General features: G+C 33.2%; 1 protein-coding gene across 2 annotated transcripts; it reads left to right on the top strand.

The window, feature by feature from the left end:
- Positions 1 to 20,912: 20,912 nt before the first annotated feature.
- Positions 20,913 to 48,323, top strand: LOC142226666 (apolipoprotein D-like). Of its 2 annotated transcripts, none has more exons than XM_075296775.1 (7): positions 20,913 to 21,071; positions 30,920 to 31,066; positions 35,962 to 36,070; positions 36,147 to 36,277; positions 36,433 to 36,509; positions 36,593 to 36,691; positions 47,850 to 48,323. In XM_075296775.1, exons 2-7 carry the CDS (start codon positions 31,050 to 31,052, stop codon positions 48,083 to 48,085), a joined length of 669 nt encoding a protein of 222 aa, XP_075152890.1. In that variant the 5' UTR covers positions 20,913 to 21,071; positions 30,920 to 31,049; the 3' UTR covers positions 48,086 to 48,323. The 2 variants fall into 2 exon arrangements, with proteins under 2 accessions (XP_075152890.1, XP_075152892.1); XM_075296777.1 differs by lacking the exon at positions 20,913 to 21,071 and adding an exon at positions 27,140 to 27,290.
- The last annotated feature ends 23,766 nt before the right edge of the window (positions 48,324 to 72,089 follow it).

Below are 72,089 nucleotides of genomic sequence, written 5' to 3'. Positions count from 1 at the left end.
GGTTCTTGACCTTTATATATAGGGAAGAAATAATTACAAACCGATATGAACTTTTGTGTGATAATTATAGAGCCAGAATTGAAATATGGGGGTCGCTTTATATGTGGGCTATATACAATTATGTACACGAGTCTACCAAAAATGGCAGATTTTTTACTGTTTGGTAGATTGGTAGAATTCTTGATGTTTTGGAAAATTTTGCGAAATATTCCTTTCCAACTACATTTTCTATAGATATAAAATTTTGACAAAATTTTCTATAGAAATACATTTTTGGCAAATTTTTGTATAGAAATTATATTTTGACAACATTTCCTAAAAAAATAAAATGTTGACAAAATTTTCTATAGAAATAAAATTGTTACAAAATTTTGTATAAAAAAATTATGACATAATTTTCTATGGCAATAAAATTTGGAAGATTATTTTTGGCTCGAGTGGCAATCGTGATTTTCCTGTGATTGGGGATCGGTTTATCTGGGGGCTATATATAACTATAGATCGATACGGACCAATTTTGGCATGGTTGTTATCGGCCATATACTAGAGCAATGTACCAAATTTCAACCGGATCGAATGAATTTGGCTCCTCCAAGAGGCACAGGAGGTCAAATATGGAAATCGGTTTATATGGGGGTTATATATAATTATGAACCGATACTGACCAATTCTGGCATGGTTGTTAGAGACCCTATATTAAGACCACGTACCAACTTTCAACCAGATCGGATGAATTTTTCTCCTCCAAGAGGCTCTGGAGATCATATCTGGGGATCGGTTTATATGGGAGCTATATGTAATTATGGACCGCTGTGAACCAATTTCTGCTTAGGTGTTGGAGACTATTTACTAACACCATGTACCAAATTTCAGCCGGATCGGATTAAATGTGCTTCTCTTACAGGATCCGCAAGCCAAATCTGGGGATCGGTTTATATGGGGACTTTATATAATTATGGACCGATATGGACCAAGTTTTGCATGTTTATTAGAGACTATACACTAACACCATGTACCAAATTTCAGCCAGATAGGATGAAATATGCTCCTCTTAGAGGCTCTGTAAGCCTGGGTGAGCCTGGGTCTCCGTTTATATGGGGGCTATACGTAAAAGTGAACCGATATGGCCCATTTGCAATACCATCCGACCTATATAAATATCACCTACTTGGTCCTAAATTCTTGATAAGTATGAAATTCTGAAAAGGTCTATTGCTCACATAATATTAAACTTCCCGATCTCTTAAAAAGCATTCTTTTAAATTTGGAATGAATGTGAACAAGTATATACAGCAAATAAATTCGGCCCGGCCGAATCTTAAATACCCACCTGCAGGAATGGAAAGTACAATTTTTACAAAAGTACAAAAAAGGTATTTTTTAAGCGAAAAAGTTATTTTCACTACATTTCAACAAATGATTATTATCAAGAGCTCCCTAAGAATGAATTTTAAAGATAATAGATAGATAAATAAAAACAAATATATATAGCAGTAAGTTCTGCCGGGCCGAATCTTAAATACCACTACCACCATGAATCAAATAATATAGTTTATTTTAAAAATTTCAGGCGGGTTTCATAACAGGTATTTTTCCAAGCAGATCAGTTCAAAGGGTACGCTTCCCGAAGGTAAATTTAGAGATTTTACCTGTAAATATTATATCAGATTCTTTATTTATGAGATCCATTTACGTTTTTTAGATGAATCATAAACATCTCTCCTATGTATTTAAGAAAATTATGAAATAAAGCCTTGATTTGAAATCTGTAGATTTTTTACCCCTATTATTTAAATGATTACCAGAAGTAGGTTAAAGTTATTGTTAAAGTGGCAGCATGATTAAGATTCAGGCTCACTTAGACTATTCAGTCCATTGTGATAGTACAAGAAGTAAAATCTGGACATTTTACATTCAGTTTCAAGTAATTTTCATGATCAGTGCGCCTTCTATACCCTCATAAAGTGAAATCGGTCTATATGGAGGCCTTACCAAATGGAACGATAAAAACTAAATCCTATACACCGTTTTGTGTGTCTAAAATACCAGTATTTACAATTTCAGGCAAATGAGATAAAAACTACTGTTTCTAAAAACCCAATGTACTTAAATCGGAAGATCGGTCTTATGGGGCTATGCCAAAAACGTGGACCACATCTAATTCTAGTTCTAGAATCCAGTCGGTTTATAAGGCGGCTATATCAAAAACTGTACGGATACACAATATATTCGGCACACCTATTTATGGTCCGAAAAATCCTCTACTCGTAGATATCCAATTTCAGACAAATTGAATAAAAACTACGGTTTCGTGAAACCCAAAAAAATAAAATCATTTCTTGTACACCTATTTATAGTCCTTCCAAAAACCTCCAGGTTTTCAATTTCAGGCAAATTGGACTAAACCAACGGCTTCTAGAAGCCCAAAAAGTATACTCGGGAGATCGGTCTATATGCACGGTTGAAAAGGACTGTTATTCATATGTTTGGGTGTAAAAATTATATGTTTGGAACTCAAAAAAATTTAACACAATATTTTTAAGTGCAAGCATATAGTGTTCATTAGAGGTGTGCACGTGACACGAAATTGTCGTGACTCACGAAATTTTTCGTGAGCCATGAGTCGTGGTTCACGCTCATGGCAACGGCGTGAGTGTGCGTGAGCGTGATTAACAAACCAAAATGTTGTGCGTGAGCGTGAGTCACCAAAATATTATCTTCGTGAGTGTGCGTGAGTAAAGATTTACGCTCACGAAAATAATCCTGCTCACCAACATAAAACGCTTAAAAGTTAAATTCATTTACAATTTTAGTGACACCTGGGATGTTAAGAGTGTAATAACGCTCTCGATTTTAATAATGCTCATGTTTGCAGACGCGTCGCTAAGGTAAATTACTCGAAAAATTGTTCGTGAGTCACGACATTTTTCGTGAGTCACGATATTTTTCGTGAGTCACGGTATTTTTCGTGAGTCACGACATTTTCGTGCGTGAGTGTGCGTGAATACAAATTTTCTTTTCGTGAGTGTGCGTGAGCGTGAGTCCTACCAAACAATATCGTGCGTGAGTGTGTGTGAGTAAGATTTTTCCGTCGTGAGTGTGCGTGAGCGTGAGTAAAATATTACTCACGTGCACACCTCTAGTGTTCATAAACTAGCATAATATGTTTGGGACATATATTTTAATACGTTAGAACATATTATGTTTGGGACATAAAATGTTTGTAAATATAATATGCTTGGATGCAAACATATATTAATTTAGAAATAGCCTGTAAACTTGTATGTGTTTAGAAAGAGAGACATAGAGAGTATGCTGCAAGTAAATAAAAGAATGGAATTAACCAATTCGCGCCTTAAAAATATATATACACAAAGAAAATGTTATTAATTTTTTTTCTACCAGTTCATGCCTAATGTGAAACATAATATGTTTTAACAATATAAATAATATTTTGTTTGGAACAATCCTGAAAATATATACGATTGAAGCAAAATGTGTTTGGGGCATATGTTACAGAAGCGATTTTTTTAAGGGTGTGGGGGCCTAAAATATCTCAAGATTTCAAATTTCAGTCAAATTGGATCAAAACTACGGTTTCTACGAGCCCAAGAAGTAAAATCGGTAGATCGGTCTATATGGGAGTATATCAAAACATGGACTCATACTCACCATTTAAATCACACCTCTTTATGGTCCTAAAATACTTCTAGATTTCAAATTTCAGGTGAATTGGATCAAAACTACAAGTCCAAGAAGTAAAATCGGTCGATATGAGGTCTATACCGAACATGGACCAATACTCACCATTTTCGGCGCACCTATTTGTGGTCCTGAAATACCTCTAGATTTCCAATTTCAGTCAAATTGGATAACAACTACGGTTTCTATAAGCCCAAAAAGTAAAATCCGGAGATCGGTCCAAATGAGGGCTATACCAAAACCTGGACCGATAAAGCATAGAAATATCAATATCTTACTAAATAACCTACAGTGAAACCTCTGAAATGTTCACAACTACGGTCGCCTAAATTTGTCCATATTATGGAGGTGGTCAGTTACGAGAGTTTAATTTTAATGTGTTAATATAACATACGTCTCCACACTCATTGAAAAAATCATGAACGGCGTCCTCACTATCCAATTTCATGAACGATCCGTTCATGAAATTGGATCAACACACATGTGGTGTCAAACGGAGAACAGAATAGAACCTGTGTTGTCTGCACGATATGCGTTAACTGTCGCCTTCGCACCTTGCACCACCGGCCACTACAGTGTTGCCACTATAACGTCTAACGAATATTTTAAGACTTTCCAGGGCTAAAGAAAAACGAATGCCATTCATGAAATCGTGAACATTACATGAAGATTTTGAGAAGATGTAAGAAAATGATGTACAGTGGTGGTTAAAAATGATTCAATTTTAGAGAAATAACTCTCGTAATAGAGACCATAGAAATGTGTATTAGCCATTACTGAAACATTTGTATAGTCAGTCTTGTGAGAGTGGTATGTGGCATTTTCTTTTAAATAGCTTAATAATGCAAATTCCTTAATTTTCATGTCCTTATTGGACACACTGAAAAAAGCATGAGTTTGTCTTTACTCTAATGATTTGGGTATTGATTCCAAACCAAAGAAGCGGAGTATTGACCTTAGTCAAACAAAATTTTCTTTCATTTTAAGATACCAATTTTTAAGTCGAATCAATTAAATGTAAAAACAAAACGACTTCACTGAACTTTTAAATATTTTGCTACAATACAAAATCTAATCTTACAAATTTAAATTTAACTTCGGAAATCATACCAATTAATACCAAATTATTGTATGCGTTCCATGGAACCAAAAACTAACATTTGCCAACTTTTCAATTTCTCCCTCATATGCAACAGCAAACTACTAAGTAACGATGAAATGTAACGCATTTAAGTCTTAAACTAATAATAACAACAATGAAAATAGGATTTATCCCTATGACGGATGTCCTTATTCGAACTACCAAAGAAGAGAGAATTAAAGCAAAACAAACACAGATATTCAGTTTCCCTGCCCTGGATTCCTGGAAGCATTTTTATACACTATCCGCTGTTAACTTACACAGATCTATCTTCCCGTAATGTCTGTTGTAATATTTGCACACTCCACATTTAGAATCCTTTCTTATTGTACGTCAATGTCCCATTTGTTGCCACTTGTATCCTGGTATTAACATTGTTAATGCAAATTGGTTTTATGTACGATTTCATAAAAGGATTTGACACGGTTTTGTTGTCCCTGTTTGGTTTATTCTTCCCTATATTGCTTCCTTGTATATGGCCGCTTAGTGATATTGGATGGCTGCATGTTTTCAGGGAACATCCTTAGATGGGAAAATTGAAATTGGTTTATTTGTATAGATTGTGCATTATACAAAACATTTTCTAACATCTACGTAAACATTATTTCTACAACAAGAGAATCGTATTAGACTAGATATGAGACTTAAGGACATTTAATAAAAAGGTAAAATTCACAAAGTGTTATTTTTGCTAAGTATTGAAGAAATTGGGAAATGTGTAATAAAATGTATAGACAAATTGGAATATATGCAAGTGTGGATGCAGAGACATTTATATCGTAAGATAAGTTGTACAAAGATTGATGTAACTCTCTGGACACCTAGAGGAAATAACTTTTAAGCTTTGGTCTCTTCTGTCACTCAAAAGTCATTGAGAGCATTTAATTATCATGAAGAATTCATATATGTTCCTCTATTTTATTCGTCCTGGAAAAAGTCACCGGCCTTACACATACATATCGCTTCTAGATGAAAATAGCTTTATTGTTTTTCTAAATATTAAGATCTTTACACTTTTACATGCGTTTGTCGATGCACATTTGCCACTCTGATTGAAGTATCTACAAAACATGCATTCTGAACGCATCAACCAATTCTTCAGGTATCGAAAAACGATAACCTCTTATTATACCCTCCACCATACGATGGGGGGTATATTATCTTTGTCATTCCGTTTGTAACACATCGAAATATTGCTCTAAGACCCCATAGAGTATATATATTTTCGGTCATGGTGAAATTCTGAGTCGATTTAAGCACGTCCGTCTGTTGAAATCTTGCTAACTTTCGAACGAAACAAGCTATCGACTTGAAACTTGGCACAAGTAGTTGTCATTGATGTAGTTCGGATGGTATTGCAAATTGGCCAAATCGGTTCACTTTTACGTATAGCCCCCATATAAACCGACGCTCAGATTTGACCTCCGGAGCCTCTTGGAGGAGCAAAATTCATCCGATTCGGTTGCAACTTGGTACGTGGTGTTAGTATATGGTCTCTAATAACCATTCAAAAATTGATCCATACCGGTCTTAATTATATATAACCCCAATTTAAACCGATCCCCAGGTTTGACTTCCGAAGCTCATCCGATCCGGTAGAAATTTGGTACGTGGTGAAACTTGGTACATTGCGCTAGTACGAGGGTAGTTCGGAAACTTCTTAGCCTAGCACAAAAAGCGCGGTATAAACAGAAAAAAGTTAAGTGTTTTGCAAATTTCTGTCTCTGTTATGAACACATGTTAAATTTTGTTTCGATCTGACAACTCCTTCATATAGAAGCAGGTGTTCAAAAAAGACGCATCCGCAATTTTTTTTTACAATGGAAAAATTAGAAATGCGTACTGTCATTAAATATTTACATAAAAAAGGTTTATCGGGACAAGAAATTCATAATGATATGGTGAATGTGTTAGGTGAAAGTGCTCCTTCATATGCAACAGTATAAAATTGGGTTGCTGAATTTAAACGTGGTCGTACAAGCATTGAAGGTGAACTACGTAGTGGACGTCCAAAAACAGCAACAACAACAGAAAATGTAGCCAAAGTGCATGATATGGTATTACATGATCGACGAATAAAAGTCCGTGAAATTGCTAATATCATGGGCATCTCAAATAATCGAGAACATTTAATTTTGCATGAAGAACTACTGATGAAAAAGCTTTCTGCAAGATGGGTGCCGCATTTGTTAACAGTCGATCAAAAACGCCTAAGAATGAACATTTCTCAAGCTTGTTTTGGATCGTTTTAAGCGAAATAAAATGGATTTTAAGCGTCGTTTCATAACTGTTAATGAGACATGGATCCACCACTATACTCCAGAGACAAAAGAACAATCCAAACAATGGACTGAAGCAGGAGAAAGTGGCCCAAAGAAGGCAAAAACAATTCAATCGGCTGGTAAGGTTATGGCAACGGTTTTTTGGGACTTCAAAGGTATTTTATTGATTGACTATCTGCAAAAGAATAAAACAATAAATTCAGAATACTATTGCTACCTTTTGGATCAATTAAATGTACAAATTCGAGAAAAACGTCCTGGCTTACAACAAAAAAAAAATTAATTTTTCATCAAGACAACGCACCAGCGCACAAGAGTGTTTTAACAATGGCTAAAATCAACGAATTAAAGTACGAGTTGCTTGCCCACCCACCTTATTCTCCTGATTTTGCTCCCAGTGAATTTTACTTGTTCCCAAATCCAAAAAAAATCCTTGCTGGCAAGCGTTTTACCTCAAATGAAGATGCAATTACAGTTGTTAACCACTATTTTGAAGACCTTGAGGATTATATTGAAAAATAACAAGTATATACGGCCGTAAGTTCGGCCAGGCCGAATCTTATGTACCCTCCCCCATGGATTGCGTAGAAACTTCTACGAAAGACTGTCATCCACAAATCTCAACTCACACGGTTATTAAATATCATATACTACCACCACGTACCAAATTTCAACCAGATCGGATGAATTTTGCTTCTCCAAAAGGCACCGGAGGTCAAATCTGGGGATCGGTTTATATGGGAGCTATATATTATTATGGGCTAATAGGAACCAATTCCTGCATGGTTGTTGGATACCCTATACTAACATCACGTACCAAATTTCAACCGAATGGTTAGAATTTTGCTCTTCCAAGGTGCTCCGGAGGTCAAATCTGGGGATCGGTTTATATGGGGCCTTTATATAATTATGGACCGATATCGACCAACTTTTGCATGGGTGTTTGAGGCCATATATTAACATTACGTACCAAATTTCAACTGAATCAGATGAATTTTGGTCTTCCAAGAGGCTCCGGAGGTCAAATCTAGTGATCGGTTTATATGGGGGCTATATATAATTATGGACCGATAAGGACCAATTTTTGCATGGTTGTTAGAGACCATATACTAACACCATGTACCAAATTTCAGCCGGATCGGAAGAAAATTGTTGCTCTTAGAGGCTCTGCAAGCCAAATCGGGGGATCGGTTTATATGGGGGCTATATATAATTATGATCCGATGTGGACCAATTTTTGCATGGTTGTTAGAGACCATACACTAACACCATGTACAAAATTTCAGCCGGATCGGATGAAATTTGCTTCTCTTAGAGGCCTCGCAAGCCAAATTTGGGGGTCCACCCCATCCTATGGTGGAGGGTATAAAAATAATTTTGAAAAACTAACTATTCCCTTTCATTGATAGGCTAAGAAGTTTTCGAACCGCCCTCGTAAATACAAACAATATCTTGTTTGGACCAATTCTGAAAATATATATGCTTGATGCAAAATCTGTTAGGGGTATATGTTACAGAAGCGATTTTTTGAGAGTGTATGTAACGTCAAGAAGGAATAGTCTGAGACACATTGTCTTAGAACTAAACTCTGAGTCGATTTAGCGATGTCCGTCTGTCCGTCCGTTTGTCTGTATATGTAGTTTTGTGTGCAAAGTACAGCTCGTGGCTAAGACAATCGCTATTGATTTTGAAAAAAAAACTCGGTCCGGATTTAGATATAGCTGCTATATATATTTATCATGGATCTGATCATAATTGATGTATTTACTAACGTATTTTTTTAAAAATTCTCACAGCCCAATGGTTTGAGGCTCTCGTAAAATATGCAAAATATCAGCTCAATCGGTTCAGATTTAGATATAGCTCCCATATATATCTTTAGTCCGATTTGCACTTATATGGTCTCAAAAGCCAGAGTTTTGCACCGATTTGCTTCGAATTTTGCGTACGTTTAATACTATCGTTAAATGTGCAAAATTTGGTTAAAATCGGTTCAGATTTAGTTATAGCTCCCATATCTATCCTTTATCCGACTTGGAATTATATGGCCTCAAAAGCCAGAGTTTTGCCCCGATTTACTTAAAATTGTTCACTAGGAGTACGTTTAATGGTATCGTTATGTGTGCCAAATTTGGTTGAAATCGGATCAGATTTAGATATAGCTCCCATATATATCTTTCGTCCGATTTACACTTATATGGCTTCAAAAGCCAAAGTTTTGCCCTGATTTGCTTAAAATTTTGCAGAAAGAGAACGTTTGATAGTAACGTTAAGTGTGGTTGCAATCGGTTCAGATTTAGATAGAGCTCCCATATATAAATTTCGATCGATTCGCACTTATATGGCTTCAGAAGCCAGAGTTTTGCCCCGATTTGCTTCAAATTTTGCACAAGAGGTACGTTTAATACAGACAATTTTGTCAAAATTTTTATTTTTACAGAGAATTTCGTCAAATTTTATTTCTATAGAAAATTTTGTCAAAACTTTATTTCTATAGAATATTTTGTCAACATTATATTCCTACAGAAAATTTTGTCAAAACTTTAGTTCTAAACTTTGGTGACAATTGTTTTCTATAGAATATTTTGTGAAATTTTAATTTCTATAGAAGATTTTGTCAAAATTTTATTTCTATAGAAAATTTTGTCAATATTTTATTTCTATCGAAAATTTTGTCAAAATTTTATTTCGGTAAAAAATTTTGTGAAATTTGTATTTCTATAGAAAATTTTGTCCAAATTTTATTTCTATAGAAAGATTTGTCAAAATTTTATTTCTCTAGAAAATTTTGTCAAAATTTTACTTCTATAGAAAATGTTGTCACAATTTTACTTTTATAGAAAAGTTTGTCAAAATTTTACTTCTATAGAAAATTTTCTCAAAATTTTATTCCTATACAAAATATTGTCAAATGTTTATTTCTATAGAAAATTTTGTCAAATTTTTATTTCTATCGAAAATTTTGTCAAAATTTTATTTCGGTAAAAAATTTTGTGAAATTTGTATTTCTATAGAAAATTTTGTCCAAATTTTATTTCTATAGAAAGATTTGTCAAAATTTTATTTCTCTAGAAAATTTTGTCAAAATTTTACTTCTATAGAAAATGTTGTCACAATTTTACTTTTATAGAAAAGTTTGTCAAAATTTTACTTCTATAGAAAATTTTCTCAAAATTTTATTTCTATAGAAAGTTTTGTCAAAATTTTATTTCTCTACAAAATTTTGCCAAATTTTATTTTTAAAGAAAAAATTTGTCAATAGTTTATTTCTATAGAGAATTTGTTAATTATGAATATTTTGGAATTCTACCAATCTACCAAACAGTAAAAAATCTAAATTTTTGGTAGAATCGTACCAAAGTTGGCAACCGTGATCCCGATACTGACAATTCGACAATTATGCCAATAGCTGCAGTGTCGATTTGTCCGTATCGGGACGGATGGGAGGTGTGCATCCACATACCCATTATCTCCCATACTGACCACCCACGTCTTTATTTATATAAGGCTCCAACTTGTATAAATGTCGCCCGATTTCGCCAAATAATATCTCTCTTGGCGAGATCGAGCCTTATTAACTCGTCACTGCCAAATTGGGTTAAAATCGGTTCCGATTTAGATATAGCTCCCATATATATCCTTTGTTCGATTTGCACTTATATGGCCTCAAAAACCAGAGCTTTGTCCTGATTTGCTCTAAATTTTGCAATAGATATACGATTAATAGTATCGTTAATTGTGCCAAATTTTGTTGAAATCGGTTCAGATGTAGATATAAAGGGTGATTTGTTAAGAGCTTGATAACTTTAAAAAAAAAAAAAACGCATAAAATTTGCAAAATCTCATCGGTTCTTTATTTGAAACGTTAGATTGGTCCATGACATTTACTTTTTGAAGATAATTTCATTTAAATGTTGACCGCGGCTGCGTCTTAGGTGGTCCATTCGGAAAGTCCAATTTTGGGCAACTTTTTCGAGCATTTCGGCCGGAATAGCCCGAATTTCTTCGGAAATGTTGTCTTCCAAAGCTGGAATAGTTGCTGGCTTATTTCTGTAGACTTTAGACTTGACGTAGCCCCACAAAAAATAGTCTAAAGGCGTCAAATCGCATGATCTTGGTGGCCAACTTACCGGTCCATTTCTTGAGATGAATTGTTCTCCGAAGTTTTCCCTCAAAATGGCCATAGAATCGCGAGCTGTGTGGCATGTAGCGCCATCTTGTTGAAACCACATGTCAACCAAGTTCAGTTCTTCCATTTTTGGCAACAAAAAGTTTGTTAGCATCGAACGATAGCGATCGCCATTCACCGTAACGTTGCGTCCAACAGCATCTTTGAAAAAATACGGTCCAATGATTCCACCAGAGTACAAACCACACCAAACAGTGCATTTTTCGGGATGCATGGGCAGTTCTTGAACGGCTTCTGGTTGCTCTTCACTCCAAATGCGGCAATTTTGCTTATTTACGTAGCCATTCAACCAGAAATGAGCCTCATCGCTGAACAAAATTTGTCGATAAAAAAGCGGATTTTCTGCCAACTTTTCTAGGGCCCATTCACTGAAAATTCGACGTTGTGGCAGATCGTAAGTCTATTCATGATGAAATGTCAAAGCATACTGAGCATCTTTCTCTTTGACACCATGTCTGAAATCCCACGTGATCTGTCAAATACTAATGCATGAAAATCCTAACCTCAAAAGAATCACCCTTTAGCTCCCATATATATCTTTCGTTCGATTTGACCACGGAGGCCAAAGTTATACTCCCATATATGTGAATTTTTGCAGAGATAGCAGAATTATTATTCTAACTATGCATGTCAAATTTGGTCAAAATCGGTTTTAGATATAGCTCTCATATAAATGTACGCCAGAGTTGGGGAAAAATGGTAGAACGCCCCGCCCTACTTTAGACTTTACTTATTTTTTATACCCTCCACCATAGGATGGGGGTATATTAACTTTGTCATTCCGTTTGTAACACATCGAAATATTGCTCTAAGACCCCATAAAGTATATATATTCTGGGTCGTGGTGAAATTCTGAGTCGATCTGAGCATGTCCGTCCGTCCATCTGTTGAAATCACGCTATCTTCCGACGAAACAAGGTATCGACTTGAAACTTGGCACAAGTAGTTGTTATTGATGTAGGTCGGATGGTATTGCAAATGGGCCATATCGGTCCACTTTTACGTATAGCCCCCATATAAACGGCTTGCGGGGACTCTAAGAGAAGCATAATTATATGTAGGCCCCATATAAACCGATCACCAGATTTGACCTCCGGAGCCTCTTGGAAGACCAAAATTCATCTGATTCAGTTGAAATTTGGTACGTGGTGTTAATATATGGCCTCAAACACCCATGCAAAAATTGGTCGAAATCGGTCCATAATTATATATAGTCCCCATATAAACCGATCCCCAGATTTGACCTCCGGAGCCCCTTGGAAGACCAAAATTCATCCGATTCGGTTGAAATTTGGTACGTGGTGGTAGTATATGATATTTAACAACCAAAAGTGGTTCATATCGGTCCATAATCATATATAGCCCCCATATAAACCGATCACCAGATTTCGTTTTGGAGCCTCTTGGAAGAGCAAATTTCATTCGAGTCAGTTGAAATTCGGTACATTGTGCTAGTATATGACCGTTAACAACCATGTCTAAACAGGTCCATATCGGTCTATATTTAATATAGCCCTCAGATAAATCGATTCCCAATCACACAAAAATTGGTCCATATCAAGTTCATAATTGCATATAGCCACCATATAAGCGACCCCCCATATTTCAATTTTGGCTCTCTACATACCGTGCAAAATCCATATCGTCCATATATCTCTTTGTCTAATATATACCACGTATGAACTAACTCACAATTTAGAAAACGATGTTAAGAAGTTTTAAGATACCTTGCCATCGATAAGTATTTCCACAAGCCAAGTAATTCGATTGTAGATGACAGTCTTCCGTAGAAGTTTCTACGCAGTCCACAGTCCATAGATTCGGCCTGGCCGAACTTATGGCCGTATATACTTGTTTTTAATTTAAAATATTTTGCTTTACTTTAACAAAACTTTGCCTTACTTCAAAGACATACATTTTTAACGGTGGGATGCAAAATTTTAATGAAACCAATTTTTGAATCAAAGATGATTAACTTTCTTTTAATTAAAATTTCATTAGTTTAGGTGATAATTAGGTGATAATGATAGGCATAAGCCGGCTATCATGTAAAACCTTTTTTCGGAAGGTTCAAGTGTGGTTCATTGTTAGGTTTAATGAACTGCCTGAATTTATTCCGATAATTGGTTGATAGTTTGGCAGCAAGTAGAGGATGCTGATGAAGAATGTGGTAATTCCGAAACGTGCGTCCCAAATAAATTTGACCAACATTATTTTCCTCTGTTGGTTAAGCTACACTTGTAGTTTAGTCAATGCATGGTTTTAAGCTGAAATCAAAAAGCAACAACAATGAATTTTTTTCTTTAATATAGAGCAGCTAAAATGTAGGGTATTCCAAAATCTAGGTTGCATAATCTCTAACATTATGCCAATATTTTTTCAGTGCATCAAATGACTCTATATCAGAATGCAATCGATCAAGATGTATCACTGGAATAAATCTGTTAACTGTTAGACGAACGGTGTAGAAATGATAACAAAATGAAGTTGGTTGCAATACATATCAGCTACACTGCTGTGTCCTAAATTTAATGAAAATACATTTAGAGAGATTCTGAACTTTTAGTGTTAATTAAAATTTCTTTATTTTCCTTTAGTGTATATTGTGTGAATTGAGAGTCCTTAAATTTAGATTGCATCAATATATTTGCAACGCATGTTATTTATAATTTTACATTTTAAGAAAATTTAAAAATACTTTTTAAATGGATCTTTTTTCAAATAACCTTTTCTTCGTCATCGACCACATTGGTCCATAATTTCACACCATTACTGCCTACACCCACTAGATAATCACTAAAAATATCTCATAATAAAGTTAAATTTTATCACCCATTGTTTTGATTTAAAAAAAAAATCCAAAAATTTGCAATTACCATTTTCTAAATTGACACCCACATAAGAATGCTGCTAATGGAATGAAATTATAAAAATAGACAATTTTCACGAAAAAGCCTTCGGTAATTAATGAATATATTTTGTGAAACTCACATTTATTTAAAATAATGGAATTGTTTTTAGCCACTCATGCAAATACCAAATCCACCAAACACTAAAATAACCAAACTACAGAGTTGCAAAAGCAAACACATCAACGATAAATGCAGAAATTCCAAATAAAATTTCATTCAAATATTTGCACATGAAATGCAAACGGTTTTAGAAATGTTTACACTCTCTCTCTCTCTCTCTCTGCCTCGCCCACAAATGCACAGAAACCCATTGGATGCCATGAATTTTGTATTCGCATATTGCAACTAATGCACGCAGAGTAGTAGTACATTAAGGATGGTACATTAACTATTTGTATTTGACTAAGTGGTGATGATGAAAGTGAATGACACTAACCTATATGCAAATTTTATGGAGAAAGCTAATATTTAATTTAAAAATGCATTACAAAGGGATTTAGATAAATTCAACCAATTAGAGTAGATTGGTCTAAACAAAAAAAAAATCACAAATTCTATGCTGTTATGAAATTCTTGTCCGATCTTGAGAACAAAATCGAATCAAGCGGTCGGATTTTGGAATGAATGATACAGTCGACTTTATTTCCTTTCGTCGAATAAAAATGTGTGTACGCAGAGAAGGCATATGATCACCTCCTAGACCAAAATGTTATCTTTGGATGAGGCACATGGAACATTTTTGATGCAAAAATCTCTTCACGTCAAACAAAAAATCGTTGTGGAAATCAAATACGCAATATCATTTTTGGGAACATTCTAGCTTTAAATCTAGGATAAATAAAATTAGTCGAATTTTCATTCGTTTTTGCGATGTATTAATAATACTATTCACGTACAACCAAATGCCAGTTCAAAAATTCAAAGTTAAACCGATACTTCAAAGTAAAAACTAGTTTTAGTTCCAAACAAAAACTTTCCTTGCATCATTGGAATCTTCAAAATAATTCTTAGTCTATATTTAAAGCTTTTTATACCCTCCACCATAGAATGTGGGTATATTAACTTTGTCATTCCGTTCGTAACACATCGAAATATTGCTCTAAGACCCGATAAAGTATATATATTCTGGGTCGTGGTGAAATTCTGAGTAGATCGAAGAATGTCCGTCCGTTCGTCTGTTCCAAATTTCATCCGATCCGGTTGAAATTTGGAACATGGTGTTAATATACTGTTTCTAACAACCGTGCGAGAATTGGTCCATATGAGTCCATAATTATATATAGCCCCCATATAAACGCAGCCCTAAATTTGGATTGCGATTGCTCTAAGAGAAGCAAATTTCATCCGATCCGGCTGAAATTTGGTACATGAACCACCTGTACGTTATTGGTGGCGTACCACTCCATGGCCTTTTTACCGTAATGGCAAGATACCAAATCCGGCCAAAACAGTACGGAACAACCGTGTTTCTTCAGGAAAGGCAGCAGACGTTTATTCAAACACTCTTTCACGTGAATTTCTTGGTTGACAGTCCCGGAAGCTATGAAAATGCTGCTTTTCAAGCCACAGGTACAGATGGCTTGCCAAACCAGATATTTCTTTGCGAACTTTGACAGTTTTATGTGCTTGAAAATATCTGCTACCTTTCCCCTTCCTTTTGCCGTATAAAACTCCTGTCCCGGAAGCTGCTTGTAGTCGGCTTTGACGTAGGTTTCGTCGTCCATTACCACGCAGTCAAACTTCGTCAGCATCGTCGTGTACAGCCTCCGGGATCGCGCTTTGGCAGTCGATTTTGTTTATCATCGCGATTTGGAGTCACTACCTTCTTGTAAGTCGATAGTCCGGCTCGTTTTTTGGCTCGGTGCACGGTTGTAGACAATACACCCAGCTTATTTGCGGCATCTCGGAGAGAGAGGTTAGGGTTTCGCTTGAAACTACCGGCAACTCTCTTTGTCGTTTTCAATTTCCCCCCGATCTAGACTTCCTGGTTGTCGAAAAACGTTCCCCAAACACTTTAATTACATTTGTAACGGTTGATTTGGCAACTTTTAGCGATTTTGCCAGCTTTGCGTGCGAGTAGCTCGGATTTTCGCGATGCGCGAGCAAAATTTTGATACGCTGCTCTTCTTGCTTGAACGGCATTTTGACAACTGAAGAGTGAATTCCAAAATCAAAATAGGAGCAACATTCTACACACACACCTTCAAAATGAGGGGTGTTCAGGTTTTTTAAATGCAAAATTGAAAGAAATACGTCAAGTTTATATTGACTAAATTTTGACCGTATCATCCTTTAGAGGAGCAAAATTCATCCGATCCGGTTGAAATTTGGTACCTGGTGTTACTATATGATCTCTAAAAACCATGCACGAATTTGTCCATATCGGTCCATAATTATATACAGACCCCATATAAACCGATTTGAACTCCGGAGCCTCATGGATGAGCTAAATTCATCCGATTCGGTTGAAATTTGGAACATGGTGTTAGAATGTTGTCTCTAACAAACACGCAATAATTGCTCCATATCGGTCCATAATTTTATATAGCCCCCATATAAACCGATTCCCAGGTTTGAATCCGGAGCCTCATGGATGAGCTAAATTCATCCGATTCGGTTGAAATTTGGAACATGGTGTTAGAATGTGGTCTCTAACAAACACGCAAGAATTGCTCCATATCGGTCCATAATTCTATATATAGCCCCCATATAAACCGTTCCCCAGATTTGACCTCTGGAGCTCTTGGAGGAGCAAAATTCATCCGATCCGGTTGAAATTTGGTACGTGGTGATATTTGGTACATTGCGCTAGTATATGGCCGCTAACAACCATGCCAAAATTGGTCAATATCGGTCTATAGTTATATATAGCCGATCTCCAAAAATAATTTACCAAAATTTTATTTCTATAGAAATTTTTTTCAACATTTTATTACTACAGAAAATTTTGTCAAAATTTTATTTCTATAGAAAATTTGTCAAATTTTGTTGCTATAGAAATTTGGTCAATATTGTATTTCTATAGAAAATTCTGTCAAAATTTTATTGCTATAGAAAATTTTGTAAAAAAATTATTTCTATGGAAAATTTTGTCAAAATTTTATATCTATAGAAAATTTTGTAAAAAATTTATTTCTATGGAAAATTTTGTCAAAATTTTATATCTATAGAAAATTTTGTCAAAATTTTATTTCTATAGAAAATTTTGTCAAAATTTTATTTCTATAGAAAATTTTGTCAAACTGAATTATATACGTATTTAATCGACCTTTTTATACCCTGCGCCACACTGTGGAACAGGGTATTATAAGTTAGTGAATATGTTTGTAACACCCAGAAGGTGACGAGAAAGACACATGGTGTCTTTGGCAATAATGCTCAGGGTGGGTCCCTAAGTCGATATAACCATGTCCGTCTGTCCGTCCGTCCGTTTGTCTGTGAACACATTTTTGTGATCAAAGTCTAGGTCGCAATTTAAGTCCAATCGCCTTCCAATTAGGCACATGTTCCTAATTTGGGTCAGAATAGAACCCTATTGATTTTGGAAGAAATCGGTTCAGATTTAGATATAGCTCCCACATATATCTTTCGCCCGATATACACGAATGTAGACCCAGCAGCCAGAGTTTTATACCGTTTTGCTTGAAGTTTTGTACAAACATAACACTTAACATACACTTATCGTATAGTCAAGTGTGCAAAATTTGATTGAAATCGGTTCAGATTTAGATAAAGCTCCCATATATATCTTTCGCCCGATATGGACTAATACGGTCCCAGAAGCCAGAGTTTTACCCCAATTTGGTTGAAATTTTGCACAAGGAGTAGAATTAGCATTGTAGCTATGCGTGCCAAATTTGGTTGAAATCGGTTTAGATTTAGATATAGCTCCCATATATAGCTTTCGCCCGATTTACACTCATATGACCACAGAGGCCAATTTTTAACTTCGATTTAGTTGAAATTTTGCACAGGGAGTAGAATTAGCATTGTAGCAATGCGTGCCAAATTTGGTTGAAATCGGTTCAGATTCAGATATAGCTCCCATATATATGTTTTTCTGATTTCGACAAAAATGGTCAAAATACCAACATTTTCCTTGTAAAATCGCCACTGCTTAGTCGAAAAGTTGTAAAAATGACTCTAATTTTCCTAAACTTCTAATATATATATATATATATATATATATATATATATATATATATATATATATATATATATATATATATATATATATATATATATATATATATATATATATATATATATTATATATTATATATATATATATATATATATATATATATATATATATATATATATATATATATATATATATATATATTTGCGAAGTTTCCTTAAAATTGCTTCAGATTTAAATGTTTCCCATATTTATATCCTTCACCACTACTGTGGTACAGGGTATAATAAGTTTGTGCATTTGTATGTAACGCCAAGAAATAATTGTCATAGACCCATCTTTTAGTATACCGATCGGCTTAGAATTAAATTCTGAGTCGATTTAGCGATGTCCGTCTGTCTGTCTGTCCGTCTGTCTGTCTGTCTGTCTGTCTGTCTGTCTGTTGATGTATTTTTGTGTGCAAAGTACAGCTCGCAGTTTTAGTCCGATTGTCCTAAAATTTGGTATAGGGTCCTGTTTCGGCTCAAAGACGATCCCTATTGATTTTGGAAAAAATCGGCTCAGATTTAGATATAGCTGCCATATATATTTTTCACCGATCTGGTCATAATTGGCGTGTATATCAACCGATCTTCCTCAAATTCCGTACATCCGAATATTTTATGAGTCTCGAAAAACCTGCAAAATATCAGCAAAATCGGTTCAGATTTAGATATAGCTCCCATATATAGCTTTCGCCCGATTTACACTCATTTGCCCACAGAGGCCAATTTTTTGCTCCGATTTAGTTGAAATTTTGCATAGGGAGTAGAATTAGCGTTGTAACTATGCGTGCAAAATTTGCTTGAAATCGGTTCAGATTTGGATATATCTCCCATATAAAGCTTTCGCCCGATTTACACTCATATGACCACAGAGGCCAATTTTTAACTCCGATTTAGTTGAAATTTTGCACAGGGAGTAGAATTAGCATTGTAGCTATGCGTGCCAAATTTGGTTGAAATCGGTTCAGATTCAGATATAGCTCCCATATATATGTTTTTATGATTTCGACAAAAATGGTCAAAATACCAACATTTTCCTTGTAAAATCGCCACTGCTTAGTCGAAAAGTTGTAAAAATTACTCTAATTTTCCTAAACTTCTAATATATATATATATCGAGCGATAAATCATAAATAAACTTTTGCGAAGTTTCCTTAAAATTGCTTCAGATTTAAACGTTTCCCATATTTTTTTACTAACTTTGTGTTCCACCCTAGTGCATTAGCCGACTGAAATTTTGAGTCTATAGATTTTGTAGAAGTCTATCAAATTCTTCCAGATCGAGTGATATGTAAATGTATGTATTTGGGACAAACCTTTATATATAGCCCCCAACACATTTGACGGATGTGATATGGTATCGAAAATTTAGATCTACAAAGTGGTGCAGGGTATAATATAGTCGGCCCCGCCCGAATTTAGACTTTCCTTACAGGTTTTTTACTAAAATTGTGTTCCACCCTAGTGCATTAGCCAACTTAAATTTTGAGTCTATAGATTTTGTAAAAGTCTATCAAATTCTGTCCAGATCGATAGATTTTAAAATGTATGTATTTGGGACAAACCTTTTTTATATGGCACCCAACACATTTGACGGATGTGATATGGTATCGAAAATTTAGATCTACAAAGTGGTGCAGGGTATAATATAGTCGGCCCCGCCCGACTTTAGACTTTCCCTACTTGTTTTATTTAAATTTGACTAAAAATCCTTTAATATTCAACTTTGTATGACATTGATATTTATGAAACTTCTTATTCCAATTTTTTCCTCGAAAGTACAAGATTTTCTTTAACAAGTAAACAAAATAAGTTATGTATAATAAATTTTCTTGAAATTTACATATTATTATTACATCGGTACTACAATATAGTCTGCTTAAAGTTCTCTAAAACTAAACTAGGTTTTCTCTACTGGGTGTGTTCACATTTTTTGAGTGTGGTATTACACCCTTACCAAATACCTTTCTAGGATAGGATTTTTTCTTTAACTCAATTTTAATGAGAATTTTGTAAATAAAATTTATTTTCTTCGAACTGAATTTTTAGGGAAACAATTTACCCATTAACTTTAAAAAAATCACTTTAAAATAATTGTTTGTTACATTTTGAGATATGCATAATATTCTAAAATAGCGAAATATAATTGCATTTGTTTAATATATTATATTTGAATTTAAATTTATTATGTAAATTCATTGTTTCGTAATATATTTGTTTTTAAATACTTTTTTAAACTCTCTCCTTGCGTAGACAAATGTTCACGCAAAAACAAAACTATTGTAGTAATAATATTTTTTTTTTATTAAATCATAAACAATAAACATAAATTCATTGTCTCCCTCCCTATTTCGATTCAATAAAGCTTAAATAATCATCATCATATTTCAATTGAATTTTTTTTTTTTTTGAACATCAGCATTCCGCACCGTTATTGTTTTTTTGTTTTGTTTTCTGTTTTTGCAATATGAACGCTTACACCATCTATCGTCAGTGTTCTATAAAACTTGAGTGCAACCGTGTAAATTGTTTTAGTTGTGAACCTACACTCGTTATTGCTGACTGCAATTAAAACAACGGTGCTGCTATACTAAATACCGGCAGATCAAATAAAAAACAATAACAACACCAACATATACACAAGTGGAATTCATAGTCAAGTAAGATACGCAATGCAATGCAATGTCATAACAGAGAGACATTTGAGTTAACATAGTGCTGTTTGAAGAGAATATATAGAACATTTTTGTCATTGACAGACACAGTGTTTTGGGTAACAAAAATTATGGAAAGAGATAAGTGAAAGATTTATTAAAGTGTATAAAAAATAAATATGAAAATTTTTTATTAATAATTTCAGAACAAAAAGTAAAATAATATTGAGATTTTTGTGAAATATATTCCTATAAGAAAGTAATTTCTTGTATAAATATATATGTATATAAGAAACTTTTTTATATCCTCCACCATAGGATGGGGGGTAAGAGGTTGGCTGATAAGTCCCCGGTCTAACAAAGAAACGATTATAACGACCTTCCAATTGTTTGGTACCATTTTGGTAATACTCCTTCGGTTTTGCCTCAAAATAGCCCTCAGTTTCGGCGATCGCTTCTTCATTGCAGCCAAATTTTTTCCCTGCAAGCATCCTTTTGAGGTCTGAGAACAAGAAAAAGTCGCTGAGTGTCCGATCTGGAGAATACGGTGGGTGGGGAAGCAATTCGAAGCCCAATTCATGAATTTTTGCCATCGTTCTCAATGACTTGTGGCACGGTGCGTTGTCTTGGTGGAACAACACTTTTTGCTTCTTCATATGGGGCCGTTTTGCCGCGATTTCGACCTTCAATTCAAACGCTCCAATAACGCCATTTAATAGTCACTGCTGATGGTTTTTCCCTTCTCAAGATAATCGATAAAAATTATTCCATGCGCATCCCAAAAAACAGGGACCATTACTTTGCCAGCGGACTTGAGAGTCTTTCCACGTTTCGGAGACGGTTCACCGGTCGCTGTCCACTCAGCCGACGGTCGATTGGACTCAGGAGTGTAGCGATGGAGCCATGTTTCATCTATTGTCACATATCGACGGAAAAACTCGGGTGTATTACGAGTTAAAAGCTGCAAACACCGCTCAGAATCATCAACACGTTGTTGTTTTTGGTCAAATGTGAGCTCGCGCGGCACCCATTTTGCACAGAGCTTCCGCATATCCAAATATTGATGAATGATATGACCAACACGTTCCTTTGATATCTTTAAGGCCTCTGCTATCTCGATCAACTTCATTGTACGGTCATTCAAAATCATTTTGTGGATTTTTTTGATATTTTCGTCGGTAACCACCTCTTTCGGGCGTCCACTGCGTTCACCGTTCTCCGTGCTCATTTCACCACGCTTGAATTTTGCATACCAATCAATTATTGTTGATTTCCCTGGGGCAGAGTCCGGAAACACATTATCAAGCCAAGTTTTTGCTTCCACCGTATTTTTTTCCTTCAGAAAACAGTATTTTATTAAAACACGAAATTCCTTTTTTCCATTTCTTTTCACAATAACAAAAGTTGCTTCACAAAAGACGCTCTATCTCACAAACTAATTGACTTACAGACGTCAAATTTTGACACGAATCATTTGAAGGTTGGTACTATATAAAAATAATATGCATTTATTTAATACTAGCGACGCCATCTATGTGTCAGACCGGGGACTTATCAGCCAACCTGTTATATTAACTTTGTTTGTAACACATGGAAATATTGCTCTAAGACCCCATAAAGTATATATATTCTGGGTCGCGGTGAAATTCTGAGTCGATCTAAGCATATCCGTCCGTCCGTGTCTCAAAATCACGCTACCTTCAGAACGCAACAAGCTATCGACTTGAAACTTGGCACAAGTAGTTGCTATTGATGTAGGTCGGACGATATTGCAAATGGGCCATATCGGTCCACTTTTACGTATAGCCCCCACATAAACGGATCCTCAGATTTGACTTGCGGATCCTCATATTTCATCCGATCCGGCTCAAATTTGGCACTTGGTGTTGCTATATGGTCTCTAAGAACCATGCAAAAATTTGTCCACATCAGTCCATAATTATATATAGCCCCTATATAAACCGATCCCCAGATTTGACTTGCGGAGCCTCTAAGAGAAGCATATTTCATCCGATCCGGCTGAAATTTGGTAGATGCTGTTGGTAACCTAATAACAATGCAAAAATTAGTCCACATCGGTTCATAATTATATATAGCCCCCATATAAACCGATCCTCAGATTTGGCTTGCGGAGCCTCAAAGAGAAACAAATTTCATCCGATCCGGTTGAAATTTGGAACATGGTGTTAGTATATGGTCTCTACCAACCGTGCCAGAATTGGTGCATATCGGTCCATAATTATATATAGCCCCCATATAAACCGTTCTCCAGATTTGACCTCCGGATCCTCTTGGAGGAGCAAAATTCATCCGATCCAGTTCAAATTTGGTACTTGGTGAAATTTGGTATATTGCGCTAGTATAACAACCATGCCAAAATTGGTTTTGTAAAATTTTTATTTCTATAGAAAATTTTGTAAAAATTTTATTTCTATAGAAAATTTTGTCAAAATTTTATTTCTATAGAAAATTTTGTCAAAATTTTATTTCTATAGAAATTTTTGTCAAAATTTTATTTCTATAGAAAATATTCTGAAATTTTATTTCTATAGAAAATTTTATCAAAATATTATTTCTATGGAAAATTTACTTATATCCGTTACCCACTGTCCTCTGAACCTAGACGAACATTTTCTTTCTCATTTGAAATCGTTCAAAATTTGTTGGCACAGTATTTAAGTGAAGTATAAATGCTACTGACTTTGTAAAATTTATGTATATTAGAGTGTGAGTAATGCAATCTGTGGTCAAATATGTACATAATGTGTACGATGTACATAGTGCCTGACATATATAATGCTACAAAGTAAAGCACTATAGATTTGTACCCTTCACCACAACTGTGGTACAGGGTAAAATATGTTTGAGCATTTGTATGTAACGCAAAGAAGGACCAGACCCATCGTTTAGTATACCGATCTGAGTCCATTTATCGATGACCCTCTGTCTATTCATGTATTTTTGTGCGCAAAGGACAACTACAGTTCATGTCGGATTGTACTCAAATTTGGCATAGGGTCTTATTTCGGCTTAAAGACAATCGCTGGAACCTTTTTCGAAAAAATTGGTCAAAATTCGATATTTGCCAAATTCTGTAGTCTACTACACAGATGAAAAGACTGTTCGTTATATGTTTGGGTGTAAAAATTATATGTATATAACTCAAATTTTTTAAAACAATATTTTTAAATGCAAGCATATAATGTTCATAAACTAGCATAACATGTTTGGGACATATATGTTAATATGTTATGTTTAATACGCTTAGATGCAAACATATATTAATTTGGAAATAGCCTATAAACATATATGTGTTTAGAAAGAGAGACATAGAGAGTATGCTGCAAGTAAAATAATGGAAGTAACCAATTGGCGCCTTAAAAATATATCCACACAAAGTCAATTTCATTAAAATTTTTTTTTCTGATAGTATTCTACCCTAAAGGGTGATACGGTCAAAATTTGGTCAAGGGAAAACGCGTGTAAATCGGTGAAATCGTTTATTTAAAAAATCAAATTAAATTTCTTTTTCAAGTTCAATTAGTATAAAATTCAGGAAAAATATTCAGTTAGGCTTTCGCTTTTCCAAATCCGAATTGACGGGCCTCACGCTTGACACCTGCCATCAGATTTTGTACAGCCACCTTGTCCACCTTCTTCGCCGCAGAAAGCCAGTTTGCCTTGAACTGCTGCTCGTCCTTAGCAGTTTTTTTGGTCTTCTTTAGGTTCCGCGTGACAATAGGCCAGTATTTCTCAATTGGGCGGAGCTCTGGCGTGTTGGGAGGGTTCTTGTCCTTGGGAACCACCTGCACGTTGTTGGCGGCGTACCACTCCATGGCCTTTTTACCGTAATGGCAAGATGCCAAATCCGGCCAAAACAGTACGGAACAACCGTGTTTCTTCAGGAAAGGCAGTAGACGGTTATTCAAACACTCTTTCACGTATATTTCTTGGTTGACAGTCCCGGAAGTTATGAAAATGCTGCTTTTCAAGCCACAGGTACAGATGGCTTGCCAAACCAGATATTTCTTTGCGAACTTTGACAGTTTCATGTGCTTGAAAATATCTGCTACCTTTCCCCTTCCTTTTGCCGTATAAAACTCCTGTCGCGGAAGCTGCTTGTAGTCGGCTTTGACGTAGGTTTCGTCGTCCATTACCACGCAGTCAAACTTCGTCAGCATCGTCGTGTACAGCCTCCGGAATCGCGCTTTGGCCGTCGTATTTTGTTTATCATCGCGATTTGGAGTCACTACCTTCTTGTAAGTCGATAGTCCGGCTCGTTTTTTGGCTCGATGCATGGTTGTAGACGATACACCCAGCTTATTTGCGGCATCTCGGAGAGAGAGGTTAGGGTTTCGCTTGAAACTACCGGCAACTTCCTTTGTCGTCTCAGCGCCTTCCGGTTTTCGATTTCCCCCCGATGTGGGGTGTTTATATTGACCAAATTTTGACAGTATCACCCTTTAAGGTGATACATAATATGTTTGAGCAATACAAACAATATTTTGTTTGGACCAATCTTGAAAATATATATGCTTGAAGCATAATTTGTTTGGGGTATATGTTACAGAAGCGATTTTTTTTTAAGGTGCAAAATGAGTTTAAAATACTGATCCCTATTTGTGAAAACATGAAATGTAAGGCCATATCGCACCAGCGACCGTTTTGTAAAAGTTTATAAGTTCTATTCAATTTCTACACCCTCAAAAAAATCGCCTCTTTAACATATACTCGCAAACATATTATACTTCAAACATATATATTTTGAGAATTTGTTCAAACAATAAAATGTTTGTTTTGTGCAAACATGCTAAATTTCATCCTAAGCATATACTTTTATAAGGCGTCAAATAGTTAATTCTCCATTGTAGGTTGCTGAAATTTTAGACTTTATAGCTTTTGAATGACGGAAGTGAAAAATGTTCCATGATCCAGTAGTTTTGGAGCTATGCTCATGCGAAGGTTAGGTTAGGTTAGGTTAGGTTATGTGGCAGCCCGATGTATCAGGCTCACTTAGACTATTCAGTCCATTGTGATACCACAGTGGTGAACTTCTCTCTTATCACTGAGTGCTGCCCGATTCCATGTTAAGCTCAATGACAAGGGACCTCCTTTTTATAGCCGAGTCCGAACGGCGTTCCACATTCCAGTGAAACCACTTAGAGAAGCTTCGAACCCTCAGAAATGTCACCAGCATTACTGAGGTGGGATAATCCACCGCTGAAAAACTTTTTGGTGTTCGGTCGTAGCAGGAATCGAACCCACGACCTTGTGTATGCAAGGCGGGCATGCTAACCATTGCACCACGGTGGCTCCCTATGCTCATGCGAAAAATAGTAGAAATTTTCTCAAAATCGAATTTGGCGAAAAATCTAAAGAGGCTCATAAAAACGAACGGCAATCGTGTAGCAAAATACATGAATTACTTTTCTCCTCTCATCGAGTACATTAGGCTGGGATAAGTGATTTTTTTTTTGTTTCGAATTTTTGTGTTGCATTGTGTTATAATCGACTAAATTATCTATAGGAGTGTGAAATAAAATACTTTCACTATACCTAACCTTGCCTAATAATTAAAATTGCCTATACCTATCAAACAAAAAAACACAATAAAAAGATAAGCAAATAGCCAAGCAGTGTAGGGCTTGTTATCAGATTGAGAAATTTACTTTTCCTTACAAAAATTAAAAGTTCATGAGTTTCAACATATTGTTCGTCGTAGATAAAGCCATATATTATCTTAAGGAAAATTTCTAGAATGCAATACTTCGCGAAGATTACAATAGCTTCCGACCTAACTCACGGTCAGCAGATATAGCCATGAGTCATTCAGTGAAGTAAATGTTACATTTTTTAATGAATTACTTTATCGCATTGACCTTTTTAATGAAAGAAAGAAAAAACAGTAATACTGTTAAGTTGAGATATAGTAAACATTACCCCATTAAAATATGAGATATTTTAAATCAATGACTAGTCATGTAGACAGTTAATATTTTATTTTGTAATGACATCAATATAGTACAAAGACTGTTTTAATTGATAAATATTTGTCTTTAAGTGGGAGTACATCAGTAAGGCTTTGTGCTTTAATTGGTGAAGTCGTAATTTTTCCTATTATTTTTTTATTAAATTGAAAATTTTATTTAAAAGTGAATAAAACAACTCTCGTTGCATTGAAATATTTACTCCTTTTTCTTTGTTGGTTGACTAAGAGAGGCTGAGGTAAAAGGATGTAACTTTAAACCAAGCTTACCGAATACTTAAAAAGGGTGATTTTCTTAAGAGCTTAATGACAATTACGGGACATATAATTTTTTGTTTGAGAACTATATCATGAAAATGTTGACTCCGACCGATGCAGGTCAATCCGCTTAATCCAACATGAAACAAAATACGAAACGAGCGTCAGATGTTTCAACCAATGTTGCAAAGAAGATAATAGCTACAAAATCATGCATTAGTAAATATCATATATTGGGACTAAAAATACTCAATAATTTAAATTAAATATTTTGAGCGACTTGACTAAATTTTATACATATAGCATTTTCACTTCAAATGAAATCATTTACATCCTTAATCACCCCATTATCAAATGAGATGAATCTTTTTGCAAGTCCAATGAAATCTTTTTCAAATCAAATGCAAGAAACAAATGACATGACTAAAAATTTTTGTACTTTAAAATTGATTTAACATTTAAGAGTTCGGAATTGGATATCGGTTCCGTACACAAACAAAAATTATTTACTTCCTCCACAACGAAATTCCAGCTCCAACAACTAAGCAGAAATTGGTCTACATCGGTCCATAATTACATATAGCCCCCATATAAACCGATTCCCAGATTTGGCTTGCGGAGCCTCAAAGAGAAGCAAATTTCATACGATCCGGCTGAAATTTGGTACATAATGTTAGTATATGGTATCTAACAACCATACAAAAATTGGTCCATATCGGTCCATAATTATATGTAGCCCCCATATAAATCGATTCCCATATTTGAACTCCGGAACCTCTTGGAGGAGCAAATTTCATCAGATTCGGTTGAAATGTGGCACATTGTGCTAGTATATGGCCGCTAACAACCATACCAAAATTGGTCCATATCGGACTATAGTTATATATAGTCGATCCCCAGTCACAAAAAAATTCGTCCATATAGCCAAAAATAATTTACCAAAATTTTATTTCTATAGAAAAATTTCTCAAAATTTTATTTCTATAGAAAATTTTGTCAAAATTTTATATCTAAAGAAAAATTTTTCAAAATTTTATTTCTATAGAAAATTTTGTCAAAATTTTATTCTATAGCAAATTTAGCCAAATTTTATTTCTATAGAATTTTTTGTCAAAATTCTATTTCTATAGAAAATGTTTGCAAAATTGTATTTCTATAGAAAATTTTGTTAACATTTTATTTCCATAGAAAATTTCGTCAACTTTTTTTTTCTACAGAAAATTTTGTCACAATTTGATTTCTGTAGAAAATTTTGTCAAAATTTTATTCTATAGAAAATTTTGTGAAAAATTTATTTCAATAAAAAATTTTGCAATTTTTATTTCTATAGAGAATTTTGTCCAAATTTTATTTCTGTAGAAAATTTTGTTAAAATTTTATTTTTTTGAAAATTTTATTAAAATTGTATTTCAACAGAAAATTTTGTCAAAATGTTATTTCTATAGAAAATTGTGTCAACATTTTATTTCAATAGAAAATTTTATCAAAATTGTATTCCTATAGAAAATTTTGTCAAAATTTTATTTCTGTAGAAAATTTTGTCAAAATTGTATTTCTATAGAAAATTTGGCAAAATTTTATTTCTACAGAAGATTTTTTTCAAAATGTTATTTTTATATAAAATTTTGTCAAACTGAATTATGTACGTATATAATCGGCCCTTTTTGTTTGATATATACTGCGTACGGACTATATTACAATTTGGAAGACGGTGTTAAGAAGATTTAACATACCTTGCCATCGGTAAGTGTTACCGCAATCCAACTAATTCGATTGTGGATGACAGTCTTTAGTAGAAGTTTCCATGCAATGCATGGTGGAGGGTGGGAGCCACCGTGGTGCAATGGTTAGCATGCCCGCCTTGCATACACAAGGTCGTGGGTTCGATTCCTGCTTCGACCGAACACCAAAAAGTTTTTCAGAGGTGGATTATCCCAACTCAGTAATGCTGGTGACATTTCTGAGGGTTTCAAAGCTTCTCTAAGTGGTTTCACTGGAATGTGGAACGCCGTTCGGACTCGGCTATAAAAAGGAGGTCCCTTTATCATTGAGCTTAATATGGAATCGGGCAGCACTCAGTGATAAGCGAGAAGTTCACCAATGTAGTATCACAATGGACTGAATAGTCTAAGTGAGCCTGATGCATCGGGCTGCCACATAACCTAACCTAACATATGGTGGAGGGTACAAAGGATTCGGCCTCGTCGAACTTACGGCCGTATATACTTGTTTTTAAATGAAAATACAAAAATACAATAACCCATTGTAAATTTTCGGTTGGATGGAATTTAGTTTCATTTTATAAGACAACGATTATTGATAGTAATTTTAATGAATAACATTTAAAAATAAAAAAATATTTACGTCATAATAAACATTACGCAACCTAAATTTTAGGCTGTGCAATTTACGAAATATTATGGACAAATTTCTTTAAAATAATGAGATGTTAATTAAAATAAAGTTCATAATAATTGCTTAATTTTTTTTTCATTAAAGTTAGGACACAAAATTTGAAAACTTGGGTCGCTCCGGTAAAGTCGCATGTTTTTGAACTAAGCAAATAATTAACTGAAATATTGAATCTTTAGATTTAATATAAAAACGCTTCAAATATAGGCCAAGACTTATTTTGAGAAGTTTGGATTTTTTTTTTTTTTGATTAAGAAAACAGTTTTTACTTTGAAGTATCCGTTATATTTAGGGGGGTTTTAAGTTGGTATTTGTTTGTTTCTGAAGAGTGTCATTATTAGATTAAAAAGAGAATGGAAATTCGATAAATGAGATCTTAATCTAATTTTAATTTTATTGATCCTAGATTTAAAGCCAGATAGATCGCTAAACCATGTTTTGTATTTTATAGAAGCTGCATCTTTGGCTCGGAATCAATACCAAAATCTATAAAGGAAACTCAAAATCGTTTGATCTAAGTAAACATTTTGTTTAGTGAATCTAAAATAAAACTTGGGTAAAAAATAATTTTAGCAGTGGTTGAAAAGATACACATAATTCTTCGTTGAAATTTTTAACAAAAAGTGTTTTTTTGTTTTAATAATTTTGTGGGTTAATTAATTCATTCGTTTGTTTTTCATTATTGATTTGATTTGAAAAAAATTTAATTTCAAATGGAAAATGTTTCATTTGACTAAAAAAAATGATTCATTTAATTTGAAGGTTTTATTTGATTTAAAAAGGGATTCATTTAAGTTAAAAAAGGTCTCAATTGAAGTGAAAATGCTACATACTTCTGTTAGTTTTTGGTTAGCTGTTTTTCATCTAGAACACTTACCAAGGTAACATCGTTTCATATATGACGGCAAAGTTTTAGATACGTATGCCAAATCTTTGAAAAACTTTTGGATGTCAAGTGTCAGTATTAGATTAATATAATAAATTCATACGTTAATTAAATGTCCTTATACATTTTATAATGAATTGTACATAAATATTTTTATTCTACAGCACTGTGCCTTTCTCGAACTGCTCTGTTACGCACCATGAATTTATTGTAGAACTGAAGCATATAAGACTCACTATGATACATTTTTATTAATTATATAAATTTTTCCAATTAAATTGAAACTATTTTATTCTATTTTTTTCTTTGCAGACAAAACATATAAAAAATAACGCATAACAATTATAAAAACAACAAACAATTGTGTTAATGGAATAAAATACCTCAAGTGAATTTTATAACATCACAAGGAGATTTATTAACCCATAAGATAATTGAAACAATGGCTTTCAATGGAAGGTGAGTAAAATATTAAAATAATCTTTATATAATGTGTATATTAACGTTTGAAATGTAATAAAATTAGAGCAATATAAAAATCGTATTACTTTACAGTAGGGTAGACCGAATCAAGTATACAGGAAACCTGATTAAGTTAAGTTTATTATAACGAAATTTACTTCAACATAATTATTGTTCCAAATCAGTGTGAAATTCTAAGACGACTTAACAATATCCGTTCTAGAGAAATTAAATTGTGAAAAATTTTTTTATAGAAATAAATTTTGTACAAAATTTTTTATAGAAAAAAATTTGACAAAATTTTCTATAAAAATAAAATTTTGACAAAAATTTGTATAGAAATAAAATTTGGTGCGAAATTTTTTATGGAAAATTTTGACAAAATTTTCTATAGAAATAAAATTTTGACAAAATTTTCTATAGAAATAAAATTTTAACAAAATTTTCTATAGTAATAAAATTTTTAACAAAATTTTTATAGAAATAAATTTTTGACAAAATTTGCAATAGAAATAAAATTTTGAACAAAATTTTTATAGAAATAAATTTTTGACAAAATTTTCTAAGAAATAAAATTTTCACAAAATTTTCTATGGAAATAAAATTTGAAAACACTTTCTATAGAAATAAAATTTTGACAACATTTTCTATAGAAATAACATTTTGAAAAATTGTTCTATAGAAATAAAATTTTGACAAAAATTTGTATAGAAATAAAATTTGGTGCAAAATTTTTTATGGAAAATTTTGACAAAATTTTCCATAGAAATAAAATTTTAACAAAATTTTCTATAGTAATAAAATTTTGACAAAATTTTTATAGAAATAAAATTTTGAACAAAACTTTTATAGAAATAAATTTTTGACAAAATTTTCTATAAAAATAAAATTTGGCAAACTTTGTTATAGAAATAAAATTTTCACACTTTTCAATTTTTTAGAGAATGGAAATCTAAATTTTCATAGTTTTTGCATGAAATTCTAGAGAAATTATATTGTGAAAAAAAAAAATTTATAGAAATAAATTTTGTACAAAATTTTTTATAGAAAAAAATTTTGACAAAATTTTCTATAAAAATACAATTTTGACAAAAATTTCTATAGGAGTAAAATTTGGTGCAAATTTTCCATAGAAATAACATTTTAACAAAATTTTCTATAGAAATAAAATTTTGACAAAATTTTCTATGGAAATAAAATTTTTTGTTGGTTTATTCTTCAATCATTTTGTTGTTTTTGATTTCAGCTTAAAACCATGCATTGACTAAACTACAAGTGTAGCTTAACCAACAGAGACAAAGAATGTTTGTCAAATTTATTTGGGCAAAGCCCTATAGACTGCAAGATGGTTGGATGGACTCACGTTTCGGAATTCCCACATTCCTCATAAGCATTCTCTATTTTCAGCAAAACACTATTAACCAATTATCAGAATAAATTCAGGCAGTTCACTAAACCCAAAGTGAACCACACTTGAACCTTCCGAAAAAGGTTTATGATAGCCGGCCTTTGCTGAAATACATTTGTACAAACATATCTTTGCCACTGTCAAATCATCGATTTGAGTGCAGTTGGCTGGGTTTATTTTGAGCATGCTTCCTCTTACTTCATTCGTTTTGTTTTTGTTGGTTTATTCTTTAATCGTTTTGTTGTTTTTGATTTCAGTTTAAAACCATGCATTGACTAAACTACAAGTGTAGCTTAACCAACAGAGGAAAAGAATGTTTGCCAAATTTATTTGGCAAAATTTCCTATGGAAATGAAATTTGAAAAAAAAACTTTCTATAGAAATAAAATTTTGACAAATTTTTTGTAGAAATAAAATTTTGACAAATTTTTTGTAGAAATAAAATTTTGACAAATTTTTTGTAGAAATAAAATTTTGACAAAATTTTCTATAGAAATAAAATTTTGGCAAAATTTCCAGTAGAAATAAAATTTTGACAAAATTTTCTTTGGAAATAAAATTCTTACAAAATTTTCCAATGTTTTGCCAAATTAATTTGGCAAAATTTCCTATGGAAATGAAATTTGCAAAAAACTTTCTATAGAAATAAAATTTGGACAAAATTTTCTATAGAAATAAAATTGTGACAAAATTTTCTATAGAAATAAAATTTTGACAAAATTTTGTACAGAAATAAAATTTTAAGAAAATTTTGTATAGAAAACAAAATTGGCAAAATTTTCCATAAAAATAAAATTTTGACAACATTTTCTATGGGTGAAAATCCCCAATACATTTATGTTATACACTGCTTGTACGAAAGTGGCCTATTTCCGAATTTGGGTTTCTTTTATGAGAAACCAAAGTGTCGATTATCTAAAAAGGGCGCTTCGTTGGCAATGAGCCAAAATAGCGCAGAGCCATTTAAGTACTGCGTTGAATAGCTTTGTCGGCCGTATGCAGCCCATAACTTGTGGCAAAGCAGAGAAGAAAGCCAATTCGAATAAATCTAATCAGATTCTAAAAGTGGATGTTATGTCCGATTTTTTTTTTCATTTGAACAAGAAATTAAAACATGCCCAGCAAAAAAAGCGTCGCCAAAAAAGTGATGAAAATGTTCTTTTTGGATACGAAAGTGGTGCAAAATTGACGCAGAAGCGATGAATTTAACATGGGCTTGTCATAGGACGGAAGTCCTCCATTTTAACAACAGGTGCACTGAATTTGCATCACTTCTTTAGGTGTGAACCGAATTCAATGTGTTGAATGTAAATTAAAAAATTATGTGATATTTTGTCAAATAAATAATTTTTTATAATTTTTAATGGATTCTAACGCTTGTCTGAAACGTTTGACCTCAAATATTTTCACAAATTCACAATTTTTTCAGATTGTATTTAGCATTGTTTTCGACAAAATTTAAATAATTTGTACCATTTTAGAATTCTCAAACTGTTTTTAACCAATTTGAAACAAATAAAGTTAAAATTACCCATTAAAAATATGAAAAAAGCATGTTATAAAAAATTGAATGAAAAGAACTTCCTGTGTAGATAAAATAAAGAACATCATTTGGAGTACATCTTCTGGAAGTGCTTTTAAAGTTGTGCCTTTGGAAGAACTTCCAAATTTTTTGCTGGGTGTATATATGGCCGTAAGTTCGGCCAGGCCGAATCTTATGTACCCTCCACCATGGATTGCGTAGAAACTTCTACGAAGGACAGTCATCCACAATCGAATTACTTGGGTTGTGGTATCTTAAATCGTTTTCTAAATTGTGAGTTAGTCCATACGTGTTATATATTAGACAAAAAAGGTATGTGTAGGTAAGTCTACAAATAATTATGAATCGATATGGACTTTTGCACTGTTCGTAGAGAGCCCGAATTTAAATATGGGGGTCGCTTATATGGGGGCTATATACAATTATGAACTTGATATGGACCAATTTTTGTTTGATTGGGGATCGATTTACCTGAGGGCTATATATAACTACAGACCGATATGGACCTTGTTAGGCATGGTTGTTAACGGCCATATGTACCAAATTTCAAATGACTCGGATGAAATTTGCTCCTCCAAGAGGCTCCAAAACCAAATCTCGGGATGGGGGTTATATATGATTATGGACTGATATGGACCACTTTTGGCATGGTTGTTACATATCACATACTACCACCACGTACAAAATTTCAACCAGATAGGATGAATTTTGTTCTCCCAAAGGCACCGGAGGTCATGTCTGGGGATCGGTTTATATTGGGGCTATATATAATTATGGACTGATATGAACCAATTCCTGCATGGTTGTTGGATACCATATACTAACATCACGTACCAAATTTCAATCGAATCGTATGAATTTTGCTCTTCCAAGGGTCTCCGGAGGTCAAATCTGGGGATCGGTTTATTTGGGGGCTATATATAATTATGGACCGATGTGTACCAATTTTTGCATGGGTATTTGAGGCCATATATTAACACCACCTACCAAATTTCAGCCGGATCGGATGAAATTTTCTTCTCTTAGAGGCTCCGCAAGCCAAATCTGGGGAACGATTTATATGGGGGCTATATATAATTATTGACCGATGTGGACCAATTTTTGCATAGTTGTTAGAGACCATATACTAACACCATGTATCAAATTTCAGCCGGATCAAACTAAATTTTCTTCTCTTAGAGGCTCCACAAGCCAAATTTGGGGATCGCCTTATATGGGGGCTATATATAATTATGGACCGATGTGGACCAATTTTTGCATGGTTGTTAGAGACAATATACTAACACCATGTACTAACTTTCAGCCGGATCGGATGAAATTTGTTTCTCTTAGAGGCTCCGAAAGCCAAATCGGGGGATCGGTTTATATGGGGGCTATATATGATTATGGACCGATGTGGAACAATTTTTGCATGTTCATTAGAGACCATATACTAACACCATGTACCAAATTTCTGCCGGAACGAATGAAATTTACTTCTCTTAGAAGGTCTGCAAGCCAAATTTGGGGGTCCGTTTATATGGGGGCTATACGTAAAAGTGGACCGATATGACCCATTTGCAATACCATCCGACCTACATCAATGACAACTAATTGTGCCAAGTTTCAAGTTAATAGTTTGTTTCGTTAGGAAGTTAGCGTGCTTTCAACAGACGGACGGACGGACATGCTCAGATCGACTCAGAATTTCACCACGACCCAGGATATATATACTTTATGGGGTCTTAGAGCAATATTTCGATGTGTTACAAACGGAATGACAAAGTTAAGATACCCCCATCCTACGGTGGTAAGAAAACCGATCCCCCCATTTCAATTCTTGAGCATAAAGGATTTGAATTGTAACCTGGGAGTAGAACCTTACCAACCAAAATCAAACCAAATAATTTTTTTGGAGTATTTAAAGTCTTTATTTAATTTTTATATTGTTTTTCATTATAGATTACTTGTATTGCTCTTGGTGACAATATCTCACAAGGCCCTTTGTCAAGTTCCATTCCCGGAATTATGTCCACAAGTTAAAGTTGTGGAAGAATTCGATTTGGATAAGGTGAATAAACATGAATACCTTCAATTTAATATTTATTCTAAAGAAAAATTTTATTCTTTATTTGTTATTTGTTTAGTATATGGGTATCTGGTATGAATATGCCAAATATCCTTTCCTTTGGGAAGCTGGACAAAAATGTCAATATGCCATTTACACAAATAATGGCAATGATACCGTATCGGTAAAGAATGTCGGTACCTATGCCATGTAAGTAAAAACTATCCAAAAAAAATCTTTAATTGGAAATCATTTCAATGATAATAACTCATCAAATTTGAATATAAATTAAAAATTGTTACATTCACTCAAATATATTACATGGCTATTAATTATTTATTTTTAATTTCTTTTTAAATTATCAGTGTAGATAAAACGCATAGTGTACAAGGTACAGCAAAGGTTATTGCACCAGGACAATTGGCTGTGGCTTTCAGAAATCGTAAGTTTAACATACTTCATCCAATTATTATCGATTCCATTTATGATGTTTAACTTATAATTAAAATTTTTATTTATTTGCAGAAGTAGTTAATGATCCAAATTATCTGATTTTGGGTACCGATTATGACAACTGGGTGGTTGTCTACAGTTGTCGGAATGTCAGCTCATTTGCTCATACCAGTAAGTATGCCATTGAACAATATTTCAATGCGAATTTTCAAAAGTATATTAGTACACTATATAGTCGTGAGGAACAAGAGGATAGGTTAGGTTAGGGGTAGTGGCAGCCCGATGTATCAGGCTCACTTAGACTAAAGGGTGATACGGTCAAAATTTGGTCAATATCAACTTGACGTATTTCTTTCAATTTTGCATTTAAAAAACCTGAACCCCTCATTTTGAAGGTGTGTGTGTGTGTAGAATGTTGCTCCTATTTTGATTTTGGAATTCACTCTTCAGTTGTCAAAATGCCGTCCAAGCAAGAAGAACAGCGTATCAAAATTTTGCTCGCGCATCGCGAAAATCCGAGCTACTCGCACGCAAAGCTGGCAAAATCGCTAAAAGTTACCAAATCAACCGTTACAAATGTAATTAAAGTGTTTGGGGAACGTTTGTCGACAGCCAGGAAGTCTGGATCGGGGGGAAATCGAAAACCGAAAGCCGCTGAGACGACAAAGAGAGGTGCCGGTAGTTTCAAGCGAAACCCCAACCTCTCTCTCCGAGATGCCGCAAATAAGCTGGGTGTATCGTCTACAACCGTGCATCGGACTATCGACTTACAAGAAGGTAGTGACTCCAAATCGCGATGATAAACAAAATACGACGGCCAAAGCGCGATCCCGGAGTCTGTACACGACGATGCTGACGAAGTTTGACTGCGTGGTAATGGACGACGAAACCTACGTCAAAGCCAACTACAAGCAGCTTCCGGGACAGGAGTTTTATACGGCAAAAGGAAGGGGAAAGGTAGCAGATATTTTCAAGCACATAAAACTGTCAAAGTTCGCAAAGAAATATCTGCTTTGGCAAGCCATCTGTACCTGTGGCTTGAAAAGCAGCATTTCCATAGCTTCCGGGACTGTCAACCAAGAAATTTACGTGAAAGAGTGTTTGAATAAACGTCTGCTGCCTTTCCTGAAGAAACACGGTTGTTCCGTACTGTTTTGGCCGGATTTGGCATCTTGCCATTACGGTAAAAAGGCCATGGAGTGGTACGCCGCCAACAACGTGCAGGTGGTTCCCAAGGACAAGAACCCTCCCAACACGCCAGAGCTCCGCCCAATTGAGAAATACTGGGCTATTGTCAAGCGGAACCTAAAGAAGACCAAAAAACCTGCTAAGGACGAGCAGCAGTTCAAGGCAAACTGGCTTTCTGCGGCGAAGAAGGTGGACAAGGTGGCTGTACAAAATCTGATGGCAGGTGTCAAGCGTGAGGCCCGTCAATTCGGATTTGGAAATGCGAAAGCCTAACTGAATATTTTTCCTGAATTTTATACTAATTGAACTTGAAAAAGAAATTTAATTTGATTTTTTAAATAAACGATTTCACCGATTTACACGCGTTTTCCCTTGACCAAATTTTGACCGTATCACCCTTTATTCAGTCCATTGTGTTACTGCATTGGTGAACTTCTTTCTTATCACTGAGTGCTGCCCGATTCCATATTAAGCTCTATTAAAAAGGACCTCCTTTTTATAGCCGCGTCCGAAAGGCGTTCCACATTGCAGTGAAACCACTTAGAGAAGCTTGAAACCCTCAGAAATGTCACCAGCATTACTGAGGTGAGATAATCCACCGCTTAAAAACTTTTTGGTGTTCGCTCGAAGCAGAAATCGAACCCACGACCTTGTGTATGCAAGGCGGGCATGCTAACCATTGCACCACGGTGGCTCCAAGAGGATATGATTATCAAAAATTATATGCATCATTTTGTATTGTTTGAAGCTCAATCTTGAACCGTCAGCGATAAATAAAAATATTCAAAAGCAAAAATATCGAAAATATGTTAACATAAAATTTTAGAATCAGTTTAAATCTGTTCGAATTGAGCACTTTTGACACAAATTATGACATTCAAACAGCCGACGAAACCATCACACACTGCACGAAAGTTGCTCTGTGGTAGTTTGATCCATTCCCGACGAAGCGCCGTCTGGATATGATTGACCAGGCTCATGAATCCATGGGGTTTTGATGGCCATTGTGCGGAAGAAATAAACCTCCTTAATTTCATTCTTGGTTGAGTGCGATTTTTACCAATGGTTTGCGGCCAAATTGTGGCTTCATTACTGTGGTGAGAACATTTTCGAAATAATACTTATTTTGACCCCACGGTCGAGCAACCATCGACCGTTACGGCGGTCCAACCCATTATCATCGATGGTGTTTGATTTCTGTTGGCGGATCGAAAATGTAAAATGCCGACCTCTTTGGCAAGTAAACCTTATCATTTTGTTTGTTCACAAACTGATATTTTTGGAATCGTATCTCATCAGGGATGATTCTGAGTTTATTGGGGTCTAGGGACTATCATATCCAGTAGGCTCATTTTCAAGCTTACTAAACTTATTATACCCTGATTGGTTTGGGTAAACGATCCCCTAATGTCGGTAATTTACAATCAATCCTCATGTCTGCTCTTAGATGCTTAATGGCTTAATTGAAATTTTTCTTAAATTCTCAGAAAACAAATAGAAATTTTGAAATTATTTTCCATCACTTGTGCATCATTTATTTATGCAAATGTATTTTTATTCGTCCTATTAAACATTTTGCAAATTAAAATATTCTTATCATTTATAATATCACCGGTATCCGGTGGTTTTATGCTTAAAGTTGTCTGCCTCCCAACCAGCTACTTTCTACCGAAACTCCCCTTGTACAAAACCAAATGAATGCAATAAATTGAAAATGGGCTTAACGTAATTAATTATGCAAACCATAAAAACACAATTATAAACAATATGACTAAACTTCAACTCAGGCCAAACAAATTGAGGGTGGACGATGGATAAAATGGAAATGTTTCGTAATTTCATACAACAATAAAAATATGCTACTTGGGTAACTATGGCCACTAAATTGGAAGTAGATATATTTGATGCGCCTCCTTCATATGCCTTGAAATCGGCTAACGTGGAGAATAAAGGGAGCAAATTGCATGATTTTGTATGGGCGGCCGCTTACTGAAGTTGCGCTAGGTAGCTAGGTTACATCAGGTTAGGTTAGGTGGCAGCCCGATATTTCAGGCTCACTTATGCGCTTTACAGACTATCAGTTATTCCGGACGGAATGTCGGTGTTTGTAAAGAATCTTAGAGTTTGTCGGATCGATACGATTTGTCGGCGATGACTAAATAATCGGTAAATGTGTTATCGATGCCATAAACATGCAGCAGTATCGATTATGCCTTCGGATTTAACTTATAATGTGCACAATATATGGGATATGTTCGACACGAGCACTGTCGTTCGGATTAACTGATAGTCTGTAAAGCGCATTAGACTATTCAGTCCATGGTGACACCACAGTGGTGAATTTTTCTCTTATCACAGAGTGCTGCCCGATTCTATGTTTAGATCAATGACAAGGGACCTCATTTTTATAGATGAGTCCGAGAACGGCGTTCCACATTGCAGTGAAACCACTTAGAAAAGCTCTGAGAGGGGATAATGTATTCGGTCGAAACTGAGGTTGAACCCACGACCATATGTATGCAAGGCGGGAATGCCAGCAACTGCGCCACGGTGCGCAAGGCATTTCAAAATATCAAGTCATGTATATTTTTCACTAATTTTGGGTAAGAGAAAATTGGTACCTCGTTTACACACTTTCGACACCGAGGTCAGCCATGAGACAGTGTTTCATCCGATCCGGCTGAAATTTGGTACACGGTATTGGTATATGGTCTCTAACAACCATACGAGAATTAGTTCACATCGGCCCATAATTATATATAGCCCCCACATAAACCGATCCCCAGATTTGGCTTGCGGAGCCTCTAAGAAAAGCAAATTTCATCCTATCCGGCTGAAATTGGTGTTAGTATATGGTCCCTAACAACCATGCAAAAATTGGTCCACATCGATCGATAATTATATATAGCCTCCATATAAACCGATCCCCAGATTTGACCTCCGCAGCCTATTGGAGGAGCAAAACTCATCCGATCCGGTTAAAAGTTGGAATTTCGTTTTAGTATATGGTCTTTAACAACAATGCAAAAATTGGTCCATATCGGTCTATAATTATAAATAGTCCCCATATGAACCGATCCACAGATTTGACCTACGGAACCTCTTGAAGTAGTAAATTTTATCCGATCCGGTTGAAATTAGGCACGGGGTCTAAGTATTTATTTAGTCTTTAAAAACCATCGTCCATATCGGTCCAATTATATAGAGCCCCCATACATACCGATCCCCAGATTTGACCTCCGTAACCTCTGGAGGAGCAAATTTCATCCGATGCGGTTGAATATCGGTTCGTAATTGTATATAACCTCCTTTTAAAGCGACTCCAATATTTCAATTACTCTCTAAATACCGCTCAAAACTTCATATCCGATGGTAATTATTAATACACTTTCCTGTATACCATATACCGGGTCAAGAATTGAATTATATACATATTTAATCAGTTTTTTATACCCTTCACCACTACTGTGGTACAGGGTATAATAAGTTTGTGAATTTGTATGTAACGCCAAGAAGGAAAAGTCTGAGACCCATCGTTTAGTATACCGATCGTCTTAGAATTAAATTCTGAGTCGATTTAGCGATGTCCATCTGTCTGTCTGCCTGTTGATGTATTTTTGTGTGCAAAGTACAGCTCGCAGTTTTAGTCCGATTGTCCGAAAATTTGGTATAGGGTCCTGTTTCGGCTCAAAGACGATCCCTATTGATTTTGGAAAAAATCGGTTCAGATTTAGATATAGCTGCCATATATATTTATTCCCGATTTTGTCATAGTTAGCGTGTTTATCAACCGATTTTCTTGAAATACCATACATCCAAATATTTTATGAATCTCGAAAATCTTGCAAAATATCATCAATCGGTTCAGATTTAGATATAGCTCCCATATATAGCTTTCGTCCGATTTAGACTCATATGACCACAGAGGCCAAAGTTTACCATCGATCTTCGTGAAATTTTGCACAGAGGGTAGAATTGACACTTTACCAATGCTTGGTAAATTTGATTGAAATCGGTTCAAATTTAGATTTAGCTCCCATATATGTCTTTCGTCCGATTTGAACTTATATGGCCACAAAAGCCAGAGTTTTGCCGTGATTTGCTTCAAATTTTGCACAAGGGGTACATTAATAGTATCGTTAAGTGTGTCAAATTTTGTTAAAATCGGTTCAGATTTAGATATAGCTCACATATATATCTTTCGCCCGATTTGGACTTATATGGTCTCAAAAGCCAGAGTTTTGACCTGACTTACTTCAAATTTTGCACAACCGGTACTTTTAACGATACTATTGTATGTGCCAAATATGGTCAAAATCGATTCAGATTTAGATATAGCTCCCATATATATCTTTCGTCCGATTTGAACTTACATGGCCTCAAAATCCAGGGTTTTGCCGTGATTTGCTTCAAATTTCGCACAAGGAGTACGTTTAGTAGTATCGGTAATTGTGCCAAATTTGGTTGAAATCGGTTCAGATTTAGATATGGCTCCCATATATATCTTCTGTCCGATTTGCACTCATATGACCAGGGGGGGGCCAAAGTTATACTTCCATTTACGTGAAATTTCGCATAGATAGAAGAATTATTATTCAAACTATACATGTCAAATTTAGTCAAAATCGGTTCAGATTATATATAGCTCCCATATATACGTACACCAGAGTTGGGGAAATATTTTAGACACATTTTAGACCCATTTTCAATGGAAGTTTCCTCCAATTAACTGGATAGCGTTAGCCGATTTAAATTTTAATTCTAGAGATTTTGTAGAAGTAAAAAAGTTGTCTCCTTTATATAGCTTCCAGCAAATGTGAAGTAGTTGAGATGGTAATACAAATTTTGGCCTACATAGGGGTGAAGGGTATAATATTGTCGGCCCCGTTCGACATTAGATTTTACTTACTTGTTTAATATTGCATCGTTGACTTTATCCACCATGTTCTGGTTTACGAATTTTGCAAAACGCAAAAACTGCCAATAACCATTTCTGAACCATTTCATATTTTGCCATAAAAACAGTATTTAAAAATTTCGTATAATAGATCATTATGGTTAGGAAATTAGCGATTGAAGAAAATTTTGCGTTTTGCGAATTCGTAAACTGGAACAATGGAGTATGTCCTTCTGATAAATTTTCAGCATAAAAAGATCTACTTCCTTTCAATTCAAAGTCGACTTATTGACATTTTCTTTAAAAAATAGTCGGGTTTACTAACTATCTAAAGCAGAATTAGATAGTGACTGTACTAATTATTCTCAGGATTTAAGAAAAAAAAACATACCTACACTGAATTTTAGACCCATTTTCAATGGAAGTTTCCTCCAATTAACTGGATAGCGTTAGCCGATTTAAATTTTAATTCTAGAGATTTTGTAGAAGTAAAAAAGTTGTCTCCTTTATATAGCTTCCAGCAAATGTGAAGTAGTTGAGATGGTAACACAAATTTTGGCCTACATAGGGGTGAAGGGTATAATATTGTCGGCCCCGTTCGACATTAGATTTTACTTACTTGTTTAATATTGCATCGTTGACTTTATCCACCATGTTCTGGTTTACGAATTTTGCAAAACGCAAAAACTGCCAATAACCATTTCTGAACCATTTCATATTTTGCCATAAAAACAGTATTTAAAAATTTCGTATAATAGATCATTATGGTTAGGAAATTAGCGATTGAAGAAAATTTTGCGTTTTGCGAATTCGTAAACTGGAACAATGGAGTATGTCCTTCTGATAAATTTTCAGCATAAAAAGATCTACTTCCTTTCAATTCAAAGTCGACTTATTGACATTTTCTTTAAAAATAGTCGGGTTTACTAACTATCTAAAGCAGAATTAGATAGTGACTGTACTAATTATTCTCAGGATTTAAGAAAAAAAACATACCTACACTGAAAAATGAATTGTCGTGAGCAGGGCTGTGGAGTCGGGGTCTGAAGATTTTTCTGGAGTTGGAGTCGTAAAAAAATTTGCTCGACTCCGGCTAAACTAAATTTATTAAAACACTTCACATTTTTGTAACTAACCATATTAGTTTCCATTGCGTTATTATTCGATCAATGTACGGTATGACTGTAAATGAAAAGCAAATTCCAATTAAGGAGATCATTTTATGTTTCCTAGAATGTTAGATAAGCAGAATGGCTGAATCGATCCATTTTAATGCCCACCACCATTGCAATTTATTTAAAATATTTCGAACAATCGAATTTAATTTGTATACCCTCCACCTAGTGTATAGGGTATATTAACTTTATCATTCTGTTTGTAGCACATCGAAATATTGCTCTAAAGTATATATATTCTGGGTCGTGGTGAAACTCTGAGTTGATCTAAGCATGTCCGTCCGTCTGTTGAAATCACGCTAACTTCCGAGCGAAACAAGATATCGACTTGAAACTTGGCACAAGTAGTTGTTATAGAAGCAGGTCGGATGGTATTGCAAATGGGTCATATCGGTCGACTTTTACATATAGCCCCCATATAAACGGACCCCCAGATTTGGCGTGCGGGGCCTCTAAGAGAAGCATATTTCAACCGATCTGGCTTAAATTTGGCAATCCCCAGATTTGGCTTGATTTGGATCCTCTAAGAGAAGAAAATTTCATCCCATCCATCTGAAATTTAGTACATGGTGTTAGTATATGGTCTCTAAAAACCATGCAAAAATTGGTCCACATCGGTCCGCAATTAAATATAGCCCCCCATATAAACCGATCCCCAGATTTGATCTCCGGAGCCTCGTAGATGAGAAAAATTCATCCGATTCGTTTGAAATTTGGTACGTGGTGTTAGGATATGGTCTCTAACAACCATGCAGGAATTTGTCCATATTAGTCCATAATTATATGTAGCCCACATATAAACCGATCCCCAAATTTTACCTCCGGAGCTCTTGGAGGAGCAAAATTCATCCGATCCGGTTGAAATTTGGTTCATTGCGCTAGTATATGGCCGTTAAAAACCATGCCAAACTTGGTCCATATCGGTGTATAATTATATATAGCAGATTCGCAAAAAAAAAATCTACCAAAATTTTATTTCTATAGAAAATTTTGTCAAAATTTTATTACTGTACCAAATTTTGTCAAAATTTTATTACAATACAAAATTTGTTTTCAAGATTTCTTCAAATTTGGCACAAATTTAGAAGAAATCGGTTCAGATTTAGATATAGCTCCCATATATACATTTCGCCCGATATGGACTTATACGGCCCCAGAAGCCAGAGTTTTACCACAATATGTTCAGAATTTTGCACTAGGAGTACAATTAGTACTATAGTCAAGTGTGCCAAAATTTATTGAAATCGGTTCAGATTTAGATTTAGCTTCCATATATATCTTTCGCCCGATATGGACTAATACGGTCCCAGAAGCCCGAGTTTTACCCCAATTTGGTTGAAATTTTACACTAGGAGTACAATTAGTAGGTAGTCAAGTGTGCCAAATTTTATTGAAATCGGTTCAGATTTAGATATAGCTCACATATGTATTTTTCGCCCGATATTGACTAATACGGTCTCAGAAGCCAGAGTTCTACCCTAATTTGGTTGAAATTTTGCACTAGGAGTACACTTAGTACTATAGTCAAGTGTGCCAAATTTTATTGAAATCGGTTCAGATTTAGATATATCTCCCATATATAGCTTTCGCCCGATTTACACTCATATGACCACAGAGGCCAATTTTTAACTCCGATTTAGTTGAAATTTTCCACAGGGAGTAGAATTAGCATTGTAGCTATACGTGCCAAATTTGGTTGAAATCGGTTCAGATTTAGATATAGCTCCCATATATATGTTTTTCTGATTTCGACAAAAATGGTCAAAATACCAACATTTTCCTTGTAAAATCGTCATTGCTTAGTCGAAAAGTTGTAAAAATGACTCTAATTTCCCTAAATTTTTAATACATATATATCGAGCGATAAATCATAAATAAACTTTTGCGAAGTTTCCTTAAAATTGCTTCAGATTTAAATGTTTCCCATATTTTTTTTTTTTACTAACATTGTGTTTCATCCTAGTGCATTTTAGCCGTCTTAAATTTTGAGTCTATAGATTTTGTAGAAGTCTATCAAATTCTGCCCAGATCGAGTAATATTTAAATGTATGTATTTGGGACAAACCTATATATTATATATAGCCCCCAAAACATTTGACGGATGTGATATGGTATCGAAAATTTAGATCTACAAAGTGGTGCAGGGTATAATATAGTCGGCCCCGCCCGACTTTAGACTTTCCTTACTTGTTTTATTTTAAAACCATATACTTATATACATATGTCGCATATTTGCGGAAATGTTTTTCAAAAATTTATTTCTATAGAAAATTTTGTCAAAATTTTATTTCTATAAAAAATTTTGTCAAAATTTTATTTCTATAGAAAATTTTGTCAAAATTTATTTCTAAAAAAAATTGTGTCAAAATTTTACTTCCATAGAAAATTTTGTCAAAATTTTATTTCTATAGAAAATTTTGTCAAAATTTTATTTCTATTGAAAATTTTGTCAAAATTTTATTTCTATAGAAATTTATTCCTATAGAAAATCTTGTCAACATTTTATTTCTATAAAAAATTTGGGCAAAATTTTATTCTGTAGAAAATTTTGCCAAATGTTTATTTCTACAGAAAAATTTTTTCAATATCTAATTTTTATTGATAATTTTTTCAAAAATTATTTTGTCAAAATGTTATTTCAATAGAAAATATTGTAAAAAATTTATTTCTATAAAAAATGTTTAAAAATTTATTTCTATAGCAAATTTTGTCAACATTTTATTTCTATAGAAAATTTTCTCAAGATTTTATTTTTATAGCAAATTTTCTCAAAATTGTATTATGTCGCAAAATTGTAAAAATGACTCAAAATTTTCTATACCTCTAATACATATCTATCGATTGATGATCATAAATGCATTTTTGCGAAATTGCTTAAAAAATATAAATATCTTTACCATGGGCCACACTGTGCCCAAGACATTAGGTACAGAAGTCTGACAAAATATTTTACAAATGCGAACATAAACCTTTATATGAAGCCCTCAACAAATTTGAAGGATTTGAGATTGGTCCACAATGTGTTGAAGCGTATAATACAATGAGCCCCGTCCGACTTTGAACTTTCTTTACTTGTCTATAAATACATATACTGAAGAATTTTGGTATCTGCTCATATTGTGATGGGTATTTATATCTTTATTTTATTTATTAAACATAGAACCGATATTGCCTTAACCCTCTAATGCCCCAATTTTTTTGCCAGATGATTAAATTTTCAATGTTAACGACACGAAAGCAAGAAAAGTAAACAAGAAAAATTTATACGGTAAAATTCAGTATATGCTGCAAAGCCTCTTGAGCAGTTTCAACTAAGTTTTCTTTTTATTTTATCCATTTTTGTTGCCTTAATGTGTGTTTTACTAAAAGCTTCCTTATAAAATGAAGCCCGCCTAAAGGCGGGTTTGGGCATTAGAGGGTTAAATCAGAGTCAAGACTGATGAAAAATGCTGGAGACGGAGTCGAGCAAAATTGGCTCGACTCCACAGCCCTGATCGTGAGGTCATATATTTTATATCCTTAAATTTCGAATGGAAGATGCATTTTACTAATATAATATTCCTTGTCCAAAAGTCGATACATTTTTTAATGAACCCGTTTTGTCTTTATAGTTAAGCGATTCGACTTAAAATTGGGTGTCCCAACAGGAAATTTCGTTTTGCTTGGCCTTAATAAATCTGAAAAATTCTTCAAAATCATTTTTTTTTTTACATTGCATCTTGACTGCAAAGCAAAAAAGACTTTTCCATTGTCCTGCAAAATTCTACGTTGACTCTACACGGTGTTTATGTTGCAAGTGATAACGGGGATGCGACCCTAAGTGCTTATGGAAACCAATTATTCACCTCACCTTCTTAATAGTTTTTATCTTCATCCCATAGTGGAGTATAAGGAAAAGAAGACTTCGTTTTGCTTCATATGTCTAATAGATTCTAAGTAGCAATTTTAATTTCATTTAAAGCTGCATAATTATTTTTTGTAATTAAATACAGTTGTTGTTGTTTGTGATTAAAAACCAATTACAAATAATAAATAATCTTTTCCATTTCCCTTTCCCATTATTTAATAGAAATCGTTTGGATTTTAACCCGATCCCGACAACCTTCAGAGGAGGCGATAAATAGCGCTAAGCAAGTTCTTAAAGATAATCATTTGACGGAACAATTTTTGATGACATCGAAACAAACTGATTGCCCCGAGATGACCGACACTAATGGTGATGACCAAGAGGTTGCTTCTTCAAATCAATCGCAAATAGGATTGAGCTCGCCAAACTCATCATCCAATTTATTGCAGGTGGCCTGAGAATTAATTGGGCGTCTTATCTGGCGCATCTTGGAATTATTTGTATCATTTATATCTTTTATACGTAATAATATCTTTGAAAATGAGTAACATTGTTAAATTGACCATGTCAATTGTAATCGACGATTAATATTGATGTCACAATTGTTTTTCAATGATTTCCTTAATATCTTAAACATACACATTTATTTCTATGCAAATAAAAATATATACTAAACGACAAAACAATATATCTGAACTTGGAAGGTGTTTTAATTACGAAAAAAAAGTGTAGCCAAAAAAGTAACAAAAAATTTTCATTTTGGTCCGAACGCCATTTTACATTATGATGAAACCACTTAGAAAAGCTTTTTCACCAGCATTACTGAGGTGGAATCATCCACCGCTGGCAACTGTTACCAAAACCCAAATAATTCCAAATGATAGGCTTTGGTTGAATTTTGTAAGCAAACTATGGTGAAGGGTACATAAGATTGAGCCTGACCGAACATTCCGCCCTAAACATTTTTTTTGTTTCAATTCAAAAATCACTACAAGCTGTATATATTTTTCGTGGCATATGTAATGACTACCAAAAGACAAACAAAAATGAAAACTTCATTACTTTTGATGAATATCATCTGCGATTTCATTATTTAAGGATATCATTTACTTAATGAACTCATTTATGCCATAGTCACGTACAAATATATAGCATAGTATAAGCCGAAGCGGCATGTATATGCATACGTGTTTGTATGTATTGAACTAGTCTACTTTGTTTTGTATGGAAATGCATTTTTGTTGGGTGATGTCTTTCAGTACATATGCAAACATACACTACAAAAAAAAATTCTATTCAACATGCTATTATATTTTTAAGTGTAGCTATTTAAAAATTGTTTAAAAATTGTTGTCGCTTAATAATGAAAATAATACAGAAAATAAAGTTTCTTAATTTTATACCCTCAATCAAAGGACGAGGGAGGAACAAATTTCATCCGAACCATTTGAAATTTGGTGCGTGGTGTTAGTATATGCCCACAAATAGCCATGCAATAATTGGTCCACTATAACAACCGCCCAACATTTTGAATATATCGCTGCATACTTATATATAGCTCCCTGTAAACCGACTCCCCAAGATTTAAACTCAGAAGCCTCACAAAGCAACAAATTTCATCTGATCCGGTTAAAATTTTACCCTCTGTTTACCATATGAGAATTGGTTCATATCAATTCATAATTATTAATAGACTCCTCTAGATAAAACAATCAAGAACTAAAGAGCCTATTAGGTATTTATTCTGCCGTTTTTTATCTAACATAGACTCCACAGGAACTGATTTACAATTTACAAGACAATGTTAAGAAGTTTTAAGATATCTTGCCATCGATAACTATTACCACAAATTAAGTAATTCGATTGTGGATGACAGTCATTAGTAGAACTTTCTACAAAATCCACAATTAGGCCTGGCAAAACTTACAGCCGTATATACTTGAATTTAGCTAAATGCTTAATCGAATTCGGCAAGGATAAATAATTGAACATTTTCTGAATCACAATAAAAATAAGCAAGAATTACTAGAATTAAAATGTTAACAATATGTGCCACATTTGGTTTAACATGTTTAATATCTAGATATTGCTCCTATAGATATATACCCATGAGTAGTGGAAAATAGGGTAGACTATTTGACATTTTGTAGCCATTTTTAGCGATTAGGGATTAAACTCCAATTTACTTGATATTTTACGCAGAGAATAGATATAGAAAATTTCATCAAAATTTTATTTCTATAGAAAATTTTGTCAAAATTTTATTTCTATAAAAAATTTTGTCAAAATTGTATTTCTATAGAAAATTTTGTCAAAATTTTATTTCTATAGAAAATTTTGTCAAAATTTTATTTCTATAGAAAATTTTGTCAAAATTTTATTTCAATAGAAAATTTTGTCAAAATTTTATTTCTACAGAAAATTTTGTCAAAATTTTATTTCTATAGAAAATTTTGTCAAAAGGTTATTATTACAGAAAATTTTGTAATTTTTTTTCTATAGACAATTTTATAAATTTTTGTTCTATAAAACATTTTGTGAAAAATTTCCTCCTGTAGAAAATTTTGTCAAAATGTTATTTCTATAGAAAATTTTGTCAAAAAAATTTTTTTATATAAAAATTTTTCAAAATTTTATTTCTATAGAAAATTTTGTCAAAATTTTATTTCTATAGAAAATTTTGACAAAATTTTACTTCTATAGAAAATTTTGACAAAATTTTATTTCTTTCAAAAATGTTGTCAAAATTTTACTTCTTTAGAGTATTTTGTCAAAATTTTATTTCTATAGAAAATGTTTATAGAAACTTTGGTGAAAATATTTTTCTATATAAAGTTTTGTCAAAATTGTATTTCTATAGAAAATTTTGTCCAAATTTTGTTTCTATATAAAATTTTGTCAAAATTTTATTTCTATAGAAAATTTTGTCAAAATTTTATTTCCATAGAAAATTTTGTCAAAATTTTACTTCTTTTCCTCTGTTGGTTAAGCTACACTTGTAGTTTAGTCAATGCATGGTTTTAAGCTGAAATCAAAAACAACAAAATGATTAAAGAATAAACCAACAATAAAAAACAAAATTTTAATATTATTTTTGTAGAAAATGTTGTCAAAATTTCATTTCTATAGAAAAATTTGTCAAAGTTTTATTTTTATAGAATTTTTTTTAAAAATTTTATTTCTATAGAGAAATTTGTCAAAGTTTTATTTTTATAGAAAATTTTTTAAAAATTTTATTTCTATAGAGAAATTTTTAAAACTTTATTTCTACAGAAAATTTTGTCAAATTTTTATTTATATAGAAAATTTTGTCAACATTTTATTTCTACAGAAAATTTTGTCAAAATTTTATTTCAATAGGAAATTTGGTCAAAATTTTAATTCAATAGGAAATTTGGTCAAAATATTATTTTTATAGAAAATTTTGTCAAAATTTCATTTCTATAGAAAAATTTGTCAAAATGTTGTTTCTACAGAAAATTTTGTAATTTTTTTTTCTATAGATAATTTTATTAATTTTTGTTCTATAAAATATTTTGTGAGAAATTTCTTTCTGTAGAAAATTTTGTCAAAATTTTATTTCAACAGAAAACTTTGAAAAAATTTTACTTTTATAGAAAATTTTGACAAAATTTTATATCTATAGAAAATCTTGTCAAAATTTTATTTCTATAGAAAATTTTGTCAAAATTTTATATAGAAAATTTTGTCAAAATTTTATTTCTACAGAAAATTTTGTCAAAATTTTATTTCTATAGAAAATTTTGTCAAAATTTTATTTCTATAGAAAATTTTGTCAAAATTTTATTTCTATAGAATATTTTGTCAAAATTTTATTTCTATAGAAAATTTTGTCAAAATTTTATTTCTATAAAAAATTTTGTCAAAATTTTATTTCTATAGAAAATTTTGTCAATATTTATATTTCTGTAGAAAATGTTTATAGAAACTTTGGTGAAAAACTCTTTCTATATAAAGTTTTGTCAAAATTGTATTTCTATAGAAAATTTCGTCAAAATTTTGTTTCTATAGAAAACGTTGTTTTGTCAAAATTTTATTTCCATAGAAAATTTTGTCAAAATTTTACTTCTTTTCCTCTGTTGGTTAAGCTACACTTGTAGTTTAGTCAATGCATGGTTTTAAGCTTAAGTCAAAAACAACAAAATGATTGAAGAATAAACCAACAATAAAAAAACAAAATTTTAATATAATTTTTGTAGAACATTTTGTCAAAATATCATTTCTATAGAAAAATTTGTCAAAGTTTTATTTTTATAAAAATTTTTTTCAAAATTTTATTTCTATAGAGCATTTTTTTTTAAATTTTATTTCTACAGAAAATTTTGTCAAAATTTTATTTATATAGAAAATTTTGTCAAAATTTTAATTCAATAGGAAATTTGGTCAAAATTTTATTTCTACAGAAAATTTTGTCAAAATTTTATTTCAATAGGAAATTTGGTCAACATTTTAATTCAATAGGAAATTTGGTCAAAATATTATTTTTTAAGAAAATTTTGTCAAAACATCAATTCTATAGAAAAATTTGTCAAAGTTTTATTTTTATAGAAATTTTTTCAAAATTTTTATTCTATCGAGAATTTTTTAAAATTTTATTTCTACAAAAAATTTTGTCAAATTTTTATTTATATAGAATATTTTGTCAACATTTTATTTCTACAGAAATTTTGTCAAAATTTTATTTCAATAGAAAATGTGGTCAAAATTTTAATTCAATAGGAAATTTGGTCAAAGTTTTATTTCAACAGAAAATTTTGTCAAAATTTTATTTCTATAGAAAATTTTGTCAAAATTTTATTTCTTGAGAAAATTTTGTCAAAATTTTATTTCTATAGAAAATTTTGTCACAATTTTATTTCTATAGCAAATTTTTGAAAAATTTTATTTGGATTGAAAATTTTGTCACAATTTTATTTCTATAGAAAATTTTTGAAAAATTTTATTTTGATTGAAAATTTTGTCAAAATTTTATTTCTCTAGAAAATTATTATAGAAACTTTGGTGAAAATATTTTTCTAGAGAAAATTTTGTGAAATTTTTATTTCTATAGAATATTTTGTGAAAATTTTATTTCGATTGAAAATTTTGTCTATATTTTATTATACCCACCACCATAAAATGGTGACGGGGGTATAATAAGTTTGTCATTTCGTTTGTAACATATAACATAATATCGATTTCCGATTATATAAAGCATATATATTCTTGATCAGGGAGAAATTCTAAGACGATAAAACCATGTCCGTCTGTCTGTCTGTCTGTTGTAATAACGCTACAGTCTTCAATAATGGAGCAATCGTGCTGAAATTTTGCACAAACTCTTCTTTTGTCTGCAGGCTGGTCGAGTTCGAAGGTGGGCTATATCGGTCCAGGTTTTGATATAGTCCCCATACAAACTAACCTCCCGATTTGGGGCCTTGGTCTAATAGAAATCCTAGTTTTTATCCAATTTGCCTGAAATTGGAAATCTAGAGGTGTTGTATGACCATAAAGAGATGTGCCAAAAATGGTGAGTATCGGTCAATGCTTTGGTATAGCCCCCATATAAACCTATCTCCCGATTTTACTTCTTGGGCTTATAGAAATCGTAGTTTTTATCCAATTTGCTTGAAATTGGAAATCTAGAGGTATTTTCGGACCATAAAGAGGTGTGCCGAAAATTGTGAGTAACGGCCCATGTTTTGGTATAGCTTCCATATAGACAGATCTCCCGATTTTATTTCTTGGACTTCTAGAATCCGCAGTTTTTATTCAATTGTCCCGAGTTTGGAAATCGAGAGGTACTTTAGAACCATACAAATGTGTGCCTAAAATGGTCAGTATCGGTCCATGTTTTGGTATGGTCCCCATATAAACCGACCTCCCTATTTGGGGTCTTGGGCTTATAGAAACCGTAGTTTTTATCCAATTTCCCTGAAATTGGAAATCTAGATGTATTTTAGGCCCGCAAAGAGGTGTGCCGAAAATGGTGAGTATTGGTCTATATTTTGGTATAGCCTCCATATAGACCGATTTCCCGATTTTAATTCTTGGAATTCTAGAATCCGATATTTTTATCCTATTTGTCTGAAATTGGAAATCTAGAGGTATTTTCGGGTCATAAAGAGGTGTGCCGAAAACGGTGAGTATCGGTCCATATTTTAGTATAGCCCCCATAAGAACGATCTCCCGATTTAACTCCTTGGGTTTCTAGAAACCGCAGTTTTTATCCGATTTGCCGGAAATTGTAAATATTCTGGTATTTTAGACTCACAAAAGCGTGTATCGGATTAAGTTTTTATCGGTCCATTTGGTAATGCCTCCATATAGACCGATTTCACTTCTTGAGGGTATAGAAGGCGCACTGATCATGAAAATTGCTTGAAACTCAATGTAAATGTTCCAGATTTTACTTCTCGGGTAAAAATCTACAGATTAAAGATTTCAAATCAAATTTTCTTGCACACTTACAAGAGATATTAATGATTCCTCTAAAACTCAAACAAAAATGGTTCTTATAAATTCGGGATCTGATATAGTCTTCATAGGTAAAATCTTGAAATTTATCTTGGGGAAGTGTACTAGTTGATCTGCTCTGCTTGGGAGAATATCTGTCATCAAACCCCCCTGAAATTTCAAGGGAAACTATAATATTTGATTCATGATGGTGGGTATTTAAGATTCGGCCCGGCCGAACTTACTGCTGTATATACTTGTTTGTATAGAAAGTTCTCTCATAGTTTTATTTCCATAGAAAATTTTGTCAAAATTTTACTTCTACAAAAAAATTGGTCACAGTTTTATTTCTATAGAATATTTTGTCAAATTTTATTTCTTTCGAAAACTTTGTCAAAATTTTACTTCTATAGAATATTTTATCAAAATTTAATTTTTTTAGAAAATTTTTATAGAAACTTTGGTGAAAATATTGTTCTATAGAATATTTGATGAAAATTTTATTTCGACAGAAAATTTTTGTCCATATTTCATATCTATAGAAAAATTTGTCAAAGTTTTATTTCTATAGAAAATTTTTTTAAAATTTTATTTCTATAGAAAATGTTTTCAAAATTTTATTTCTATAGAAATTTTTTTCAAAATTTTATTTCTATAGAGAATTTTTTTTTTAATTTTATTTCTATAGAAAATTTTTTCAAAATTTTATTTCTATAGATAATTTGGTCAAAATTTTATTTCTATAGAAAAATTTTGTCAAAATTTTATTTCTATACAAATTTTTTTCAAAATTTTATTTCTATAGCAAATTTGGCAAAATTTTATTTCTATAGAAAATTTTGGCAAAATTTTATTTCTATAAAAAATTTTGTCAAAATTTTATTTCTATAGAAAATTTTGTCAAAATTGTATTTCTATAGAAAATTTTGTCAAAATTTTGTTTCTATAAAAATATTGCCAAAATTTTATTTCTATAGAAAATTTTGCCAAAATTGTATTTCTATAGAAAATTTTGCCAAAATTTTATTTCTATAGAAAAGTTTGCCAAAATTGTATTTCTATAGAAAATATTGTCAAAATTTTCTTTCTATAGAGAATTTGTGAATTATAAATATTTTGAAAAATTTACCAAAACATCAAGAATTCTACCAATCTACCAAAGAGTAAAAAATCTTAATTTTTGGTAGAATCTTACCATCGTTGGCAACCGTGATCCCGAATGCTCTTTTGTACAATTTCATTGTTCTAGCTTTATATTTCCCATATTTGTTTACTAAAATTGTATTTCATTCCAGGGCATTAGCCGATTGAAATATTAATTATAGAGATTATGTAGATGTATAAAAAATTGTATTCAAATCGGTTAAGATATAAATATTTGTATATGGGAATATAAACCTTCATAGTAACTCTCCACAAATTTGAAGGGCTTTAGATGGTAACACAAACTTTGGTCTACATAGTGGTGAAGGGTATAATATAATCGGTCCCGCCCGACTTTCTACTTTACTTACTTTTTTATTAATCTATATTATCAAACATAAATTTTCTTTCTGTGTAATTTCATACAAATGGCCACATATGATATGGCAACGTGTGTGCTCCCTTTATGTCTTTTTTTCGATGCAATTGACATTAAGTGATTGATCACTTTACATTAATATAACGAATCACAGATGAATGAATGAATGTATGGGTGGGTGGATAACTGCCCGGATGAATCTCGACTATCCGTATACGTGTGTGCTAAGTTCAAACCATCACATTTTCCATGGAACAATTGCAGGGACTCATATGTGTTACAACGGCAACAACCCCCAATGAATTCGTGATGCGAAAACTTTTTTCACTTTGTTGTTCCCCGTATTATGCGGTGGTGTTAATGCTCCGTTTCTTGTTTTTTTTTGCTTTTTTTTGCATCCTCCCGAAGGGTATGTTATTTGTTTAAGTAGAGGGCTATAGAGCAAATAAAGTGTCTGGATTGAAGATACTCGTATGAATGTTGCATATTTAATGTGGCAAAAATAATAATTCTCTTTGTTGGCCCTACTCGGATAGTCATCCACCAAAAGCCGGGAGGGGGAAATGGTGGTAATTATTTGATATCAGAATAGAAATTGAGATTGATTGATGCGAGAGTATTTCACCTAATTTACAAGGACCACGTATTTATGGTGTTAAAATATTTGAAAGATTCATGGTAGCAGGAACAAGTGCAATTCATTGAATAAATGAAATTAAGGCACCAGATTATTCATATGGGATAAAGGTTCGAATCTGAAAAACTTCCACTAAAATGATTGAAAAAGTTCAATCAAATTGATCATTCATTTGAAATAAGTATGTAAGGTCGAAAGTTCGACGTAGCCTAATATTATGTAGCCACCACCATGGATTGTGCCCAAAGTCTAATAGAGACTGTCATCCACAATCGAATAACTTGGTTGTGACAATGGTTTCCGATGGAAAGGTAAAAGTTCTTAATATTTTCACTAAACCGAAAACATGCCCGGTTCCAAAGGTGTTTGAGTTTGGTATTGATTCCGAGCCAAAGAAGCGGAGAATTGAAGTGATGCTAATTTTAAGTCTCTTTTATTATACCCTAAACCACATAGTGGTCAGGGTTTCTGCCAATAGCAGCAGTGTCGATTAGTCCATATCGGGACGGGTGGGAGGTGTGCATCCATATACCCATTATCTCCCACCTACCTGACCACCTACGTCTCTATTTAGATAAAGTTCCAACTTGTATAAATGTCGCCCGATTTCGCCAAATAATATCTCTCTTGGCGAGATCTAGCCAATATCCTTATAAACTCACCACTGTCAAATTTGGTTGAAATCGGTTCCGATTTATAAATAGCTCGCATATATATCTTTCGTTCGATTTGCACTCTGCCAAAAAATGTGCCTACCAGAAATATTGATTTTAGACACCATAAAAAATATACCGATCGACTCAGAATCATCTCCTGAGTCGATCTAGCGCTTGGTATCCGTGCGTCCATCCGTCTGTCCATGTATTTGTTGTTCACAGGATTACGGTCGCAATTATTAACAGATTTTGATGAAATTTGGTACAGGGAGTTCTTTGGGCAAAAGGACGAACGCTATTGAATTTGGAAGAAATCGAATCAAGTTTAGATATAGCTCCCATATATATGTATCGCCCGATTTCGACAAATGGGGTTACGTTGCGCTTTTTTACAAACGGCAAGAATTTTTTACAAATTTGGCAAAAAATAATCTTTTTCATCGCCCTTCAAGTCTGCAAAATTTCATCCAAATCGGTTCAGATTTAATATAGCTCTCATATATATGTATAGCCCGATTTTCCCAAATTTGGCCGCAAAACCTTTATTTATCAACCGATCTTGCTCAAAGTTCGCTAAATGTAATCTTCTATAACACTAACTATATGTGCACAAAATCATCGAAATCGGTTCAGATTGAGATATAGCTCCCATATATATGTACCGCCCGATTTTTCTAAATTTGGTCATAAAACCCTTATTTAGCAGCCGATCTTACTCAAAGTTGGCTAAATGTAATCATCTATAGCACTAACTATATGTGCAAAAAAATCATAAAAATCGGTTCAGATTTAGCTATAGCTCCCATATATATGTACCGCCCGATTTTTCTAAATTTGGCTATAAAACCCTTATTTATCAACCGATAGTACTCAAAGTTGGCCAAATGTAATCTTCTATAACACTAACTGTATGTGCAAAATTTCATTGAAATCGGTTCAGATTGAGATATAGCTCCCATATATATGTATAGCCCGATTTTCCCAAATTTGGCCATAGAACCCTTATTTATTAACCGATCTTACTCAAAGTTGGCTAGATCCAGTCCTCTATAGTACTAGTGGTATGTGCAAAATTTCATCGAAATCGGTTCAGATGTAGATATAGCTCCCATATAAAGGGTGGTTAAATTGTAAGGGCCGATGTTGAATGTGAACCACACCTAAACGCCAAGTTTTTTTCCGAACTTTATTTGACATTTCTCTATTTCAGACTTACTCAATTTGAACCATGGAGAGATACACAATCCAACAATGTGTTAAAGTTATCCAGACTTATTATGAAAATGGGCGTTAATTTTCGAAGAAAATCATTTTCAGTGATGAGACACATTTTCACCTCAGTGGATTCGTCAATAAACAGTATTGCCGCATTTGGGCAAATGAGAATCCAAGAGTGATTGTCGAAAAACCAATGCACCCACAAAGAGTGATTGTTTGGTGCGGTTTATGGGCTGGCGGCATCACCGAGCCGTATTTTTTCCAAAATGAGGCCGGTCAGGCAGTTACTGTGAATGGTGCTCGCTATCGTGAGATGATAACGAACTTTTTATGGCCCGAATTGGACGATATGGATGTGGACGATATGTGGTTTCAGCAGGACGGCGCCACTTGTTACACAGCTAATGAAACAATGGCTCTTTTGCGCAACAAATTCAATGGCCGTGTTATCTCACGTAATTGCGATGTCAATTGGCCGCCAAGATCATGTGATTTGACACCGTTGGACTTTTTTCTTTGGTGTTATTTGAAAGAAAAGGTGTACGTCGATAAGCCAGCAACAATTCAACAGCTAAAGAATGAGATAATTCGGCACATTAACGGCTAGAACCTCCATTATGCCTCAGCGTCATCGAAAATTTGGATCATCGGATGGAGGTGTGCCACCGAGGTCGCGGCGCCCATTTGGCCGATATTTTGTTCCATACATAATTGAGTAATACCAATATATCATAATAAAATAATATTACAATAGTTTCCTAAATAGTTTGTATTTTATTCAAAACATCGGCCTTTGAAATGTTAACCACCCTTTATGTACACCGAAAAAAAAGTTTACTATTGTTTACGAAAAATGAACTAACCCATAGTAAGAATGACCATGATTTGGCGCCAAAGATTTTTTTCATCTAGATATGTTCATGATTTTCTTATAAATAAGTTTATGTATTGCATCGTATTTTAGTTCATTCTTACTACGCTGTGGGAAGAATGTACTTACACTCATTCAAAATATTCCTGCTATCCGGAAAAATGAACAAGTTTTTGGGAATCCTATATTTAGAAATTGGTTTCAAATATACTGTTTATCAGTATAATTTTCAAAGAAGTAAATAAATTGAGGAATTAAAGGTACAACAAGCCTGTATACAACTAAGAAATTTTTCGTACAATATAAGACAATTTTTCATAACTACCAGTATTTTATTTGAAAAAATTATTATTATATTACATAAAACTATGGCTTATGATATACAATAAAAGAAATATTTTATTCGTACGCTGTATGCTGTTACTTTTCGGTAGTTAGTAATTGCTTCTTCAAAAGAGTAATATTCTATGTTAGTAGAATGAAACTAATTAATATCAATTTCCATTTTCTATCCATATGAAAGATATATGCCATAAGTTGCTATTTTCATTTCATTTTTGTCCAATTTCACCGATTTCGCTAGTTTTTGTTGTGTGGATTTGCGTCATAAGCCTCTGAAGTTAAAAAGGTATATAAAATATAAAAATATTAACAAATTCTATGGTATTTTGATATTTATCTTACAACAGAATTTTCTTAGAGCAAATAGGGATATCAGCTTAGTTAGCATTAAACAGTAAGAAGATTCCAAAAAATACTATTAGATTTGCTGTCATCCTGCAAATGAAAATTATTTTTAATAAATAGAAATTTTGGCTTTATTACAAATGGACGAAAAACTTACCACATTGAAAAAAATCATCCAATTACTACATTAGTGGAATCATATCCATGCACAAATGGGACATTTTTGAAATCCTTCTCAGAATATAAATGAAATAAAAATATTATAAAATGAGATATAATTTCCACTTGTCAATATAGCATTTAGTATTTATGGTGGATATTAAGTTCGAGTTTAGTGGCTAAAATTCCAAATTTTTCATGATTAGTTTTCTTTAGAAATACATGGGAACAAAATTGAACCGTTTTTGTGTTCATTTAAAATTTATATCAAATTTTTAGTAATTTGAGGTCGCTGAATCCAAATTTACACTTGTTTTTTTAAGAGCTCGACTTTTTGAGATATACGGTTATGTTCAAAATTAAGGCACTTCCGCTATATATATTGGAATAACTTGAAAACAATTCATCATATTAAATTAAAAAAACAGCGTTCTACATAAGCTTAAAAACGATTTTCTGTTCTTAATCGTGTAATCCATTTAAAGAATATAAACTTAATAAAAAACTTGTTTCGAGCTATTTATATTTAAATTTGCATCGAAGGCGTATAATTTTATACTTTTCTTACTGATTTATTTCTGATTTTAGCACCTAAACTCGAACTTAGTACACACCTTAAGGACTCGCTATAACATAAAAATATAGACTCAAAAAATTGTACTGTGAACCAGATGTAGAGTAAATATAGATCATTTTATTACCACTCATTATGAATATTTTTATGTAAACCAATTTAAAACCGCACTAATTTTAAATTATTAAGAGAAATATACAGTTTCTTAATATGTGATTTATTTTAGAGTTATTTATTTTTTATCAATATAAAGTGTTTTTGTTTTCTCTAACATCACACCATTCACTTATCAGTTTCTAAAATGTTACGAAATAAATGTATTTTTATTAATAAACACAAATACCGCACGCAAGCGCACCACATGTGCGCTTCATAAATTCATCAACAGAACTGAATGCACCAATAAAACTCAAAGACACAAATAGTCATAAAGGACACATATGTAAAGAAAAACAACTCCACACACACATAATCCCTTTCTGATCTCGCTATTGCAACAAAACAACTATCACCACAAAAGATACCAACAACACACATTCCATAACATCATCGCAATAACAAACACAAACAAAAAAAAGATGATGCAATAATTTCATAATTTCTTCTCACTTCAATTTCCAGTATCACGTTTATTGATTAGTTGGTATTCTATCTATAGGATAAGGTAAAATATATTCAAAATTTACGAGGAATCCATAAAAAATTATATACACCCGTCAAGGATTAAATTAACTACTTTTTATTCTACTTTATCTAAAATTTTCAATGTGAGGAAATATACTCCAACTTATAGTAAAAACCGAAATAAGCTGTAGGAAGCCGTCATACGAATCGGTACTGTGGTTAAGTTAATTTTTACTACAAAAATTTTTTTCCATACAAAAATTTTTCTTAGTAAATTGTCCACATTTCGTAGCAAGATTTTTATATTGCCTATGTCTTTTTATAATACAATCAACGATGCATTAACTATTGTATTGGAAATTTATTTAAGGAAGCCATTTCGTAGTTAGTGAACTAAAAAACATTTACTGAAGTTTTATAAGTTTTCCTTTAGCTAAGTTAATTTTCGCAGTGGTTACGAAAAATGAATTATATTACAGTAAATTTTTTGAACTATGTGGAAGTTAAACTGGTCCTAAAATTAACAAGACACCTTTTTTTCTGTGTATCGCCCGATTTTGAAAAATTTGCCCCTAATAACCTTATGTTTGACCATATAGGCCTCATTTCCTAACTGATCTTACTCAAATTGTGCACAAGGTAACCTTTTGTGGTATTAATCAAACCCCGCAAAATATTATGCAAATTGGTTCAGATTTAGATATAGCTTCCATATATATGCATCGCTCGATTTTCACACAACACAATTTCTAATAAGTTTTACATTTTGGTGGCTCTAGAGGAGGAAATTAGAAGCCGGCAAGGCTTTATCTTTAACAATGTGTGGTAACAACAGTCACCACTGTAGAATTTTTTTCAAAATATTATTTCTATAAAAATGTTGTCAAAATTTTATTTCTATAGAATTTATTATCAAAATTTTATTTCTAATTATAGAAATATTTCTCAAAAAAATTGTTTATAGAAACTTTTTCCAAAATTTTATTTCTATAGAGATTTAACAAAAAACAACACTGACTGTGAACTATAGTCAGATTGAGACAAAGCACCCATGCGGTTTATCTCGCAGACCTATATTATTATTGAAAGAATAAAAATTTTGTAACAAACGATTTTTTTTTTTTGGTGATAAAAGTTTAAAATTTCCGAAGAAATTCAAAAAACTCTAACAAAAGAAAAACTTTTTTTTTTTTGTAGATTATCAAGTACACAAAGCTCAAATAGAAAAAAAGTATTGCGTCTTAAACGCTTCCTTAGTGAAATTCTTTGCTTTTTTGCTCGTAATCAATAACCAAATCATTTGTGTAAACACAAAATCTTTGGATGCTGTGCATGCTTTTTTTCAGTGTAGCTGTCGATGTCTTAATATACTCTCTAAAATAAACCCCATTCCCCGATTGGGTTTCTTAAGCATCAATAAACCTCAAGTTTAATCAGAATTGCACAGAAATTAAAATCTGGAGGTAAGTTAGGTTCATATAGATTCATGCCAAATTTATTTTATATATAAGTTTAACTGGCAATGAATTAATCATCTCTTGATAGCCTATATGCAATAAAGCAACATATGGCCAAGTAGAATCACAACAAAAATTAAAACCAACAACAACAATAAAAAACCAAATCAAAAGTTCTAAGCTGTCTTAACAAGTATTGCAATATTTTCAAGATTTTTATTTATTTTCATTGCCATTTGTTACCGACGATTCGAAACAAATGCCTCCATCCTATTGGCACAAAGAGAAAAATAAAAACACAATCGAATAACTTTGTATTTTTACGCCCCTTTAAATCAATGTATATTAGAGTGTAAATACATAAAAAAGGATATCATAAAAATATTTCCTATTAAAAAGAAAGTTAAAGCGGAAAATGTTTTCAATTAAAACAAAAAATAATTGATACAATTAAATTTTTAATAAGACCAGAAACATTAAGTCAATTAGGTTAATTATTGAAATTTCTTAAATTTTTAATTAAAAAAAAAATTAAAATTAAAAAAAAATTATGTAATTATTTTTACACATAAGAACACACAGTTAGCTAAGAAACTGAGAGAACATGTTCGCGGTTTTTTTAAGTAATTAATTGCTCCAATTAACAATTTAATTAAAAAAAATAATAATCGATGTCGATTAGAAAACTCAATTAATTGTTTAACTGATTTTATTAAAAATTTAACTAAGTAATATATTGAATTCATTAAAATATCTGATTGAGTTTTCCAATAATCATGAACTACATTTTTGATTGAGTCAATTAAAAAATTAATTGCTTTTTGTAATCAAAATCAATTAAATTTTTTATTGAATCAATTACAAAGTTAATTGAAAGTTTCAAATCAAATCAACTAATTTTGTATTCGAATATTTTTTATGCCCAATTTAAACTGTGATGTGACATAATTTCGATTAAAAAATTATTTGGATCAATTAATTTCGTGATTGTATCAGAATTTGTCCTTTTTGTTTAATAAATTGGGAGAACATTTTATTGTTCACTGTCATCAATATAAGTTGAATATATTGTTGATGTTTTTACTAAGTAAGTAACCCGGCACGCTTCGCTACTCCACCCAAAGCATATTTTCGTTAACTTAGTCAACAATATCCTTCGATCTGAAAACACATTCGAAAAGTTTTGAACTCTTTTAAAGAGTGAGGTCAGGGGATGTCTGGCCCAAAAACTGAAATACGGATTAATCACTCCAAGGTTTCCACACACGTACGAGACATTTCACAAAAATCGGACTACTTACTTTTTCGTGTATATACAGAATAAGGCGGTTATACAAATCGTTGGACAATCTTCTACATTTCTTGTGAATTTTAAGCGTGGTTTGTTAAGGGAAGGTATACTTCTCCTCAACATACCGTCCAATATCTCGTAAAAAGTAAAAGTAACATACACAAAAATTGACCATATTAAGAATTAAAGTTTTGGACACGGAGAACATGCCTTTCCCAAAAAACATATACCGGAAAATTAAGAACCCTTTACGATGCCTGTCAACTTCATGTAAATTTAATTTTTATACCCTCCATCATAGGATGGGGGTATATTAACTTTGTCATTCCGTTTGTAACACATCGAAATATTGCTCTAAGACCCCATAAAGTATATATATTCTGGGTCGTGGTGAAATTCTGAGTCGATCTAAGCATGTCCGTCCGTCCGTCCGTCCGTCTGTTGAAATCACGCTAACTTCCGAACGAAACAAGCTATCGACTTGAAACTTGGCACAAGTAGTTGCTATCGATGTAGGTCGGTCGGTATTGAAAATGGGTCATATCGGTCCACTTTTACGTATAGCACCCATATAAAGGGACCCCCAGATTTGGCTTGTGGAGCCTCTAAAAGAAGCATATTTCATCCGATCCGGCTGAAATTTGGTATATGGTGTTGGTATATGGTCTCTAACAACCATGCAAAAATTGGTTTCCATCGGTCCATAATTATATATAGCCCCCATATAAACCGATCCCCAGATTTGGCTAGTGGAGCCTCTAAGAGAAGCATATTTCATCCGATCCAGCTGAAATTTGGTACATGGTGTTGGTATATGGTCCCTAAAAAAAATTGGTCCACATTGGTCCATAATTATATATAGCCCCCATATAAACCGATCCCCAGATTTTGGCTTGCGGAGCCTCAAAGAGAAGCAAATTTCATCCGATCCGGATGAAACTTGGTACATGATGTTGGTATATGGTCTCTAACAACCGTGCAAAAATTGCTCCACAGCGGTCCATAATTATATATAGCGCCCATATAAACCGATCCCCAGATTTGGGTTGCGGAGCCTCAAAGAGAAGCAAATTTTATCCGATCCACCTGAAATTTGGTACATGATATTGGTATATGGTCTCTAACAACCGTGCAAAAATTGGTCCACATCGGTTCATAATTATATATAGCCCCCATATAAACCGATCCCCAGATTTGGCTTGCGGAGCCTCAAAGAGAAGCAAATTTCATCCAATCCGGTTGTAATTTGGAACATGGTCCATATCGATCCATAATTATATATAGCCCCCATATAAAACGTTCTCCAGATTTGACCTCCGGAGCCTCTTGGAGGAGCAAAATTCATCCGATCCGGTTCAAAGTATATGGTCGCTAACAACCATACCAAAATTGGTCCAATCACACAAAAATTGGTCCATATCGGTTCATAATCATGGTTGCCACTAGAGCCAAAAATAATCTAGCAAAATTGTATTTCTATAGAAAATGTTGTCAAAATTTTATTTCTAGAGAAAATTTTGTTAAAATTTTATTCGGTTAATAATAAAATTTTCATCATTGTTAAAATTTTATTTCTATAGAAAATTTTGTCAAAATTTTATTGCCAGAGAAAATTTTGTTCAAATTTTATTCGGTTCATAATCATAGTTGCCACTCGAGCCAAAAATAATCGACCAAGATTTTATTTCTATAGAAAATTTTGTCAAAAGTTTATTTCTATAGAAAATTTTGTTAAAATTTTATTTCTGTAGAAATTTTTGTTAAATTTTCTTTCTATAGAAAATGTTGCCAAAATTTTTATTTCTATAGAAAATTTTGTGAAAATTTTATTTCCATAGAAAATTTTTTTTAAATTTTCTTTCTGTAGAAAATTTTGTCAAAATTTTATGTCTACTTTGTCAAACTGAATTATATACGTATTGGATCGATCTTTTTTGATTTAATATATACCACGTATGGACATACAATTTAGAAGATGGTGTTAGGAGGTTTTAAGATACCTTGCCATCGGCAAGCGTTACCGCAACTTAAGTAATTCGATTGTGGATGGCAGTGTTTAGAAGAAGTTTCTACGCAATCCATGATGGAGGGTACATAAGCTTCGGCCTGGCCGAACTTACGGCCGTATATACTTGTTTTACTTAAAAAAGTCTGGCAGAAGCCTGTGGAAAAATCATCAAAAAAATCATTAGGTACCGAGTTCCCATTTATCGACAATCCTTTACTTTCTATTTTCATAAAATCGGGCAAAAGGGACACCCCTCCTTCGCTCCTCCCCGACCACATATTCGAAATTCACATAACCTATATTCATTTCACATACTACCCAACTTCACTATTCCACTTCCTCAACCAGACATCGAAAAATCATGTACCCTGTATAAAATTTATACAGGGTTCCCGTCCATATCACCGAATACCCCTACGTCCTTTTGTAAATTTCAAGTAAATTTGAGAATTCTATTTTTCTTTTAAGTTTTAGGGGAGGTCTCCCTCCCCGCCCCAATATCTAAAAATGATATAGCGTATATTGCGTAGACGTCCCAGAAAATCTCAAGCAAATTATAAGTCCAATTTTTAAATAGCAGGGCAAGGGGAGGCCCCTGTTCCCTTACGAATATCACAAAATCAAATATCCATTACAATAAAATAACCTACCCCACATCCTCTATTAGTTTTTGCACTGTACTTACAAACAAGTATATACAGTAGTAAGTTCGGCCTGGCCGAATCTTAAATACCCACCACCATGAATCAAATATAATAGTTTTCTTTTAAAATGTCAGGGGGGTTTGATGACAGATATTTTCCCAAGTAGATCAGTTCAACCAGTACGCTTCCCACAGATAAATGTAAAGATTTTACCTATGAAGACTAGATCAGATTCTGAATTTATAAGAACCATTTTTTGTTTAAGTTTTGGAGGAATCATAAACATCTCTTGTAAGTGTGTAAGAAAATGATGAGAAAACGTCTTGATTTGAAATCTCTAATCTGTGGGCTTTCATCTCAATTATTTAAATGACTACGAGAAGTAAAATCTGGAAAGTTTGCATTCAGTTTCAAGCAATTTTCATGATCAGTGCGCCTTCTATACCCTCAATAAGTGAAATCGGTCTATATGGAGGCCTTACCAAATGGACCGATAAAACTAAATCATATACACTTTGTTATGGGTCTAAAATGCCAGTATTTTTTCAATTTGTGGCAAATCGGATAAAAATTACAATTTCTAGAAACCCTAGGATTTAAATCGGGAGGTCGGTGTAATGGGGGCTATACCAAAATATGGAAAGATACACACAGTATTCAGCACATTTAATTGTAGTTCTAGAACCTAAAGGGGGCTATATCAAAAACTGTACCGATACTCAATATATTTGGCACACCCCTTTATGGTCCTAGAAAACTCTAGATTTCCAATTTCAGGCAAATTTGATAAAAAATTACGGATTCTAGAAGCCCAAGAAGTAAATCTGGAGACCGGTCTATATGTGGGCTATATCAAAACATGGTCCGATAATCACCATTTTCGTCGCATCTCTTTATTTTCCTAGAATACCTATAGATTTCCAATTTCAGGCAAATTGGATAAAGACTACGGATTCTAGAAGCCCAAGAAGTAAATCTGAAGATCGGTCTATATGGGGGCTATATCGAAACATGGTCCGATAATCACCATTTTCGGCACACGTCTTTATGGTCATAGAATATCTCTAGATTTCAAATTACGGGCAAATAGGATAAAAACTACGGATTCTAGAAGCCCATGAAATAAAATCGGGAGATCGGGGGCTATATCAAAACATGGACCGATACTCACCATTTTCGGCACACCTCTTTAAGGTCCTAGAACACCTCTAGATTTCCGATTTGAGGCAAATTGGGTAAAAATTACGGATTCTAGAAGACCAAGAAATAAAATCGGGAGATCGGTCTATATAGGGGCTATATCTCACCATATTCGGCACACGCCTTTAGGGTCATAGAGAACCTCTAGATTTCAAATTTCAGGTAAATTGGATTAAAACTAGGGATTCTAGAAGGCCAAGAAGTAAAATCGGGAGATCGGTCTATATGGGGGCTATATCAAAACATAGACCGATATACCCCATTTTCGGCACACCTCTTTATGGTCCTAGAGGACCTCTGGATTTCTAATTCCAGGCAAATCGGATAGAAAATAAACTTTCTAGACACCCAAGAAGCAAAATCGAGAAATCGGTCCATATGGGAGCTACACCAAAACATGGACCGATAGGCACCATTTTCGGTACACTTTTTTATGGTCTTAAAATACCTTTAGATTTCCAATTTCAGGCAAATTGGATAGAAACTACAGTTTTTATAAGCCCCAGACCCCAAATCGGGAGGTCGGTTTATATGGGAACTATATCAAAACTTGGACCGATATAGCCCATCTACGAACTTGACCTGCCTGCAAACAAAAGACGAATCTGTGCCAAATTTCAGGACGATAGCGCCATTATTGAAGGATGTAGCGTGATTACAACAGACAGACAGACGGACATGCTTATATCGTCTTAGAATTTCTCCCTGATCAAGAATATATATACTTTATATAGTCGGAAATCGATATTGCGATGTGTTACAAACGGAATGACAAACTTGTTATACCCCCGTCACCATTCTATGGTCCCCTCCTAGAACAAATATCGAAAAATAAAGTAGCTGTTCTTTGCCTAGGCGCCCCCTTCAACCTTCCCTGAAAATTTCAAGCAAATCGAATAATTTTGTTGCAATTTTCAAAAAGTCGGACAAGGGGGAGGTCCCCCATCCCGTCCAAATATTAAAAAAATTCGGAAACCAATAATAAATGCATAACCTCACGTCGTGTTCTCTGTAAATCTTTTTTGCTCTACTTTAAACAAAAATCGTATAAAGGGGTGGTCCACCTCCTCGACCAAATATCGAAAAATAAAGTAGCGGGTCTTTGTCTAGATATTACCCCCAAACCTTATTTGGAAATTTCACCCAAATCGGACAACTTTAGCCCAATTTTGAAAAAGTCGGGCAAGAGGGTTGTCCCCCGCCTTCGCTAAATATCAAAAAATGAGGTACCCTATTTTAACCAACTGATTACCCTCTACGTTCTCCGAACATTTTTCATGTGAAAAAATATTATTATTTTATAAAAAAAGATGTTCCCGCTTTTCCGTTGACAATTTTTTTCATTGCTATAAACCTCACAGAGCCCGAGACCTTTCCACCGAATGCAAAACCGTGGAAATCGGTTCGTGCGTTCTGGAGTTGCATCAGAGATGGCGCTGTATATAAAAAAGATGATGTACCCTTTTTTCACAAACTGATTACACTCTACGTTCTCCGAATATTTTTCATGTGAAAAATAATATTTATTAAAAGAAGATTTCCCGCTTTTCCGTTGACACATTTCTTGAATTTTCTTTGCTACAAACCTCACAGAGCCCGAGACTTTGCCACCGAATGCAAAACCGTGGAAATCGGTTTGCATTCGGTGGCATCAGAAATGAAACCACAACTTATTTTTATATATTAGATTTGAGAAAGAGAGAGAAACTTAGATGGGTGAAAACGCTATTCCTTACAGATATTTATCCACTCTTTTTTTTACGGGACACTCTAGTGCCCACATATCCCTTAAGCAAGCAGATACATATGTGCATATTTGCTTGTCTAAATGCCTCTATGCTCGTCTATTTTTTTTTTTTTTTGTTTTCTATGGGCTAATGAGGGTGATATGGGGATTTTCATTTCATTCTGAGTATCGTCCTTTTTTATGGTTGTCTCTCTTATAAATAAAAAATGCATCTAAACCAATAAAGACAAGTGTGGAAATCTAATAAAACACTTGTGTTCAAACGAAGAATCCCTCAACCATAGAAAAACACTAGAGAATTCTTTCTCTCGAAATAAGGGGAAAAATAAGGAAAATGCTTACATTCTTTCGTTCCTTTTTTTTTTTGTATCTTGCTGTTGTTGGCATTCGTAAAGGACATTCGAATGCATTAAAGATGTCTTTTATCAGCCAGAGCCGCCTTTTTTATGTAGACATTTCATAAACAAATGGGACGCACATTAAATGGCAATATTTCTGGAGTTGTTAAATATGTACAGTGGTTTAAGAAGATTTATACTGAGATCGACAAACTTGGTTTTGGCCTCAAAAGTCGTAGATTTAGGTTAGGTTAGGTATAGTGGCAGCCCGATATTTCAGGCTCATTTAGACTATTCAGTCCATTGTGATACCACAGTGGTGAACTCGTAGTTACTCTCTGGCCAAGAAAATTTGATGTCGACTTTTCGACATCAAATCAAATTTGAGAAAACAACTTGGCTTCAAAAATCAAATAACGTTGAGTACAACATATTAGGCTACATCGACATTTCATACAACATTACGTCGACTATTCGATTTTTTTTTATTGGCTATCAAAATAAAAGTTGAAGTCGACCATGAAATAAGATATTTAATTTAATTGTTTTCCACCTATTGCGTAGTCGATAAAATCTATTTTGTTTAAATTATTATGCAACTTTTTAACTGATGCTGGCATATATGTCAACAATAGTTTTTCTTTGTGCGAAGCATGAGGTGTGACGTCAAATCCGCAGTTGTATGGTTTATTTCCACGATTTTAACGTAGCCGAAAAAGTAAGGAAAATGTTATTTTGGATCCGGTGAAAAATTGGCTAAAAAACAATGAATTTTATATGGGCTTGTCATAGGTCGAATGTCTTCCTTTTAAGCATACAAAATTATGATTAGTTATTCATATGTGATGATATTGTAGTATTTTGGATTTCATTTATCGAAGTTAAAAACCATAAAATTGTTCTTAAATTTTTCTACTTGTATCTCTACGTAAAGGTGTTTTGAACAAGTATATACAGCACTAAATTCGGACGGGCCAAATCTTAAATACCCACCACCATGAACCAAATATTAGGGTTTCCTTTGAAATTTCAGAAGGGCTTGAGGACTTGAGGACACTTCCCGAAGATAAATTTAAAGATTTCACTATGAGGACTATATCAGATTCTGGATTTATAAGAACCACATTTGTTTGAGTTTTAGAGGAATCATTAACATCTCTTCTAAGTGTGCAAGAAAATTATAAAATAACGTCTTGAGTTGAAATCTTAAATCTGTAGAAGTAAAATCTGGAAATTTTACATTGAGTTTCAAACAATTTTCATGATCAGTGCGCCTTCTACACCCTCAAGAAGAGAAGTCGGTCTATATGGAGGCATTACTAAATGGACCCATAAAAACTTAATTCGATACACGTTTTTGTGAGCCTAAAATACCAGAATATTTACAATTTCAGGGAAATCAGATAAAAACTACGGTTTCTAGAAACCCAAGGAATTAAATCGGGAGATCGTTCTTATAGGGGCTATACTAAAATATGGACCGATACTCACCGTTTTCAGCACACCTCTTTATGACCCGAAAATATCTCCAGATTTTCAATTTCAGGCAAATAGGATAAAAACTTCGAATTCTAGAAGACCAAGAAGTAAAATCGGGAAATCGGTCTATATGGGTGCTATACCAAAATATGGACCGATACTCACCATCAGGGTTGACCTGTCACAAACTGTGACTACTGTAGAAAACCAAATTTTGAATAGAAGAAATACTGAACATTTTTAAATTTAGTTTGACAGCATACGCTGTGAGTTTCTGCAGAAATTTGTGAAAGTTTTCCCATGGTCAAGCCCATTTTCTTAGGTGGTATCGAAATTCCCGTTGATGAGTGTGCAAAATACCTTGGGGTTATATTGGACAGGAGCAGCGTTGCCAATTTAGCTTTTTTCCCGCTAGATTTGGCTTTTTTTGAAGACGTTTAGCGGGAAAAAAATGCATTTAGCTTTTAGCTTTTTTTCTGGCTTTTTTTCATGACCCTTTTAGCTATTTTTGGCTTTTTTTATTTTCGACATGTTTCTATTGAAATATGGATAAATCGGCGTTTTTATCTAAGCCTTGCTGCAAGTATAAGGGTTTCCACATATTTCAAAGTTCAGTTGAAACATTAATAATGAGTCCAGCCATTATGCGGGCATTCTTGTAGCAAATACACCTTGTAAAGTTTTTTCATTATATACATAAAAGTTATCGTAAACTTTAAATCTACTATTACCATACAAATTTGTTAGATAAACTGTCAGTAAATTATTGGGAATATTATCATTTGACTCGTTTATCCTTTTTATGTTATTATAATATTCTAGAGTTATTACGATATTACTAAATTAAAATAGTAGATGTGAATAGCTTTGTGCACTGAAAAAATACGAACGCGA

Source organism: Haematobia irritans, chromosome 2 (genome assembly GCF_050003625.1).
Source record: "Haematobia irritans isolate KBUSLIRL chromosome 2, ASM5000362v1, whole genome shotgun sequence".
In the NCBI taxonomy this organism is placed as follows: domain Eukaryota; kingdom Metazoa; phylum Arthropoda; class Insecta; order Diptera; family Muscidae; genus Haematobia; species Haematobia irritans.
Note: the sequence above shows the minus strand (reverse complement) of the source record. Positions and strands in the feature narration are given on the sequence as shown.

Coding starts and splice junctions, on each gene's coding strand:
- LOC142226666 (XM_075296775.1), top strand. Junction 36,510..36,592: donor GGCTGTGGCTTTCAGAAATC/GTAAGTTTAACA, acceptor ATTTATTTGCAG/AAGTAGTTAATGATCCAAAT. Junction 36,692..47,849: donor CAGCTCATTTGCTCATACCA/GTAAGTATGCCA, acceptor ATTATTTAATAG/AAATCGTTTGGATTTTAACC.